General features: G+C 48.3%; 1 long non-coding RNA gene and 1 pseudogene across 1 annotated transcript; both read left to right on the top strand.

The window, feature by feature from the left end:
* Positions 1-13711: 13711 nt before the first annotated feature.
* LOC125541785 lies at positions 13712-14285 on the top strand. The gene is made up of 4 exons (XR_007297646.1): positions 13712-13774; positions 13867-13936; positions 14064-14116; positions 14201-14285. It is a non-coding gene; the product is annotated as an uncharacterized LOC125541785 (long non-coding RNA).
* Positions 14286-24255: 9970 nt separating this feature from the next.
* LOC125541786 lies at positions 24256-24889 on the top strand (annotated as a pseudogene).
* The last annotated feature ends 47200 nt before the right edge of the window (positions 24890-72089 follow it).

Here is a 72089-nt window from a genome sequence, read left to right on the forward strand (position 1 = left end):
CCTTCCGTATCTTGATTGGCCGAGCGGGGCAGCCAAGCCCCAACCCCGATCCTTTATAAAGAGCGGGAGGGGGGATGGCGTCCTGCATTCTTTCATCTTCTTCTTCCTTCAGCTTCTGCTCCTTCCATTCGTCATGGAGAGAGGGAATCCCGGTCCTTCAACAGTGGCGGCGAGGGTCGCTGCTCGACAACGCGTCCCTCCTTCTCCTGCGCCTGCGGTGGCAGAGCCAGCCGCGAGGGGAAGGGGGAGGGGCGAGGCTGTGGGCGAGGCCGGGGCGCTCGGGGAAGAGGAGGACGGGGTGGCGCGCCGGCCTCGCCTCCACCAGCAGCTCCTCCTCCAATGGAGGGCCATGTTGGGGATGACCCTTGTGAGTTCTTCGTCAGGCTGCGCCGGCCGCCACGCCGTCGCCTTCGTCTCGTGACTCCATTTGCGCGGGAGATGGAGCTGGATCCGCCGGAGTCGTTGCGGCTGCACATGAGGGGCTGCGGGATCAGTGGCACGCGGGTTCGCGTCGACTTCCCCGCCCCTCACGTGATGTATCTTTGTCGGGGATGGAAGACGTTTGCTCATACCCACCGCTTGACGGAGGGGTTCACTCTCCATGTTAAGCTGATGGAGGGTGGCCTTCTCTCCGTCAAGGTCTTCGGGTGCTTTGGGATCCGTGCAAGGTGCTGCGTGGAGAGCTCTTCTGATAGTGAAGACTCCTCCTCGGGCGGGAGTGACGAGGAGGACAGCGGCAGCGACGACGAGGGTAGTAGGCGGCAGGATGACAGGTCCGATTAGGTGTCGGGTGCCGCTCCATGCGGCACCGGCGACCCCATCATCCGTGTCGCCGGCTCCTTGAACTTCTCGGGGTCGTCTCCTTGGGCGGCTGGCGTTGGGAGGTTGCGGAAGAGGAAGAGGGCGGGCGGCAAGGCCGTCAAGTCAGAGTACGCGGGCACCGACGCCTTCGACGCGTGCTGACGTCCTGCCGCCCCATCTTTGAGCTCTGCTTCTGGCGCCGCCATCACCATCCAGCCTTTGGACGGCCACCAAGATGTTCTCTTGGTGTCTTCTGCCACCTGTAGCTCACCTAGGCGCTCCTTTTGTCCCTTTCGCCTCCTTGACCTGCCTCCTGAGGAGAGGGACAATAAAGGGATTACGGGCACCTTATCTCTTTTTAGTTTGTAAGCCTTCGGGCCTTTGTTGAATTTAAAACTTGTAATCCCATCATTCATGTTTTTCATTCCCTATGGACTGTACCTGAGTGGAATGTTTTTAATGAAAAAGGGATGCTTGCCGGGTCATTTGTTTGCGGGTGGAACCCACGACAAGGAGTAAATCCTTGATATCTTCAAGATAAACATTTCCTTGCCCTGCAACAGGCCTTGCCGTCTCCCCACTTCGCTCGACCTTCCTCATGCCTTTGGCGGAGGCAGGGATGAGGCGGGTTCAGGCTCCTTTTTTCATCCTTTCGCTGCCGCGACTACGACCAAACTTGGCCCCAGGAACGATCCCTAGGGCCTAGAGTTATGGGAGCATGGTAGCTTAGGGGAAAACGAGGTTTCACATACCTCAATCCATAATGGAATGCATGATAAGGGATGAAGAACTTATCTGAAGCTGCACTCCCCGGCAACCCTGGTTCGCCGTGGGTGAATCTTTGCTCTTGCAGCCCCCGGCAATATTGGCTTGCCGGGGGCTAGATGCTGGTCTGTTCCTCTTTTTTCCTCCCCAAGTGGTTCGGCACGGATATTCGTGTGTCCTGTGGACCAAAGAAGACAAAAGAAAGACAAAGATACGCACACTCGACCTCTAAGCTAGGGGTTAGTCGCCGCTAAGCACTATGAACCCTAACCAAGGACGAGACTCGACCTAGCATGCATGCTATAACTTAGGGCGCCAGCGCTTCATTTACTTATGCTCAGGGTCTGCGCCTGGCTTTGTACAAAGGGTTACATGTGTCATCGGCAAGGCTCGTACAAAAGGTGGCTTGCCGGGGGGGGGGGCCGGCAAGCCGCGCCTCATGGGTAAAACTTGCGAAGATGCTCAATGTTCCAGGAGTTACTCACCAGAATGGCATCTTCGGTCTCCAGGCGGACTGCGCCGGGCCTGGTGACTCGTATTACCCGATAAGGGCTTTCCCACTTTGGCGTCAACTTGTTGGAATTCTTGGCCGATTGAATGCGCCGAAGAACAAGGTCGCCTTCCTCAAAGCTTCGGGCATGAACCTTGCGGCTATGGTAGCGGCGCAAGGCTTGCTGGTAGCGCGCTGCTCTCACAGCCGCCCGAAGACGATCTTCCTCAAGGAGCGTTGCGTCATCTTGTCGCAATTGCTCTTGATCAAGCTCGTCATAAGCGAGTACTCGAGGTGACCTGTATATGAGTTTCGTGGGGAGAACCGCTTCTGCCCCGTATAACAAGGCAAAGGGTGTCTGGCCGGTGGCTCGATTTGGTGTCGTTCTGATTGACCAAAGAACTGCCGGCAATTCATCAATCCAGCGCCTTCCACTCTTGTGCAGTCTGTCAAAGGTCTTTGTCCTCAGGCCACGCAGTACTTCAGCATTTGCCCTCTCAGCTTAACCATTGCTTTGTGGGTGAGCAACGGAAGCGAAACAGGCCTTGCTGCCGAGGTCTTGAGTATATTGCATGAAGGTGCGACTTGTGAACTGTGTACCGTTGTCAGTGATAACCCTACTGGGTACACCAAAATGGCACACCAGTCCTTTGAAGAACTTGATGGCTGACTGTGTTGTGACCTTCCTCACTGCTTCCACTTCTGGCCACTTTGTGAACTTGTCGATTGCAACGTACAAGTACTCAAAGCCCCCGACAGCGCGGGGGAAAGGGCCCAGTATGTCGAGCCCCCAGACCGAGAAAGGCCAGGAGAGAGGAATGGTTTGAAGGGCTTGAGTTGGCTGATGAAGCTTCTTTGAATGGAATTGACACGCTTCACACCTGGTGACTAGTTTCGTCACATCCTGGAGGGCGGTGGGCCAGAAGAAGCCTTGCCGAAACGCTTTGCCGGCAAGGGCCCTTGACCCGATGTGGGATCCACATATGCCTCCATGTATCTCCGCCAACAGCCACAGTCCTTCCTCTCGAGGGATACACTTCAATTTCATGTCGTTCGACCTCTTTCTGTACAGGACGTCATCGACGAACTGGTACATAGTAGAGGGACGGGCTACTTTTTCCGCTTCTTCCTGCTCCTCAGGAAGTTCCCCTATTTGGAGGAATCAGACGGTATGCTATGCCCATGCTGGAGCCTGGGGCTCGACGACGAGGACTAAAGGCGTTTCCTCCGCTACAGGAGCGGCTGTCTCGACGGCAAGAGCTTGATGCTCCGCCGGAGCTAGCCGTCCCGTGGCGGGCTCAGTATCTCCAGCAACATCCTTGCCGGCAGCTCCGGGGAGCTCGGCGGGAAAGTACTTGCCGGGCCCTGATTTCCTCCTCTTGTTTTGCTCTGTTAATGGATCAACGGATGGTTGAGTTAGCTGAAGCACAAAGGTACCTGGTTCCACAGGTAGCTTGAGGGCAGCGCGCTTTGATAGGTAATCGGCGATGTCGCTCTCTGCTCGGGGAACATGCTCCGCCTGTATACCATCAAAACGCTCTTCTAGCTTTCTCACTTCATCGACGTAGGCCTTCATCAACGGGCTCTGGTAATCTTTGTTGACTTGTTTGACGACAAGTTGCGAGTCGCCCCTGATGATGAGTTTCTTGATTCCGAGGTCTGCCGCGATCCTAAGACCAGCAAGCAGCCCCTTGTATTCAGCAGTATTGTTTGTTGACACCTCCCTGGGGAAGTGCATCTGGATCACGTACTTGAGGTGCTCTCCGGTGGGCGCGACAAGCAGTACGCCAACCCCGGCGCCCTGTAAGGAGAAAGCTCCATCAAAGTACATGATCCAGTCGCAACTTGCCTCCTTGCCGGGGAGAGCAGTCTCTTGGGTTTCTTCGTCAGGCGTCGCGGTCCATTTTGCAACGAACTCCGCTAGGACTCGGCTTTGAATCATCGAGGTACTCTCAAACTTGAGGCCAAAGCTGGACAGTTCAAGTGCCCACTCTACGATCCTTCCCATTGCGTCTGGATTGTGCAATATCCGTTGCAGAGGGAGGCGAGTGACGACAGTGATTTCATGCACCTCGAAGTAGTGACGCAGCTTCCTCGAGGCCATAAGAAGGCCGAATAGCAGTTTTTGCACACCGGAGTACCTTGATCTAGCCCCCTGCAGAAGGGAGCTAACAAAGTAGACGGGGTGCTGCATCATCTTCTTCCTTGGCGGCACTCCAACCGGCTGCGTTGTCTCAGCATCGGTGGCATCGGGCTCCATCGCTGCTATTACCTCATCATCAATTTCTCTCTACGCCACTAGTGCGGCGCTGACCACCTGGTTCGTTGCCGCCAGGTACAGCAGCAACGGTTCCTGTGGCCTAGGCGCAACTAGTATTGGCGCGGAGGAGAGGTACCTCTTCAAATCTTGCAATGCTGCTTCGGCTTCTGGCGTCCACTCCATCGGGCCCGCCTTTTTCAAAATCTTGAAAAAGGGAAGGGCGCGCTCGGCAGACTTGGAGATGAACCTGCTCATGGCGGCAACACAACCAGCAAGCCGACGCACATCCTTGACTCGCTTGGGCGCTTCAATCTGCTCTATAGCTTTGATCTTGTCTGGATTGGCCTCTATCCCACGCTGTGACATAGAGAACCCGAGAAGCTTGCCAGAAGGGATGCCGAAGACGCACTTCTCAGGGTTCAGCTTGAGATTGATCTTGCGCAGGTTTGCAAATGTTTCTTGTAAATCTGATATGAGGGTTGCCTTGTTCTTGGTTTTAACCACTATATCATCCATATAAGCTTCCATATTTCTATGGAGCTGGGGTTCAAAACCAATCTGGACCGCCCTCGCAAACGTTGAACCAGCACTCTTCAACCCGAAAGCCATCCGTATAAAGCAATACGTACCACATGGGGTGATGAATGCCGTTTTCTCTTCATCTTCCCTTGTCATGAAGATCTGGTGGTAGCCCGAGTAGGCATCGAGGAATGACAACAGATCACACCCAGCTGCGGAGTCAACAATCTGGTCGATGCGTGGCAATGGGAAGGGGTCTTTGGGACAAGCCTTATTAACATCTGTGTAATCAATACACAGCCTCCACTTCCCATTTGCCTTGCGTACTACCACCGGATTGGCCAACCACGTTGGATGGAGCACTCCTCTTACCAAACCCGCTGCTTCCAGTTTCTGGATCTCCTCTGTGATGAACTCTTGTCGTTCCAAAGCTTGCTTTCTGACCTTCTGCTTGACGGGCTGCGCATGAGGACAGACAGCAAGGTGGTGCTCAATCACCTCCCTGGGAACGCCGGGGATGTCGGATGCTTGCCATGCAAACACATCGACATTCGCCCACAGGAAGGTGACGAGCGCATCTTCCTATTTGTCGTCAAGGGTGGAGCTTATGGTAAAAGCTCCTCTCGTGCCGTCCTCCTTGACTGAAACCTTCTTGGTTCCCGGCGGTGTGGCCCTGGACTTCTTGTTTCTGTCGGCGGAGCTCTTTGGCACGTCCTCGACGAGAGCGCTACGCTCCGAAGAGGTGCGCTTGCTGGAGTGGGTTCCTGAGGTCTCACCGGTCTTCTTCTTTTGCCTTCCCGGGGCTCCAGCGGCAGGAGCAAGCGCCATAGGAGTGGCGGCTGCTGCAACTGCTTGTTGATAGAGTTGGTCAGCGCAAATTAGCGCATCCTTCTTGTCTGATGGGATGGTGATGATCGTCATAGGCCCTGGCATCTTCAGGATGTTGTAGGCATAATGTGACGCCGCCATGAACTTGGCCAGCGCTGGGCGGCCAAGGATCCCGTTGTAAGGCAAGGGGATCTTGGCAACGTCGAACACAATCCTTTCTGTCCTGTAGTTCAGATCACTCCCAAAAGTCACGGGCAACGTGACCTTTCCCTTTGGTTGACTTCTTCCCGAGTTGACCCCCTGAAACGTGCCCGTCTCTTCGAGGTCTTCATCAGGAATCTGCAATTTCTCGATCACGGCAGGCGAGATTAAGTTCATACCGGCCCCGCCATCGACTAGCATCTTTGTCACCTTGAGGTTGCGTATTGTTGGTGAAACTAACAATGGCAAGCACCCGACTGCAGTAGTGCGATCAGGGTGATCCTCAGTGTCAAAAATGATAGGTGTGCTGTACCACTTCAGCGGCCTTCGGGCATCAAACGATGGTTCCGTCGCTGCAACCTCACGCGCGCACTGTTTAAGCTGGCGGTGAGAGGTATGCAGCGAGGCGCCGCCATCGACGCACATGGCCTCTGTAGCTTTCTGAAATTCTTGGTCACCAGACTCATCGTCCTCTTCGTGATCATCGTCTTCTGGCTTTTTGTCACGGCCCAGGGCGGGCCTCTCCTACTGTTTATCTTTGCCGCGATGGCCCACCTGGCCATCACGCTTCTTGCCGGACCCCTCAGCACCGTCCCGGCCTTTCTCCTTGTCCCGCCTCTCATATTCAGCCCTCTGCTTCTCAGCAAGGAGCTCAACCTGTCGGCAGTTCTGGAGATCATGGCCTTTGGTGCGATGGATCTTGCAGTATTGCTTGTCGGAGTTTCCTGGCTTCTCGGCAGCCGCCAAGGCCCGGCAGGCGACACATCCGGCAATTTCCTTGCCGGGGTCATCTGCCTTGGTTTTCTTGGCGGAGCCGGCGTCGTCAGATCCCTCGACGGCAAGCACAGCTTTACCTTTGCGCTTCCTGTTGCGGCGCCGACCTTTCTTCGCCGGGGAGGCAGTATCCTCATCTGAGGAGTCGGTTTCCACGCCGGCATCTTCGCCGGGGTACTTCCTTCCCTCTTCAGCTCGAGCACATTTGTCAGCAAGAACATAGAGTTCTGCCACATCTTTCACCTTGTTCATTGCCAGTTCTTCGCGCATCTTGCGGTTACGCACGTTCTGATGGAACACGCTGATGATGGCGGCAAGGTGAACATCAGGGATATTGTACTGTACCCGGCTGAACCTCTGTATATACTTGCGCAGACTCTCGCCTCCCTTCTGGGGAATGACATGTAGGTCGCTTGCTTGCCCATGGGCTTGGTGACCCCCAGTAAAGGCACCCACAAACTCATGGCACAAATCCGACCAGGAGGAAATAGAGTCTACCGGCAAGTGCATCAACCACGACATGGCGTTGGGTTTAAGAGCCAATGGAAAGTAATTCGCCAGCACCTTATCGTCGCGGGCTCCGGCGGCTTGCATCGCGATGGTGTAGATGCTGAGGAACTCAGACAGGTGAGTCTTGCCGTTGTACTTTTCGCCAACGTCAGGTTTGAAGGTGCGGTGAGTGGGCCACTGGAACTGCCGCAGCTCACAGGTAAAAGCCGGACAGCCTACCTCGTAAGATAGGCCTCCAGGGCTCTCCGGGACCGGGTGGTTCACAGCAGGCCCTGCTCGCCTGTCTGACTGGTGGCGCGCTCCGCGCCGGCGCTCGATAGTGGTTCGAGCATCTTCATGGGCTCGTTCCCAAAGAACTTGGCACTGGTCACAGTGGGTCCGCGGGTCAGACGATGCTATGGAGATGGCGTCGCCCGCGATGTCACGACGAGCCGGCGTCCACGGTACCGGATGGGGGAGAGGTGAATGCACCGTGGTCGCGGCGCCGCCGGCTTTTCCGCCACTGGTCCGCGGGACTCCATCGGAGCGTCGACCCGGGGGCCCCACCGGACTTGGTTCGTCTTTGTTGGCCACCGCAACAAGGCTTTGGATAGTGGCTCTCCATTCGTCGAGTTTCCCCGTAGTGGGAGGAAAGTCGAGGAGCAACTGCGCGCGCGCGCCAGAGCCTCTGCTGGCGTCGGTGGCAGCGAAACCTGCACGGATCGCGACGCACTTCGACTTCTGACCATGTCAGAAGGAGCTCTATCACGACCCCGCGGTCGCATGCCGTTTTCACCAGCGCCTCGGCGAGTGGGCAGGTCTTCTACATCCCGGGAGTGGCGCTCGGGGCTCTTCCCGTGGCGACGCCCGGGATCTTCGGTGTGATTACGCCGTTCGTCGCGCGCTGCCTGGGAGGAGCGCGCTGTTGACGCCGGCGTGGGAGTCTTGGAGGCCCTCGCGTCGCCTTCGGGCGGGGCGGCGATGACCTTGGAAGGCCCCGCTCCACCCGCGAAGGACTTGGCTCCGCCTTTGGATTTGGCGACGTGTGGCCTGTTACCAGGCACACAAACATCGCCGCCTCCCAAACTCCGGCTGCTGGGATGGTGTTGGTGTTCGCGAGCGGCGCCCCGGGTCTTCTCTGCGACCGGTCCGCTGCTCGCCTGCGTCGGGACAGGCTGTCCGGCTTCCGACTGGCCAACCGCCATCATCGCCTTCTTCTTGGGCGCCATGATGATGAAGAAGCGCCGAACACTACAAGGATTCTGGTCTATTGCAATAAAATTTATTGCTACAACTACGTTTTGTTGCAATAAAACGCTATATTACCACAAGTTCTCCGGTTGTGGTAATAGGCCGCACATATTGCCGTAACTTAGTTTCGTCGCGATAAATACTAACTTTGTTGCAATACAGGCCTCATATTGCAACAAACTATATAGGCGTTGCAATATGGTAGCGGTATTGGGACAAACAAATTTCGCTGCGTGAGGGCAGTCATTTTGTTGTAATAGAGATTAGGTATTTCAACAGAATAACTATTCGTGGCAATATTCAAAAAGATATTGCAACATCTGCGTGACGTTGCATTAGTTACAAATATTGTTGCAAAAAGTGGCTAACTATTGCAAAAACTTCATGGCATTGCAATATGGTAGCGATATTGCGACAAACAAATTCCGTTGTGCGAGGCAGCCATTTTGTTGTAACAGAGACCAGGTATTTCAACAGAATAATTATTTGTGCTAATATTCGGAAATATATTGCAACATCAGTGTGACATTGCATTAGTTACAAGTAAAACAGTGGAAAATATATTATTCGAATTTATAAATATTAAGTTATGATTTTTGCAAGCTTTAAGGTGTAATTAAAATATATTTTAATTGCACCAATTTCAATTAACCAAAACAATGGAAAAAGTTTATAGATGGATATGACACTTTCTTGATAGGAATATATATTTAATTTGTTAAATTTGGATTTGAAATGGCTAAGTTGTTGCCATTTTAGAACCAGGGTGTTTTCTGCCAAAATAGGGACTTGTTAGATGGAAATAGAAAATGAGTTAATTGCATGGAAATATCACAACTGGGGTAGTACGTGTCAGTATCATGTTTAGGGCAGTCTGTTCCGAAATGATCTAAACTGCGTATAATAGCGTATTGATGATCTATCTGACCTTTGGGGCTGCCTGTCAGGTGCGGACGTGGCATGTTCTTTTACATGTTTCCCATATTTACATGTTTATGTCATTTTCCGTTAATTTCCGAAAAGTACGACATGAAGATTCGAACCCGAGACTTCTTTCTTCCGCCTCTACAGGAGCAACCAGTTGGACTACTTCACTGCTTGTGCCAGTATTCCCCGTTTTGGATCTTTTTTTCTTTATTCAGTTCGCCGAAGCCAGGTTTTTTTATTCTTTCTGGTTTAGTTTAGTTTGGTTTTTATTTCCTTTTTATTTTCTTTCATATTTTTGTTTATTTTTCCAAAAAAGAACGAACATTTCTTAAACATAATGAACTTTTTTCATTTTCTGTGAACTTTTTTTTCAAATTGATGAACTTTATTTCAAAATCAATGAATTTTTTTAAAAAAATAGATGACATTTTGTTCAAATTTTATGAACTTCTTTCTATTTCGATGAACATTTTTCAAAATTGGTGAACTTTTTTAAAATCAAGGAAATTGTTTTCAATTTCGTGAACATTTTTTAAGTATGTGAGTATTTTATTTATATTTTTTCGGCTTTTTCTTTTTTTGCAAAAGTCAACCGTCGAGGGGGGACCGAGCGAGCAGTTAACTGCGCTCGAGGAAGGGCTCACATTACATGGGCCGGCCCAGCGCAGAAGCGCAGAGTGCGCCCGTTCCTCAAGTGGCCGCTGCTCCATTGCGCCGTTCGTTTAAAATAGCAGACGTATATGTTTGTATACTTTGGTCCGTTGCGTTTTTTTTATCTGTTTTTTTGTATTATTATACTTTTGTATAAGTTTGTATTTCTTTTCGTCACACTCACAAGAAAAGTGCAGCTGACAGGATCGATCTGGTCGTAGTTGTATATTTTTGTATTTCTTTTCATCAAACTCACAAAAAAGTGCAGCTGACAAGATCAATCCAATGATATCTCCGTACAAAAGGAAAGAACACAAACCACTAGGCTATCCCATCAGCTGTGATATACATGCGTTTTTACTTCTTTTATTTGTTCTGTCATTTCGTGGTTTTTCTCCTGCCATTTTTATTATGTTTTCTGTTTTTTTTCTTTATCATTTTCCTAAATGTGCGGAATCCTTTCAAATTCATGAACATTATTTAAAACCGATGAAGCTTTTTTTGAAATCCATCAAATTTTACTCAAATTCATGAAGCTTTTATCAGAATTGATGATTTTTTTTTCTAATTTGTGAACCTTTAAAAATATCAATGAACCTTTTTCAAATTTGATGAACTTTTTTCAAAATGAATGAACTTTTTAAAATTGATCAATTTTTTTTAAAATTTGAAGAGCTGTTTTCAAATTTGATGATTTTTAAATTAAACTACAACAGTAGCATCAATTATGCCAGAAGAAGTGGATATAGCAACTAAATCATGATATTCCAACAAGGAAGGCGGCAGCGGGGCTCCTTCGCCCCCTCGCGCATGGATCTGATGCCGGACGGATCTCACGGACAATGGCGTTGCGATGCGGTGGGTCGCGGCAGCGCGATCCAGCTTCCTAGCGGCTACGTTGGGAGGTCGATGACACGGATGTGGCCCCCAGTGGTAGGGTGTGCTGGGTCTTGGTAGTGGCGGCGATCTCACCAGATCCGTGGTCCGAAGCACCAGGTGGCGCGAGCTGCGGACGACGATGGGAGGGATCCCTAGAGACCTCCCAATGCCCTGCCGTCTGCTCCTCCCCTTCCCTGTCGCTGCCAGAGGGCGTGACGGGGTGAAGCCTGGCCAGCGGCAGCAGCGCCAAGGCCCCTTCACCCCCTCGTGCGTGGATCCGATGCAGGACGGATCTGACGGGCAAGGGCATAAATATTTGACATATATCCCAAGTTTCAATTTTGTCATGGCAACTAGGGAGTAAACAAAGATACACAATTGTAGATCCATGATGAAACAACACGTTGCTAACACAACAGGTCTCAAAACGAAATTGGATTGGTTGTTAATTTGCATAGTTGACTTTTTATGTTTTTCGTTGAAACAAAAATAACATGATTATGTTGGACCTACTCTGGCGCGGAGGAACCCTCCATGGACTATCCGATAAGATGAAAGATGTTGAGATCACCCCATCTCAAGATCAAAATGTGAGATCGAGACTGACATAGATCGACCGTCTCACCAACCCATCCCATTTGTATTTGTGTTCCAAGGCAAGAGTACCTAGTAGTTTTAAAGTGAGGGCCACATTAGGTTTCTGTGAGTTGTAGTTCAAAACTAGCCAAGTTTTTGCCGATGATTCTTGAAATTGTAGTGCAAACCTGGTTGTACCTACAACCAGGTCATCCGGCGACAACGCGCTAGCACCGGTCGTGACCCCTACTTTCGCGTGATGGCCACCCCTACCAGGCTGCAGCTCAAGCCGTCCTGACCCTGGTGGCAAGCTCCGGCCGGCGAGCCGCCCCTCTGACCTTGCACGCCACTCCTGGTCGGCCCTGCCTCCCGTCGCCCGCTTCCTCCATCCTCGGTGTTGACCAAGCAGTTCCGTTGTCCCTCTTCCCGACCTGCGTCCGCGAGCTCGAGCCTCTCCACCGGCCATGGATGTGAGCTTCCCACACGCCGCCTACCGCCGGACTTAGGGAAGATGACGGACGTGGGAATGATTTCATCAGAAACCTCCCGATCTAGTTTGGAGGGAAGATGACGATCATGAGATGATTTAGCACCATATATATCTCATATTGCTTTGACATGTTATTTTTTCCAATTTATTTCATTATTCTAAACATTCCCTCCAAAAAGAATTACTTTCCCACCACATAATTTTGGTTTACTGTAGTTTGCGCCAATATTTTGTGTTCCCACCAAAAAAATAGAGTATTTATCTTGCCGCTAAAGACCCTTCCTAACAACCCACGATTGCTAAACCAAATCACACGGCGTCTTCACCGGCGATTAGATCTGGAGCTCTCGTCCCTGGTTCAGGTTGTTCTTTCTCCCGATCTCCTCCCATCCTAGAACGTCCAGAAATCCTAGCGTCGTCCAGCGGGTGCGGCGGTTGCCCAGCGCGCCGCGCGGTGCCGCCGACGAGGAGTCGTCGTCCTTGATCTCGCCCTCCTCCCTCTCCTCCGGGCCCGCCGACGCGGGCCGCGTCTCCGTGTCCTCGGCCATGCCCGCTCGCCGCTGCACGCCCCGTCGCCTGCCCGACACCCGCGCGACCCCACCCGCTCGCCCGGCTGCTCGGTCCTACCGCCTGCTGTCAGAGGCCGTCGCCCTCGCCCGCTGCCGGAGACCCCAGCCCACGGTCGCCGCCCCTCGTCCGCTGCGGGATACTCGCGAGCGCGCCGCCCGCTCGCCTCGGCAGCGCCCCGCCCCCCGTGCTGCCCACCGTGAACCCCGGCCAGTGTGCCCTCGCTTGGCGGCGCCTACGTTTGGGTGAATTCGAGCCAGCGGGGCGTCGCCTGGCTCCCCTCCCCCGGGCAGCCATGGAGGAGCAATGCATTGCTAATGCAGTATCTCTTGTTTTTGATAATTTAGCATAATGTAGTTCATGACAACAATGTTTCTTACTCTGATTTTATTGCGAAGATGTCGGATGATGAAGACGATGGGTGATCGTGATGGTGACACCCAGAGCTAGAAGGCCACGAGGAGTTCAATATGAGATGTTAGTATACACATCTGCTCTACATAATTCTGCAACTGAATGTGTATGAGTACTAATCAAACCAAAAACTACCAATATTTATTTTAATTGTGAAGCAACAATGGTATGAAGAATATCTGCTATTACCGGCGTGTTGTCTTTGTAGGAGCTCATTGAGAATTTAGGCTTTAATAATGTGACTGATAAGCCAACTGCACTTAAAATGATGAGAGATGTATGTGAATCTGTTCTTAAATCCTATGAAAGGAAGCAAAGCTAGCACATAGTGGTGGTGATATCTTGACGAGTTACAGAGTGGCCTTGCGGAGGCAGCTTGGGAATGTTAACAAGGGATTGCATTGGAATTATTTCTGATTAAGTATTAGCTCTGGATTACCACTGTTGTTGGTGTTAGTCCAGCTGTACTGGTGCCATAACTGCACTATCTGGGTTGGCACTTCAGTTGAATTCTGGATTTATTCTTTTGGTCTGGTTCTCTTCTTATGATTGTCCTCTACTGTATGACTTGGTATATCATACTTCAAAACATGTTGGGCCTATTTTTTTACGATACTCAGTGAGGAACATGTGCAGGTGTGGGACTTGATAAAGCTTGGAGATTATCTTAGTGCAAGGGATGATGTCGATCACTCTAGGATAGGGATTACTGGTGAATCACTCGGAGGTATTATAGATCATGATTGCATCATGATACTAAATTAATACATAGACTTCACTTTTAGAAAACTTATCCTTTTTATTTGGAGCTGAATACAGGAATGCATGCATTGTTTGCTGCTTTTTGTGGATACACGGTACAGTGTTGTTGTTCCAATAATTTGGTGTTCAGGTACACACAGCAGTAATTTTATCGACATGGGTGCACATAGTTTTGTGATTTGTCTCATGTAAGTAAATCAATGCTCTTTGTGGTGGCTACAGGGATTTCAATGGGCAATAGATAATGACATGTGGCAAGCTAGAGTTGATAGCATTAAGCCTTTATTTGAAGGTTAGACGCCATGCATCCTCTAAGATTGGGGCACACACCATTGAAAATATAGATCACAACTGATATATATTGTATCAGTTCAGAACATTTACATGTAAGTATCTATGTCATTTTGTCTTTCCTGTAGAAGCAAGAATTGATTCAGGGAAGAGTGAAATAGATGTAGAGGTTGTGAAAAAGGTGACTATCTGATTTATTTGACATTTATTTCTGATTGTTCCATTGTAAATGTTCCACGATCGTGTATTGACATATTTTTACTAGGTTTGGGACAAGATAGCACCTGCTATGGCTTCACAGTTTGATGCTCCCTACTCAGTTCCTCCGATTGCACCACGTCCACTCCTCCTAAATGGTAAAACCTATCATATTTCTTATTGAGTGCTTCTGCTTCGTCCAATAGTTATTGCATGACCCAACATATTCAAAAGTCTCTCACTTTTATGAGTTCAATGAGCACTTGTCAGGGCTGGGCTTCCAGTCTTTAGTATATATTTTTGTTTTATGATTTTATGGTTGAGCCAGAATTGTTGTTAACCCTTTGTTTAAAAATTAATGTTAATTGAGCATTTTTCTTGCTGCTGGAGCTTCATTTATCGATTACCATGCAGGTGCTGACGACCCTTGTTGCCCAGTCCTTTGTCTACAAGAACCTGCCTCAAAAGCTGCTGAGGCTTATGCAGAAGCTGGTTCTGCGGATAAGTTCAAGGTAACATTCAATCTGCTCCCTCCGATCCAAATTAATTGACGCTCCTCTAGTACAACGTTATCTTTTTGACATGCAATATGTTTAATTTTCACCATGAGGTGTGGTTCTATGTTTTCCTAGACTTATTTTGCATGAATCCAAAGCAATTGACAATGGTTACCGCACCTATAATTGTTCTTTTCATAACATAACTGAAACTATAGATTGAGCCACAACTTAAATCAATACTGGAAGATTTTAGTACATGTACTTGTGCTTATTCTTTAGACATTTGCACTTGTAAAATTGTTCTGATCCCTCAGTTACATGCTTGCTGACACAACATTACTCTAGTTAGTCTGGCGACAGTTCTTTTTAACAATGGGGCTGGAATAATTGTATGGCGTATGTTATTTTGGACTCATTAAATACAACTATATTTTTTTGATTTCTTGATTGCAGGATCCAAACAACTAGCTCGACTGGACTATAGATCACGGACAATTTAGACTTGGCACTTAATTAGGATGTCTAAATTACATTTGAGTCTCATTTGATGGATATTTGCTATGAGGATTATGAATTTTATGAATCTACATATTATACATTTGGTTTTGAATATTGTAATTGAATGCCTGTATTTTTTAGGTTGCAATAGGCTATTGCCACAACCCACTTTTGGTTGCCACAAGTTAGCACGAACACCACGAAGATTTAAATTGTCGCAATAGTTTCTCGCTACAAAAATTTCACCCGTTGTTATACCTATTTATCACCGCCAAAACTAGTATGTTGCAATTTCCTATTACGACGACTGGAATATTTGTTGCCATAACTTACTGCCACAAGTGTAGCGGTTCGTGGCGAAATGCCTAATGCCACGAAAACAAGGATTGTTGCCATAGTTTATTTCCACAATTTAATATTGCCACGGAACAGTATGCACCACGAAATGAGTGTCGTTGGTATAGGTTGTTGCCACAAATGTTTATCGCCACAAGCTATCAGTCGCCATGATTCGTTACATGTTGCATTAAAGCTATCTCCACAAAGCAAATTGTGGCATCAGATGAGTGTTGCCACGAGGAAACATGTGGCGACATCCCACATGGTTGTTGCAATAGCACACTTTATTGCCACAATTGCCTTTTGTGGCAATAACCTATTACCATGCGTCGAGTCGCAATGGCTGCCAACGATTGTTGTTTCATGGCAATAGGTATTTATCGCCACAAATCGACATGTATTGCGACGAACAATTTTGTTGCAATAGACCCGAATCCTTGTAGTGGAACTAACTGCTAAAGCCGATTATCACAACTGCGCCCCCCTACCTGGCGCGCCAAAGATGTCGGTGGGAACGACACCTATGGGATCACAAGAATCCCTACTGTGGTTAGCGGGGCGCGGGGTCGTGAGAAGAGCGGATCTAACAGGTAGCACACGGTTCGTTTATCCAGGTTCGGGCCGCAAGGATGCGTAAAACCCTACTCCTGCTTTGGTGGATTGTATATCTGTGTTCTTGAGCTAGCTATGGGGCGTGAGGAGCTCCAAAAAGCCCAATCCTCCTCCTGGTCGCCTCGGGCCTCCTTTTATAGAAAAAGGGGTTGCCACAGTGGCACACAGGAGGTGGAAAGGGTACAGTGATGCGAGGTTATCCCTTGCATTACATGACAAAGCGCATTTAATGCGTCTTGCTTAGGTGTCCTTGCTTTATCGGGGACGGGGGAGAGATCTGTCTCATCCGTCGCCGCTCCTTCTCATGTCGACACGCGCCCTGGCCAGCGATACCTGAGATGCCACGTAGGTAGGCAGATAGCTGAGGTGGCGCAGTGGTGGGTCTTCACAAAGATCTGCATGTCGCCACGCAGGTGCCTGCCCAGCTGGTTGGGTCGGCAGCTCCATGCATGCAGTGGTGGAGGTTTAGTCGGTGTGGGCCTGATGGTAGCCCCGCAGGTGTCCTCGGGAGGGCCTTGCCAGGGCCCCGACAAGGGTCTTGCCGAGGCACCTGCTGTCATCCCCGGCAAGGCACTTGCCGGGGGCCTTGTGGTCTTCCTCGGCTAGGATCCCGCCAAGGGTTGTCGTCTCCTTAGTGCGTATTTGTTCTTGAATGTCTTCACAAAGATCTGCATGCCACCACGGAGATGTTTCTCGAATCCTTGCCCCATGGGGGCAGTGGACTCAAGGGTGATTTGCTCCGTAGGTGTGGGACGAGTCGCCGCGGCAAGGGTCTTGCCGTGGCTGCTAGAACTGTCTCCCAGCAAGGATCTTGCCGGGGGAGTCCGCTTCGTCCCCTTTGCTCTTCGTGGTCTTGGCCTTGGCTGTTGGAAATATGCCCTAGAGGCAATAATAAATTAGTTATTATCATATTTCCTTGTTCATGATAATCATTTATTATCCATGCTAGAATTGTATTGATAGGAAACTCAGATACATGTGTGGATACATAGACAACACCATGTCCCTAGTAAGCCTCTAGTTGACTAGCTCGTTGATCAATAGATGGTTATGGTTTCCTGACCATAGACATTGGATGTCGTTGATAACGGGATCACATCATTAGGAGAATGATGTGATGGACAAGACCCAATCCTAAGCCTAGCACAAGATCATGTAGTTCGTATGCTAAAGCTTTTCTAATGTCAAGTATCATTTCCTTAGACCATGAGATTGTGCAACTCCCGGATATCGTAGGAGTGCTTTGGGTGTGCCAAACGTCACAACGTAACTGGGTGGCTATAAAGGTACACTACAAGTATCTCCGAAAGTGTCTGTTGGGTTGGCACGAATCGAGACTCGGATTTGTCACTCCGTGTAAACGGAGAGGTATCTCTGGGCCCACTCGGTAGGACATCATCATAATGTGCACAATGTGATCAAGGAGTTGATCACGGGATGATGTGTTACGGAACGAGTAAAAGAGACTTGCCAGTAACGAGATTGAACAAGGTACCGGGATACCGACGATCGAATCTCGGGCAAGTATCGTACCGCTAGACAAAGGGAATTATATACGGGCTTGATTAAGTCCTTGACATCGTGGTTCATCCGATGAGATCATCGTGGAGCATGTGGGAGCCAGCATGGGTATCCAGATCCCGCTGTTGGTTATTGACCGGAGAGTCATCTCGGTCATGTCTGCATGTCTCCCGAACCCGTAGGGTCTACACACTTAAGGTTCGATGACGCTAGGATTATAGGGAAAGTATGTACGCGGTTACCGAATGTTGTTCGGAGTCCCGGATGAGATCCCGGACGTCACGAGGAGTTCCGGAATTGTCCGGAGGTAAAGATTGATATATAGGAAGTATGGTTTTGGCCACCGGAAGTGTTCCGGGCATCACCGGTAGTGTACCGGGACCACCGGAGGGGTCCGGGGGTCCACCAGGTGGGGCCACAAGCCCCGGAGGCCTACATGGGCCAATTGTGGGAAGGGACCAGCCCCTAGGTGGGCTGGGGCGCCTCCCACCAAGGCCCAAGGCGCCTCCAAGAGGGGAAGGGGGCAAACCCTAGGGCAGATGGGCCCTAAGGCCCACCCCAGGTGTGCCTCCCCCTCTCTCCCTTGTGGCCGCCACCCAGATGGGATCTGGGGGCTGCCGCCACCCCTAGGGAGGGAACCCTAGGTGGGGGCACAGCCTCTCCCCTTCCCCTATATATACTTGAGGTATTGGAGGCTGCAACACACACGAGATCCTCTCCCTCTTGGCGCAGCCCTACCTCTCTTCCCCCTCGTCTCTCGTAGTGCTTGGCGAAGCCCTGCTGGAGTTCCGCGCTCCTCCTCCACCACCACGCCGTCATGCTGCTGCTGGATGGAGTCTTCCCTAACCTCTCCTTCTCCCCTTGCTGGAGCAACGCGTAGGAGACGTCACCGGGCTGTACGTGTGTTGAACGCTTCCGCTTAGGATCCGTTCTCCCCTTGTAGGAGGCGTAGGAGGCGTAGGAGACGTCTCCTTCTCCCCTTGTACGGATCAAGGCGTAGGATCCGTTCGGCACTAGGATCATCGGTGTTTTGGATCACGGCGAGTACGACTCCATCAACCCCGTTCACTTGAATCACTACAAGAAATATGTCAACTTATGACCTTCTGTCAGTGACCCTCGAAGAATTGGTCATAAATTTATGACCATTTTATACCAATTGGTCAAAAGCTGTTCAGGGGGCTCCAAACCCTGAACCATTGCGACCATTTTGGTCAGAAAGGTCATAATTTCCTTACACGAAATGGTCACAAAGCAAATAGTGCTAGTCCGCTGCCTTATTTCTAGCTGATCATGACCAATATAGATGGTCATAGCCTTGTAGATTGTGGTGGGTTGTGATGACTAGGCGCCATCTCATCAGTTTTGCCTATGTGTCATGTCCATGTGGCAGTTTTTGCCCTAGGTTGTGAAGCAACCTATATTTCTATCATTCCCAAAATTCCCAAAAAAATCTCATAAATTCTTTGGGTCATATCTTCATCAAATATGTAAAAATCCCTCCTTGCCTATTTCAAAACTAATTCAACAATATTCATTTTCCTATATATGTTCACAACAACACTTTATGAAGGAAGTGTTATTTATATATTCTTGATTGCCCTAGGAATTTTTGGGCACTCTTTCCTATCCAAATCATTAGCGCATGACAAAATTCAGCTCCATTTGCCTAGCAAATCTTCCTCGGCAAATTTCCAAAGTTTTTGTCCACCTAGAAGCATTGTGAAGGAAGTACCTTTTTTATATCTCTAAATGACATGAAATTTATACAGTTCCTTCATATTCCCAAATTATCACCCTCCTCGAAATTGCAGCTCAGTCAAATCATCTATGTGAGCCCAGGTTCAATTTATATTTTATGGCCAAATTGGCACGTTGCAAAGCAAGTGTTATATAGACCCCTCCTATTACCCTCAAACTTTTCGGGCACTCTTCCATACCCAAATCATTGCCACATGATAATATTCAGCTCAATTTTCCTAGTAAATCTTTCTCGGGAAATTTCCAAAGTTTCTACCTCGAGAGAAGCTTTGTGAAGTAAGTACTAGCTAGGCTTACCCAAATGATCTTAAAATTTACCAGCGCATGACCATACCTAAGTAAATTACCTACACCAATTTTGAGATCATTTCATTCATCCAATCTCTCTCACTAGTTTTCCCAAGTTTTTGTCCATAGAAGAGCATTGTGAAGGAAGTACTTCTTTGGCATGTCCAAATGGTATCAATTTTCTACAATGCTTTCCTATGCCCAAATAACCATCCTCCACAAAATTTGAGCTCACTCCATTCATTATTTTGAGCCCAGCTTCAACATTCATATTTTTGTCCAGCGTGGTACTTTGCAAAGCAAGTACCACCTAGGATCCTCCTTTTGAGCTAAAAATTTGTGAAGACATTCTCCTTAGTAGATGATCATCCTCAGCCAAAACTCACGCCCATTGGCCATGTGCATTTCCCGTACCGCTAATCAAACACTTGGCTGCTAATTCATGTTTGAGCATCGATCGGTCTCCTCATGAGAATCTTATGTTATAATTTTCTTTCTAGCACCAACCTGGGGAGTGCCCAACCCACTAGACATGCCTAGGCCGCCCAAAACACATGGCAACATTACGGTCACGCGGTGACCACGTGACGGGCATGCGAGTTTACGCGCTCTAGAGTTGGGGCCCTCGGCCACCGCCCAAACCTCGACGTATCACCACCAAACCATGTATTTATGATTAAATAGGTCCTTATGTAACTAGAAATGATTTTTGGAAAAAATAAATAGCAAACTATGAGGCATTTGTAGTTCAAATTTGACCCGCTTCCAACTGAATCGGCAGAAATTTGTCTTTTTCACGAGAGGTGGATCAAAAAATTTTCCACCCAACCATTTTTTCAATTGTGCATTAAATATGGCCTAGTATTTTATAAAAATGATTTGGTCCAATTTTCCAACAATTATTTGGTAGTTCCTTCACAAAAAAACCTCCTTTCGGGCACTCGAAAAATGGAAAATGGTTTTTTCGTCCAACGAAAATGAAAACTTTCTTAGGCAACATTGTTTGCCATTCCAATATGCACCCGTGTGCACAATATGAGATCATTTGAACAAACTATGCCATGAATGTGGCCATAAGATTGATCATTTGGCTTGAAAGCCATGAATCTTCAGAGATGATAGCTCATTTTTGAGAACACTCTTTTAAAATAATTGTCGTATTACAAGTTTGTTATTTTTCCTGGGAACTTGGCCACATATAATGACACAATGCGAAGGTTTCCCAATTTTTTGATTTTTTTTGAATTTTGTATGCCCGTTTCAAAATGCGGTCAAAACGGCGGGCTTGACCGTTCCTAGATAGTGGTTGAATATTGGAATTTTTTTGGTGTTTCTCTGATTAAATAGATACTTATGTACCTAGAAATGATTTTTGGAAAAAATAAATAGTAAACTATGAGGCAGCCATAGTTCAAATTTGACCCGCTTCCAACTGAATCGGCGGGAATTTGTCTTTTTCATGAGAGGTGGATAAAAACTTTTTGCACCCAACCATTTTGTCAATTGTGCATTAAATATGTCCTAGTATTTTAGAAAATTGATTTGGTCCAATTTTGCAACAATTATTTGGTAGTTCCTTCACAAAAAACCTCCTTTTGGGCACTCGAAAAATGAAAAATGGTTTTTTCGTCCAAAGAAAATGAAAACTTCCTTAGGCAACATTGTTTGCCATTCCAATATGCACCCTTGTGCACAATATGAGATCATTTGAACAAACTATGCCACGAATGTGGCCATAAGATTGATCATTTGGCTTGAAAGCCATGAATCTTCAGAGATGATAGCTCATTTCTGAGAACACTTTTTTATAATAATTGCCGTATTACAAGTTTGTTATTTTTCCTAGGAACTTGGCCACATATAATGACACAATGCGAAGGTTTCCCAATTTTTTGATTTTTTTTGAATTTTTTATGCCCGTTTCAAAATGCGGTCAAAACGGCGGGAATGACCGTTCCTAGCTAGTGGTTGAATCTTGGAATTTTTTTGGTGTTTCTCTGATTAAAAAGATACTTATGTACCTAGAAATGATTTTTGAAAAAAATAAATAGCAAACTATGAGGCAGCTGTAGTTCAAATTTGACCCGCTTCCAACTGCATCGGCGGAAATTTGTCTTTTTCACGAGAGGTGGATCAAAAAATTTTACACCCAACCATTTTGTCAATTGTGCATTAAATATGGCCTAGTATTTTATAAAAATGATTTGGTCCAATTTTGCAACAATTATTTGGTAGTTCCTTCACAAAAAACCTTCTTTCGGGCACTCGAAAAATGGAAAATGGTTTTTTCGTCCAACGAAAATGAAAACTTCCTTAGACAACATTGTTTGTCATTCCAATATGCACTCTTGTGCACAATATGAGATCATTTGAACAAACTATGCCATGAATGTGGCCATAAGATTGATCATTTGGCTTGAAAGCCATTGATCTCCACACGTGATAGCTCGTTTCTGAGAACACTTTTTTATAATAATTGCCGTATTACAAGTTTGTTATTTTTCCTAGGAACTTGGCCACATATAATGACACAATGCGAAGGTTTCCCAATTTTTTTGAATTTTTCATGCCCGTTTCAAAATGCGGTCAAAACGGCGGGCTTGACCGTTCCTAGCTAGTGGTTGAATATTGGAATTTTTTTGGTGTTTCTCTGATTAAATAGATACTTATGTACCTAGAAATGATTTTTGCAAAAAAATAAATAGTAAACTATGAGGCAGCCATAGTTCAAATTTGACCCGCTTCCAACTGAATCGGCGGGAATTTGTCTTTTTCACGAGAGGTGCATAATTTTTTTTGAAACCCAACCATTTGGTCAATTGTGCATTAAATATGGCCTAGTATTTAGAAAAATTGATTTGGTCCAATTTTGCAACAAATATATGGTAGGTCCTTCACAAAATAAACTCATTTCGGGCACTCGAAAAATGGAAAACGAATTTTTCGTGCAAAGAAAATGAAAACTCCCTTAGGCAACATTGTTTGCCATTCCAATATGCACCCTTGTGCACAGTATGAGATCATTTGAACAAACTATGCCATGAATGTGGCCATACGATTGATCATCTAGCTTGAAAGGCATTGATCTCCACACATGATGGCTCGTTTTTGAGAACACTTTTTAAAAAGAATTGTCGTATTTCAAGTTTATTATTTTTTCTGGTAACTTGGCCACATATAATGACACAATGCGAAGGTTTTGCAATTTTTTGATTTTTTTTGAATTTTTTATGCCTGTTTCAAAATGCGATCAAAAGGACAGGCATGACCGTTCCTAGCTAGTGGTTGAATCTTGGAAATTTTTTGGTATTTCTCTGATTAAATAGATACTTTTGTACCTAAAAATGATTTTTAGGAAAAATAAATAGCAAACTATGAGGCAGCTACAGTTCAAATTTGACCCACTTTCAACAGAATCGGCAGAAATTTGTCTTTTTCACGAGAGGTGGATCATAATTTTTGACACCCAACCATTATGTCAAGTGTGCATTAAATATGTCCTAGTATTTTAGAAAAATAATTTGGTCCAATTTTGCAACAAATATATTATAGGTCCTTCACAAAAAAACTCAGTTTGGACACTCGAAAAATGATTAAAAATAGGTAGAAAGATTAGAAATGCATACAAATTGGTGCTCATCCATAAAATGTGGTCTAACTTGAGTGAAAATTTGTATAATGCCCTTTTGCAAAATATTTTTGATAGTTGCTTCACAAAATAGCTCTATCTTTAGTACTTGGAAATTATTTTAAATCACAGATTCTCGAACCAATCAGAACACTTCTCACGGATCACCCCACTCTATATGATCTGAACCATCCACACTAGGCGAATCCAACGTCTCTCGCTCACCTCTCAGCAGGCCAACCCAAACCCTAACTCCACTCCTCTTCCCTCTCTCCCCCGATTCAGATCCACTCGCAGCCGCCACCTACCTCCCGCCCCCGATTCAGATCCCGCCGCCCATGCCCGCGCGCCACCACACTCCGCCGTCCCTGATGCCTCACTCGCCGCGCTCGTCCCGCCCTAACTCCCCTCCCACTCCAGCCGCCGCTGCCCCCTTCTCCCTCCCACCCACGCCCTGCGCCCACGCCCCCAACCCCACCCCTTCTCCTTCCCTCAGATCTCGATCTGCTGCCGCCCCCAACCCCAACCCCACCCCCACCGCCACCATCGACGACCCTCACCGTAGACGAGGTCGAGGCCGACCCAAGATCGAGCCCATGCCCAGAGCCGCCCCCAAGATTCGCAGGCAACCCCATGCCAATCAGGACCTCGATCTGGATCGAGCAGGCGCTCTCCATCGACGGGGCTTGGGCAGGCGAGCCAACCGCAGCGGATTTGGCCCTCAGCTCCTCCGGTGGCCAGAAAGGCGCCGCGGAGGCTCGCGGAGCACGGGGATGTTGCTCGCAGCCCTCACCGCACATCCATTCCCCTCCACCACCTTCCCTCCCTCCCTCTACATGCCCGTCTATATAAGGTACGCCTCCCTCTCCCCTCACCTCTCTCCCCGCGCTTCCGGAAGTCGGGGTCTAGGGTTTGGTGAGCCGGTGCGCTGATGGATCTGGCGGGGTTGTTGGTGTGCTGCAGGAGGGCGGCCGGATGTCGAACGCGCCGGCGAACCCGCCGGGCGGCGACAGCGGCGGCTTCGGTGGCGTCAGGGAGCAGGACAGGTTCCTGCCCATCGCCAACATCAGCAGCATCATGAAGAAGGCCATCCTGGCCAACGGCAAGATCGCCAAGGACGCCAAGGAGACCGTGCGGGAGTGCATCTCGGAGTTCATTGCTTCATCGCCAGCAAGTGAGTGCCTCTGTTGACCGCTGCCGCTCTATTTTGCCTGCCCGAATCAAGTGTGGTCTGGTGCTGACCTGTCGCCGTTTTTTCTTTTCTGTATTGTAGGGCGAGCGGCAAGTGCCAGAGGGAGAAGTGCAAGACCATCAACATTGACGACCTGCTCTGGGCGATGGCCACGCTAGGCTTTCAGGAGTACATTGAGCCCCTCAAGGTTTATCTGCAGAATTACAGAGAGGTGCATGCCCATTTAGCCATGTGGGACTTTTTTATCTGAACTAATTGGGGATGGATTAGTGCTTTGAGAGTTAGGTAGGTCCATGATAGTTTAATATGTTGCTGCTGTACCCTGAAAAGCTCTGTTTGGCACTTTTGTTAGTCCTAGTTGGCAAATTTAAACACTCATGTTCAGCTTGGTGACTGATGAGACCCCACACTGCCTGGCACCAATCATCTTATTATCCTTAGAACAAGTGTTGATTTATCCCTCCAATTACTACTGTCATTGAGATCTTTAATTCTTTTCTGTATTGTTAATTCAGATCACTGAATGATTTGAAGCACTAAGAATTGTCTCCAGAGTCCAACTATTAAAATGAAGTCTTTTATTCAACCGGGACATGCATGCGTACATGTGCTTGGAAGATATATTCCGAATGTTCATCTCAAAGCGTGATGGGGCTTTTCTGTCTTGTGCAGGTTGCTGACTTTGGTCTGGCCAAGATCCAGCACGAAGACGACACAGCCATGTGTCTACGCTGGCGATGGGGACTTTCGGGTACGAAGTCGGGTAGATCTGCCCAGTCGAGATGCGATTGATGATAAAAACTCATGAAACAGAGATATCATAACATTTCCATTTTGTTAAATGTTTATATTTATTCAAATTCAGCTGTTTACATGGCCGAGCGGTCCAGAGATGTTTCCTTCATGCAGCAGTTTAAGTTGCTTCCAATTAAATCTGCTGTGAATGTGTTATATATAATTGAATCTGAACAAAATTTATTCCTTCAATCCTATTCATGTTTGCTCGGTGCAGATTAATTGATTGTCTCAATGTTGCCAAAGCTAGCATGTTATCATGCCAATGTATTAAAATTAAGGGATATGAAATAACCCCCCTCATGGAAATACAATCGAATGCACCTTAGCATGGAAATACATCAAATTTGGATGAAAGGCAACATAAATGGCTTGTTGATCCTATTCAAATTATACCATGAACTTATTCTACATGTATTCAACTAGATCAAGTACAAGTACATTAGTTCGTCATATCTGTTATTAATACACTGTCCAAGTCATGAATTTCCTGAACTGGTGCCTGTATATATTTGGGTGCTTGTCAATTAGAAAATGTCTTCATCTAGCCTTGTCTCATCATTAAATTTGTGATACATATTTGCTGAACAATTTTCTTCTCCTATGTTATTTAAGGAAATCTATATGATTTCTATTCTTGACATAAAAAGATGAGCTAACCTCTAGGTATATACAGATGCCACCTACAAGTGAATGCTGAGATACCATGTTTGTACTACGTGCCAGTGTAGCTGTACTGATACAAATACTACTTATGTACTTATGGAGTAGTAAATAACCTGTTATGTAATGTATACTAATTGGTGGATTGTACAGGGCAGCTCCTTGTCATGGGCGGCGTTGTTGTCGGCAGGGCCGTTTCTTCTTCGAATTACCACGCACGCGCGTCTTGTTTGTTGCTAATCAACTAGTGATTTGGGTGATTTTGGGTTGCTGTTAGTTTTGCTTCTGCAATTTAATGTTGTCAATGCTCTTTCCCGTTTGGTGGATCAACTAATTGCTTACAAATCCAGCAGGCATGAATGCTTACTTTTACAGATTTGTTTGACTGACTTCCTCAAATCTAGCTCGTGTCTATTTGTTGGATGTGGATCAAGTCTCCCTATGTCGATGAGTTCTAGATTCCAGTTCACCATGTTTCGCTTATGAATGAATGCGCTAGAAGTAGAACATAATCTGTTGCATTGGTGGTTACTTTATACATTTTCTGATTGCTCAATCCGCTAGTTAGCTACAGTTTACCTTGATCAGCGAATGTCGATGGTCAAATAATTTACGTCCATTCTCCAGATCTTAACATGTGGTTCTTGGATAGGTCCCTGTTTGAACCCTTTTTTATCTGAATCCCATGAAGAAGTAAATGAGCCTAGTTTTTTTAACATGCATGCTGTCTTATTAAATCAGGGGGAAATTATTGCCTGGATAGGTGCTTTCTTTTGTGAAGTTAGTCGATGTTGATCAAGTCCCCCTTTCCGCTGTAAGAAACGTTTCTCCTGTTGTACTTCATAAAAAGCTTTCTGCTGATGGCAGGAAGAAGAAGGCTGTTCACAAGAAGATGGCAGGAAGAAGCAGGATGATTCGATCCGATCCTCAAGGTGGCCCTTCCCTTCCCCTTCTCTCTTCGATTCGATCCGATCTATGCACAAAGTTCACTAGTTTGGATGCATCATAGAACTTGTGGTGGTGTTGTTTAGATTGCAGCAAGCAAAAATACAAGTGTTGAGCTTGTTAAGTGTTTTGTTACGGTGAAATCTGAACCATTTATTGAATAGTAGGATGGCCGACTTTCTATGATTATCTCTTGTTGCTATGATTGTCTTTTCCATATCCAAATCATGTCTATGAATTGGTGTGCTTGAAAACCAAGGAATGCTTCTATTCCTTGTCGGTGTTCTTTTTATTCTAGTATAAGATGAACCAGCTCGTTATTTGTTTGGTGGTTGGTTTGCATACATGTTCTTTTCCTGCAGAAATATGTTGTGGTTCCTTGCAAAGTAAATATGCTGTCAGATTTACTTTTATTTTGTTCCTAATCATTTTGTTCTATAACATGCAGATGCTGGCCTTTCATGTTTCTTCACGAGCATCAGGACAAAGTTGGAAGAAGCATAGTTCTAGCTTATTGGAGCTAGTTCTGGGAGTAATGAAGCCCTTTAGGCTCTACACTTGTAGACTATTTACTTTGTATGTGTGTTATATGATGTAGACCTACACTTGTAGACTCATGTGGTAGACTCATGTGGTAGACCCTACACTTGTAGGGCTCATGTGATAATTATGTGGTAAACTGTACACTTGTAGAGCTGTTATCTAATTGTAAACTTGATGATGATCACATTGTACGTATGTTATATGATATAGCATATTGCTTCTTGCTGTTACTTGAAGTATTGTGTCAGTTTTCTGTATTGGTATATTGAAATTTGAAGAACATGACCTTGATAGCAGGGTCCGTGAACCAAAACGCCACATTTGGGACCTATTTACCAGAATTTGACAATTGGGGTGCGGAAAAAAAGAAAAACAAAGGCCACGGGCCAACAATAAAAAAGGCTACAACGTTGAGCTTGGCCCATGAAGCGGACCAGAATTAACAAGGAAAAAAAATCCTACAAGGCTGAATTAATGGGCTCGGCCCATGTAAAACGCCGAATTGGACCGGGCTGAATCTTGTGCCACGTCAGATTGCCACGCTGGATGCCTACGTGGCCTGGGGAGGTTGCTAGTGACCAAAACGCCACAGTAGACATATTTTGGTCATAAACGTTTGCGACCATTCCAGAAGAAAGGTCGCTATAGTCAGTTTACGACGCCCAGCTTTTGACCTTATGTTTTTGGTCACAAAAAGGTCACAAATGGAAATTTGTGACCTTTCAGTGACCAATAGTGGTGGTCATAAGTTGACATATTTCTTGTAGTGAATGCTTCCGCTTAGCGATCTACAAGGGTATGTAGATGCACTCTCCTTCCCTCGTTGCTAGATTACTCCATAGATTGATCTTGGTGATGCGTAGAAAATTTTGAATTTCTGATATGTTCCCCAACAGTGGCATCATGAGCTAGGTCTATGCGAAGTTTCTGTGCACGAGTAGAACACAAAGCAATTGTGGGCGTTGATTTTGTCAATTTACTTGCCGTTACTAGTCTTATCTTGATTCGGCGGCATCGTGGGATGAAGCGGCCCGGACCGACCTTACACGTACTCTTACGTGAGACTGGTTCCACCGACTGACATGCACTAGTTGCATAAGGTGGATAGCGGGTGTCTGTCTCTCCCACTTTAGTCGGATTGGATTCGATGAAAAGGGTCCTTATGAAGGGTAAATAGAAATTGGCATATCACGTTGTGGTTTTGGCGTAGGTAAGAAACCTTCTTGCTAGCAACCTATAGCAGCCACATAAAAACTTGCAACAACAATTAGAGGACGTCTAACTCGTTTTTGCAGCAAGTGTTTTGTGATGTGATATGGCCAAAGGATTTGATGAATGATATATGTGATGTATGAGATGATCATGTTCTTGTAATAGGAATCACGACTTGCATGTCAATGAGTATGACAATCGGCAGGAGCCATAGGAGTTGTCTTAATTTATTTATGACCCACGTGTCAACATAAACGTCATGTAATTACTTTACTTTATTGCTAACCATTAGCTATAGTAGTAGAAGTAATAGTTGGCGAGACAACTTCATGAAGACACGATGATGGAGATCATGATGATGGAGATCATGGTGTCATGCCGGTGACGATGATGATCATGGAGCCCCGGAGATGGAGATCAAAAGGAGCAAAGTGATGATGGCCATATCATGTCACTTTTTGATTGCATGTGATGTTTATCATGTTTTTTACATCTTATTTGCTTAGAACGACGGTAGTAAATAAGATGAACCCTCATTAAAATTTCAAGAAAGTGTCCCCCCTAACTGTGCACCGTTGTGAAAGTTCGTCATTTCGAAGCACCACGTGATGATTAGGTGTGATAGATTCTTACATTCGAATACAAAGGGTGTTGACGAGCCTAGCATGTACATACATGGCCTCGGAACACATGCGAAACAGTTAGGTTAACTTGACGAGCCTAGCATGTACAGACATGGCCTCGGAACACAGAAGACCGAAAGGTCGAACATGAGTCATATAGAAGATATGATCAACATGAAGATGTTCACCGATGTTGACTAGTTCGTCTCACGTGATGATCGGGCACGGCCTAGTTGACTCGGATCATGTAATCACTTAGATGAATAGAGGGATGTCTATCTGAGTGGGAGTTCATAAGATGAACTTAATTATCCTGAACATAGTCAAAAGGTCTTCACAAATTATGTCGTAGCTCGCGCTTCAGTTCTACTGTTTAGATATGTTCCTAGAGAAAATTTAGTTGAAAGATGATAGTAGCAATTATGCGGACTAAGTCCGTAAACTGAGGATTGTCCTCATTGCTTCATAGAAGGCTTATGTCCTTGATGCACCGCTCAGTGTGCTGAACCTCGAATGTCGTCTGTGGATGTTGCGAACATCTAACATACACATTTTGATAACTACGTGATAGTTCAGTTAAACGGTTTAGAGTTGAGGTACCGAAGACGTTTTGAAACGTCGCGAAACATATGAGATGTTTCAAGGGCTGAAATTGGGATTTCAGGCTCGTGCCCACGTTAAGAGGTATAAGACCTCCGACGATTTTCTTAACCTGCAAACTAAGGGAGAAAAGCTCAATCGTTGAGCTTGTGCTCAGATTGTCTGAGTACAACAATCATTTGAATCGAGTGGGAGTTGATCTTCCAGATGAGATAGTGATGTTTCTCCGAAGTCATTACCACCAAGCTGCTAGAGCTTCGTGATGAACTATGATATATCAGGGACATATGTGATGATCCTTGAGATATTCGCGATGTTTGACACCACAAAAGTAGAAATCAAGAAGGAGCATCAATTGTTGATGGTTGGTGAAACCACTAGTTTCAAGAAGGGCAAGGGCAAGAAGGGATACTTCATGAAACGGAAAATTAGCTGCTGCTCTAGTGAAGAAACCCAAGGTTGAACCCAAACCCGGGACTAAGTGCTTCTATGATAAGGGGAGCAGCCACTGGAGCAGAATTACCCTAGATACTTGGTAGATGAGAAGGCTGGCAAGGTCGATAGAAGTATATTGGATATACATTGTGTTAATGTGTACTTTACTAGTACTCCTAGTAGCACCATGGTATTAGATACCGGATCGGTTGCTAAATGTTAGTAAACTCGAAATAAAAGGCCGCGGAGTAAACGGAGACTAGCTAAAGGTGAGCTGGCAATATGTGTTGGAAGTTTTTCCAAGCTTGATGTGATCAAGCATCGCACGCTCCCTCTACCATCAAGATTGGTGTTTGCGTTGAGCATAGACATGATTGGATTATGTCTATCGCAATACGGTTATTCATTTAAGGAGAATAATGGTTACTCTGTTTATTTGAATAATACCTTCAATGGTCTTGCACCTAAAATGAATGGTTTATTGAATCTCGATCGTAGTGATACACATGTTCATGCCAAAAGATATAAGATAGTAATGATAGTACCACCTACTTGTGGCACTGCCACGTAAGTCATATCGATATAAAACGCATGAAGAAGCTCCATGTTGATGGATCTTTGGGCTCACTCATTTTGAAAAGTTTGAGACATGCGAACCATGTCTATTGGTGTATATGCATGAAGAAACTCCATGCAAATGGACCATTTGGACTCACCTGATTTTGAATCACTTGAGACATGCAAATCATACCACATGGGCGAGATGACTGAAAGCCTCGTTTTCAGTAAAATGGAACTAGAAAGCAACTTGTTTTAAGTAATACGTTTTGATGTGTGCAGTCCAATGAGTGCTGAGGCGTGTAGTGGATATCGTTATGTTCTTACTTCACAGATGATTTGAGTAGATGTTGAGTATATTTACTTGATGAATCACGAGTCTGAATTATTGAAAGGTTCAAGTAATTTCAGGGTGAAGTTGAAAGATCGTCGTGACAAGAGGATAAAAGATCTATGATATGATCATAGAGATGAATATCTGAATTACGAGTTTGGCACAGAATTAAGACATTGTGGAAATTGTTTCACAACTAATACAGCCTGGAACATCATAGTGTGATGGTACGTCCGAACATCATAATTGCACCCTATTGGATATAATGCATACCATGATGTCTCTTATCAAATTACCACGATAGTTTATGGGTTAGGCATTAGAGACAACCACATTCACTTTAAATAGGGAACCACGTAATTCCGATGAGATGACACCATATGAACTATGGTTTAGAGAAACCTAAGCTGTCATTTCTTAAAAGTTTGGGGCTGCGACGCTTATGTGAAAAAGTTTCAGGCCGATAAGCTCGAACCCAAAGAGGATAAATGCATCTTCATAGGACACCCAAAACAGTTGGGTATACCTCCTGTCTCAGATCCGAAAGCAATAAGGGATTGTTTCTAGAATCGGGTCCTTTCTCGAGGAAAAGTTTCTCTCGAAAGAATTGAGTGGGAGGATGGTGGAGACTTGATGAGGTTATTGAACCGTCTCTTCAACTAGTGTGTGGCAGGGCATAGGGAGTTGTTCCTATGGCACCTACACCAATTGAAGTGGAAGCTTATGATAGTGATCATGAAACTTCAGATCAAGTCACTACCAAACCTCGTGGGATGACAAGGATGCGTACTACTTCGGAGTGGTACGTAATCATGTCTTGGAAGTCATGTTGCTAGACAACAATGAACCTACGAGCTATGGAGAAGCGATGGTGGGCCTGGATTCCGAAAATTGGCTTGAGGCCATATAATCCGAGAGAGGATCCATATATGAAAACAAAGTGTAGACTTTGGAAGAACTACTTGATGGTCGTAAGGCTGTTAGGTACATATGGATTTTAAAAGGAAGACGGACAATGATGGTAAGTGTCACCATTAAGAAAGCTCGACTTGTCGTTAAGATGTTTTTCGACAAGTTCAAGGAGTTGACTACGATGAGACTTTCTCACTCATGGCGATGCTAAGAGTCTGTTGGAATTATATTAGTGATTACTGCATTATTTATGAAATCTTGCAGATAGGATGTCAAAACATTGTTTCCTCGACGATTTTCTTGAGGAAAGGTTGTATGTGATACAACCGGAAGGTTTTGTCAATCCTGAAAGATGCTAACAAGTATGCAAAGCTCCAGCAATCCTTTTAAGGACTGGAGTAAGCATCTCGGAGTTGGAATGTATGCTTTGATGAGATGATCAAAGATTTTGGGTGTATACAAAGTTTATGAGAAACTTGTATTTCCAAAGAAGTGAGTGGGAGCACTATAGAATTTCTGATGAATATATGTTGTTGACATATTGTTGATCAGAAATGACGTAGAATTTCTGGAAAGCATATAGGGTTATTTGGAAAGTGTTTTTTTCAATGGAAAGCCTGGATTAAGCTACTTGAACATTGAGCATCAAGATCTATAAGGATAGATCAAAACGCTTAATGGTACTTTCAAATGAGCACATACCTTGACATGATCTTGAAGGTGTTCAAGATGGATCAGTCAAAGAAGGAGTTCTTGCCTGAGTTGTAAGGTATGAAGTTAAGACTTAAAGATCGACCACGACAGAAGAAAGAGGAAGGATGAAGGTCGTCCCCTATGCTTTTGTCATAGGCTCTATACGATATGCCATGCTGAGTACCGCACCTGACGTGTGCCTTGCCACATATCTGGCAAGAGGGTACAAAGGTAATCTAGGAGTAGATCACCAGATAGCGGTCTAAATTATCCTTAGAGGAATAAGGATACGTTTCTCGGTTATGGAGGTGATAAATAGTTCGACGTAAAGAGTTACGTCGATGCAATCTTAACACCTATCCGGATAACTCTGAGAAGAGATACCGGATACGTATAATGGAGCAACAATTTAGAATAGCTCCAAGTAGAACAGTTATTTGAAATGGCTCCAAATGTAGCGTAGTAGTTGCATCTACAAGATGACATAGAAATTTGCGAAGTACATACGGATCTGAATGTTGCAGACCCGTTGACTGAAACCTCTCTCACAAGCATAACATGATCATACCCAGAACGCTTTGGTGTTAGTCACATCGGGATGTGACCTTGAGTGTTAATCACATATCGATGTGAACTAGATTATTGACTCTAGTGCAAGTGGGAGACTGTTGGAAATATGCCCTAGAGGCAATAATAAATTAGTTATTATCATATTTCCTTGTTCATGATAATCGTTTATTATCCATGCTAGAATTGTATTGATAGGAAACTCAGATACATGTGTGGATACATAGACAACACCATGTCCCTAGTAAGCCTCTAGTTGACTAGCACGTTGATCAATTGATGGTTACGGTTTCCTGACCATGGACATTGGATGTCGTTGATAACGGGATCACATCATTAGGAGAATGATGTGATGGACAAGACCCAATCCTAAGCCTAGCACAAGATCATGTAGTTCGTATGCTAAAGCTTTTCTAATGTCAAGTATCATTTCCTTAGACCATGAGATTGTGCAACTCCCGGATATCGTAGGAGTGCTTTGGGTGTGCCAAACCTCACAACGTAACTGGGTGGCTATAAAGGTACACTACAAGTATCTCCAAAAGTGTCTGTTGGGTTGGCACGAATCGAGACTGGGATTTGTCACTCCGTGTAAATGGAGAGGTATCTCTGGGCCCACTCGGTAGGACATCATCATAATGTGCACAATGTGATCAAGGAGTTGATCACGGGATGATGTGTTACGGAACGAGTAAAAGAGACTTGCCAGTAACGAGATTGAACAAGGTATCGGGATACCGATGATCGAATCTCGGGCAAGTATCGTACCGCTAGACAAAGGGAATTGTATACGAGATTGATTAAGTCCTTGACATCGTGGTTCATCCGATGAGATCATCATGGAGCATGTGGGAGCCAGCATGGGTATCCAGATCCTGCTGTTGGTTATTGACCGGAGAGTCATCTCGGTCATGTCTGCATGTCTCCCGAACCCGTAGGGTCTACACACTTAAGGTTCGATGACGCTAGGGTTATAGGGAAAGTATGTATGCGGTTACCGAATGTTGTTCGGAGTCCCGGATGATATCCCAGACGTCACGAGGAGTTCCGGAATGGTCCGGAGGTAAAGATTGATATATAGGAAGTATGGTTTTGGCCACCGGAAGTGTTCCGGGCATCACCGGTAGTGTACCGGGACCATCGGAGGGGTCCGGGGGTCCACCAGGTGGGGCCACAAGCCCCGGAGGCCTAAATGGGCCAATAGTGGGAAGGTACCAGCCCCTAGGTGGGCTGGGGCGCCTCCCACCAAGGCCCAAGGCGCCTCCAAGAGGGGAAGGGGGCAAACCCTAGGGCAGATGGGCCCTAAGGCCCACCCCAGGTGTGCCTCCCCCTCTCCCCCTTGTGGCCGCCACCCAAATGGGATCTGGGGGCTACCGCCACCCCTAGGGAGGGAACCCTAGGTGGGGGCACAACCCCTCCCCTTCCCCTATATATACTTGAGGTATTGGAGGCTGCAACACACACGAGATCCTCTCCCTCTTGGCGCAGCCCTACCTCTCTTCCTCCTCGTCTCTCGTAGTGCTTGGCGAAGCCCTGCTGGAGTTCGTGCTGCTGCTGGATGGAGTCTTCCCCAACCTCTCCTTCTCCCCTTGCTGGAGCAAGGCGTAGGAGACGTCACCGGGCTGTACGTGTGTTGAACACGGAGGTGCCGTCCGTTCGGCACTAGGATCATCGGTGTTTTGGATCACGGCGAGTACGACTCCATCAACCCTGTTCACTTGAACGCTTCCGCTTAGTGATCTACAAGGGTATGTAGATGCACTTCCTTCCCTCGTTGCTAGATTACTCATAGATTGATCTTGGTGATGCGTAGAAAATTTTGAATTTCTGCTACGTTCCCCAACATTGGCGTCGTTCTAGTTCTCTTGAGCTTCGTTCTTACCCTGTCTCACCTCCCTTGCCTTGCTTGGTGTGGTGGTGCCCGTGGCTCAGACTGCCCGTGCACAGTTATAGGGGTACAAAAAGTGTACCCCTCTTTTTGTACACCGACAGACCATAGAAGGTTTTATTCATGTAAACAGAACAACAATTTATTCTCTTACTTAAATGAATAACCGTATTGCAATAAACATGATCAAATCATATTCATGCTCAACGCAAACACCAAATAACACTTATTTAGGTTCAACACTAATCCCGAAAGTATAGGGAGTGTGCGATGATGATCATATCAATCTTGGAACCACTTCCAACACACATCGTCACTTCACCCTTAACTAGTCTCTGTTCATTCTGCAACTCCCGTTTCGAGTTACTACTCTTAGCAACTGAACCAGTATCAAATACCGAGGGGTTGCTACGAACACTAGTAAAATACACATCAATAATCTGTATATCAAATATACCTTTGTTCACTTTGCCATCCTTCTTATCCGCCAAATACTTGGGGCAGTTCCGCTTCCAGTGACCAGTCCCTTTGCAGTAGAAGCACTTAGTCTCAGGCTTAGGACCAGACTTGGGCTTCTTCACTTGAGCGGCAACTTGCTTGCCGTTCTTCTTGAAGTTCCCTTTTCTTTCCCTTTGCCCTTTTCTTGAAACTAGTGGTCTTGTTAATCATCAACACTTGATGCTCTTTATTGATTTCTACCTTCATCGATTTCATCATCATGAAAAGCTCGGGAATCGTTTTCATCATCCCTTGCATACTATAGTTCATCACGGAGTTCTACTAACTTGGTGATGGTGACTAGAGAATTCTGTCAATCACTATTTTATCTGGAAGATTAACTCCCACTTGGTTCAAGCGATTGTAGTACCCAGACAATCTGAACACATGCTCACTGCTTGAGCTATTCTCCTCCATCTTTTAGCTATAGAACTTGTTGGAGACTTCATATCTCTCAACTCGGGTATTTTCTTGAAATATTAACTTCAACTCTTGGAACATCCATATGATCCATGATGTTCAAAACGTCTTTGAAGTCCCGATTCTAAGCCGTTTAAGCATGGTGCACTAAACTATCAAGTAGTCATCATATTGAGCTAGACAAACGTTCATAACGTCTGCATCTGCTCCTGCAGTAGGTCTGTCACCTAGCGGTGCATTAAGGACATAATTCTTCTGTGCAGCAATGAGGATAATTCTCAGATCACAGATCCAATCCGCATCATTGCTACTAACATCTTTCAACTACATTTTATCTAGGTACATATCAAAAATAAAACAGGGGAGCTAAATGCGAGCTATTGATCTACAACATAGATATGCTAATACTATCAGGACTAAGTTCATGATAAATTAAAGTTCAATTAATCATATTACTTAAGAACTCCCACTTAGAAAGACATCCCTCTAATCTTCTAAGTGATCACGTGATCCAAATCAACTAAACCATAACCGATCATCACGTGAAATGGAGTAGCTTTCAATGTTGAACATCAATATGTTGATCATATCTACTATATGATTCACGCTCGACCTTTCGGTCTCAGTGTTCCGAGGCCATATCTGCATATGCTAGGCTCGTCAAGTTTAACCTGAGTATTCTGCATGTGCAAAAACTGGCTTGCACCCGTTGTAGATGGACGTAGATCTTATCACACCCGATCATCACGTGGTGTCTAGGCACGACGAACTTTGGCAATGGTGCATACTCAGGGAGAACACTTTTATCTTGAAATTTAGTGAGAGATCATCTTATAATGCTACCGTCAATCAAAGCAAGATAAGATGCATAAAAGATAAACATCACATGCAATCAATATAAGTGATATGATATGGCCATCATCATCTTGTGCTTGTGATCTCCATCTCCGAAGCACCTTCATGATCACCATCATCACCGGCGCAACACCTTGATCTCCATCGTAGCATCGTTGTTGTCTCACCAATCTTATGCTTCCATGACTATCGCTACCGCTTAGTGATAAAGTAAAGCATTACAGGAAGATTGCATTGCATACAATAAAGCGACAACCATATGGCTCCTGCCAGTTGCTGATAACTCGGTTAAAAAACATGATCATCTCATACAATAAAATTTAGCATCATGTCTTGACCATATCACATCACAACATGCCCTACAAAAACAAGTTAGACGTCCTCTACTTTGTTGTTGCAAGTTTTACGTGGCTGCTACGGGCTTAGCAAGAACCGTTCTTACCTATGCATCAAAACCACAATGATAGTTTGTCAAGTTGGTGCTGTTTTAACCTTCGCAAGGACCGGGCGTAGCCACACTCGGTTCAACTAAAGTTGGAGAAACTGACACCCGCCAGCTACCTATGTGCAAAGCACGTCGGTAGAACCAGTCTCGCGTAAGCGTACACGTATTGTCGGTCCGGGAAGCTTCATCCAACAATACCACCGAACCAAACTATGACATGCTGGTAAGCAGTATGACTTATATCACCCACAACTCACTTGTGTTCTACTCGTGCATATAACATCAACACATAAAACCTAGGCTCGGATGCCACTGTTGGGGAACGTAGTAATTTCAAAAAAATTCCTACGCACATGCAAGATCATGGTGATGCATAGCAACGAGAGGGGAGAGTGTTGTCTATGTACCCTCGTAGACCATTCGCGGAAGCGTTATATCAACACGGTTGATGTAGTCGTATGTCTTCACGCCCGACCGATCCAAGTACCGAAAGCACGACACCTCCGAGTTCTGGACACGTTCGGCTCGGTGACGTCCTCACCTTCTCGATCCAGCAAGAGGGGCAAGTAGTAGACGAGTTCCGGCACCACGACGACGTGGTGACGGTGTTGGTGAAGAACAATCTCCGCAGGGCTTCGCCTAAGCACTACGAAAACAATGACGAAGGATAAACTAGAGGGGACGGGGTTGCCGGCACACGGCTTGGTGTTTCTTGATGTGTCTTTGGTGCTAGCCCTACCCCTCTATTTATATGTTCAGCCCTAGGGTCGAAACTTGGAGTAAAAGCCTCCTCAAAGTCGGTTTCACCCGAAAGGCAAGAGTCCTTCTCGGACTCCAGGGCTAGACGCCAGGATTCCCGGCGTCTACCCCCTAGACGCCAGGGTTCCTGGCGTCTAGCCTCTCTGGTCTCCACAAAACTTCCTTTTTGCACTTTTAAAAAGCCTCGTGGGCTTTCCCCTTTGGCCCAGATAAAGTGTTCTCATGCCCAAACATTTCGGGAAACATCCGGAACCCCTTCCGGTGAATTCCGGAACCCTTCCGGAGATTAAACACTACTATCCACATATCAATCTTTACTTCCGGACCATTCCGGAGTTCCTCGTCATGTCTGTGATCTCATCCAAAACTCCGAACAACATTCGTCACCAACATACATAACTCATAGTACTATATCGTCAACGAATGTTAAGCGTGCGGACCCTACGGGTTCGAGAACTATGTAGACATGACCGAGACACCTCTCTGGTCAATAACCAATAGCGGGACCTGGATGCCCATATTGGCTCCTACATATTCTACGAAGATCTTTATCGCTCAGACCGCATAAGAACATACGTTGTTCCCTTTGTCATCGGTATGTTACTTGCCCAAGATTCGATCGTCGGTATCTCAATACCTAGTTCAATCTTGTTACCGGCAAGTCTCTTTACTCGTTCCGTAATACATCATCCCACAACCAACTCATTAGTTGCAATGCTTGCAAGGCTTATAGTGATGTGCATTACTGAGTGGGCCCAGAGATACCTCTCCGATAATCAGAGTGACAAATCCTAATCTCGAAATACGCCAACCCAACTGTCGGATCACGGGTTCCGGCAGACCCTTAAGGTTCGAACACTGGGGTGCGCGCGGAAATCACGGCTTCTACCTCCCCGTCTCGCAAGGATCTAAACTACTAAGAGAACTGCACAAGGGACACAAGATTTATACTGGTTCGGGCCACCGTTGTGGTGTAATACCCTACTCTAGTGTGTGGTTGGTGGATTGCCTCTTGGGGCTGATGAGGATGAACACTACAAGGAAGAACAGCCTCGCGAGGGTCTGTTCTTGGCTGGGGCGATGAACTGCTAGGAGGAGTTCAGTCACCCTTGCCTCTCTCTCTCTTTCTCTGATTTCTATCCTCTCACTTGTCGACCGTCCGGCCTCCTTGCTATGTGGGTGGCTGGTCCTATTTATAGAGGCCCTGGTCCTCTTCCCAAATATTGAGTGGGAAGGGAGCCAACAATGGCGGGCTAATTTGAAGGGGGACAGCAAGTACACTTATCCTGACTAAAGTTGGTCTCTGCCTGCCAAAGGCTCTGTGGTGACGCCGTGCTGGGCTCCATGGTGACCTCCGTCTCGTAGTCCTCCTGGTCTTGGTCTCGTTGCACCGAAATGGCAACCTTTGCCTGATGCCTCGGTACTCTGCGGCTGCGCTTGCCCCCTTTGCACCAAAGAGGAAAGAAGGACGCTGCGCGTGCTGGCGCGCGCCTGTCGCCCTGAGTCGTCATGGCTTGCGTCATGGGCACCTCGCGAGGTACCCGGCCTTGATCTCTCCGCCTCCTCGCAAGCCAGCCTGACGAGGCCGTGCCTGAGGAAGCTCCGTGTCGTCTGCCTCGCGAGGCTTGGCCCCTCGCAAGAGTCTTGAGTCTTGTGTTGATGAAGATGGGCCGCACTGGGCCCCCATTTGAGCCATGCCACAGGCCGCAGGCAGGCAAGTCTGGGGATCCCCGTTCCCAGAACGCCGACAGTAGCCCTTGGGCCCAAGGCGCGCCTAGACTCGGCCGTGCCGAGAGGCAAAAGGGTGAGGGCGAAGCACCCGGGCCCCAACAGCCTGCGGCCTTGGGCGCCGCGTGGCGGTCGATGGGACGTGGGCGGCACTATTCCCCCCTTCTCCGATTTCTTCAACGCCGTCCTCTCCCATTACTAGATCCACATGATGCATCTGGGTCCTGAATCCATTGCCCTCCTCTCGGTCTTTGCTTTTGTCTGCGAGGCGCTGATGGGCATCCTTCCTTCTGTTGCCTTGCTGCACCATTTCTTCTCTTTGCGCCTTGCCGACCCCACTCAATGCTCGGCGTGCATGAGCTTCATCGCCGCGCCTGAGACCGTGGCCTCAGGTATTGACTTCAAGCTCCCTCCGCCTCCAGCCGGGTTCCGCGAGCAGTGGTTGTACGTCGATGTCAGGGTGCCCAGCCCCCGGCTGGCGAAGCCAACTTCACCTGCTGTACCTAATTCAGGCTGGGGCCAGGAGACACTTAAGAGCCCCCGACTCGCCTTCGTCTGGCGCCGCTTCACGTTCTTGAGATCGCTCAACATGACAGCGCCCAAGGTGGTGAAGGAGTTCCTGCTGCGCCGCATTGCCCCTCTTCAGCGCCATTCTCGTCGAATGTGGGCCTTCAGCGGGCATGGTGACCACATGAGGCTTCAGAAAGAAGACTTGACGCCCGCGGCGCTAAGGATGGTGCTCTTGGTCCTGACTGGCGACCCCAACCCCGGCAGTATCCAGCGGGGAGGAGCTCTGCTGTACCTCTGCCAGAACAGGGATGACTTCGTGAGGCAGATGCCCCCCTTTGACGAGTGGGGGCTACATCCTGTCGGCCTCCAAGGGCCTCGCGGGAACCCTGTGGCGGTGACTGCCCTTCCGGTTGGTCCAGGTGAATCCTCCTCGAGAGGTGGAGCAGGGAGGCAGGAGACAGTGGGGGTCGAGAGGGCTACTGACGAGGTGATCGCACCTGGCGGTGCTCTTGATGGGGCAGCTCCAGAGGCCCGTGCTACCGAGGCTGCGGGTGAGGTGCGGCCGCTCCCGACGCTTAGGGCCGAGGCTCCTGAGCCCCCGGCCGTGTCTTCCGGCGAGGCAACTGACTGTGCACGTCAGGCATGCGTCCTTGACGCAGGTCGCCTTGGTGCTCCGTCCTCCTCGCAGGCTGATTCCTGTGCACCTCTCCTGGGCCGCTTCCGTGTGGACTTTGAGGCCCTCCGGAGAAAAAGGGAGGCCCTGGGTGATGACTTCCCTTGCCGCTTGCTGAAGCGCCGGAAGTATTTCGCTACTGACGAGTAAGTCTTCTTCCTCTCTGGCTCCTGATCCCCTTGTTGCTTTCACTGATCCTTGCTCTGCAGGCCCCTTCCGGCCGAGCTCGCGGAAGTAGCAGAGGTGCCGCATCCTTTGGCTTCGCCCTCTCTACCATCCTCAAATGCTCCGAGCAGCTATGCCCTTGTGGTGAGGGTGAACGACGAGGTGGACCGTCATGTAACGCACGACGGCCCTTCTATCCCCGCGATCTCCTTCCGCGGGCCCTCTCTTGGCATAGCCAGCCTGCCATGGGCCTCTCGTCTGGTCGCGGGGTGCGACTGGTTGAGGCGCCTCCTGCGCCCCTCATCTGGAGATGGGCTGGTCCTAGGCCGGGCTTCTGATGCGGCACGCCCGGCCGTCGCGAGGGCGCCAGCCCCCAGCCCCCTGCCCGGAGGAGGAACAATGATTTGCGGCCCCCGGCGCTTGCTTGGGGCGGATGATGGCGTGGAAGACGTGCTTGAGCGCGCCCGGGAGCGCCGCGCTTGCCGCCAAGGGTTCCTTCGACGAGCTGCCGACATGGTGGACCTGCTTGGGGAGGAGCTTGCTGACGAAGACCCTCGCCTGGAGGCCGAGGGCCTGCGCCTGGCCGCAGGAAGGCGCGAGCTGGAGGCCGCCATCGCCCTCGCGCTTCGTCAGCGTGACCTTGACGATGAAGAGGCGAAGGCGTCGCTGGAGGCCTCTCAAGTGGCCCGATCCCAGGCCACTGAGGAGGCCCAGAGAGCTGACCAGCGGCGAGAGGCGGCGGAGGAGCGGGCTCGCAAGCTCCTGACCCGGTGCCACTCACTGGAGGAGCAAGTGGAGCTGCGCGAGCTGGCCCTTGCGTCGATGCGGGTGGCCTCCGGCGACCCAGTCGGGCTCCATAGGCGCGAGGAAGTGTTGACGCTGGAAGCCGCCGAATGCACTCGTGAATACGAGCAGCTGGAGACGAGGGAGCGCCTAGTGACGCAGGTGGAAGACGATGTCACTAGGCAGGAGGCGCGTGTCCTGGAGGAGGCTTGTCGTCGGGCGGCGACAGCGCGCCAAGGCCTCGAGCGTGAGTTCGAGGGGAAGCTGGGGATGATCCGGGTCGAAGCCGAGGGCAGGACCGCAGCCCTGAGGGCCCAACGGGATGAGGCGACGCGGCGGGTCGACGCCTCCCGGGCCGCCCTTGAGGCAGCGCAAAAGGAGTTGGCCGCCTCCCAGGCCGAGGTGCTCCGTCTTCGCCAGCGGATGGAAGAGGCTGAGGCCGTTGACCATCAGAATGCCGATGAAATATGCCAGCGGCGAGTCCTGGAGCACGCGCACGGCCCCATGCTAACCTCGCTCAGGGAGAGGGCTAACGTTGCCTTGGGCAATATCTGTTAGGCAGCCGTCGGCGAGCCGCACACGATCAACTATGCCGGCAACCTGCAGTTCTTCACCGTTGTGGTGACGCAGCTGGAGGCACGGTCGGTCAGGGCCGACAGGTTGGTGGAGGAGAGGAGCCGCGCTCTGCTCAGGCGCGCCTTTTCCCGTGTCTTCAGCCATCTCCAGAACATGGATCCCTGCTTCAATTTTGACGCTGTCATCGCCCCAGTCTCCCAGGCCGTCCGAGGTGACCTGGCGCGCTGGGTGGAAGACAACGTGGACGCCCTTGTCAGGGCCTTCACTTCGGACGACGATGACGTGATCGTGGGTGCTGACGAGGGCGGCGCGGCGAGCGGCCCTGACGCCGCTGGCGGCGACGCAGACGACGATGGCGAGCTCGGCGACCCCAGCGAAGGCTCGGGAGGTGCTTCCAGGGACGCATTGGGGGATTGATCCGACTGAGTGTGTATCGCTCCTGTCTTTTTCACCCTACATGAATAGAACTCAGGCGTTTGATCTGATGGCTTGTGAGAGCATTTTGGGAGGGGAAGCCCCTCATGTAAAAACTTGTGTCCATCATATCAGTAGTAGTCAAATTGCGCGCGTGCCTGACGGTGGGCTGGTTTACCTTTGCTCCATGCTGGCTCCGAGGCGGCCTGCAGGAAGGCGCGACGCCTTGGGCGCTCTCTGGTTGGGTCCTCAGGACGTGAGATCGTTGCTTGATGAGAAACTTCACAGGCGTTGGCCTTCTTCACAGGCTCTGGGCCTTCTCCCGAGCGGGACGGCTTCACAGGCGTTCGCCTTCTTCACAGGCTCCGGGCCTTTTCCTGAGCGCAATGACTTCACATGCATTCGCCTTCTTCACAGGCTCTGGGCCTTTTCTAGAACGCGAGAGCTTCACAGGCACTCGCCTTGCTTCACAGGCTCTGGGCCTTTTCTAGAACGCGAGAGCTTCACAGGCACTCGCCCTGCTTCACGGGCTCTGGGCCTTTTCTAGAACGCGAGAGCTTCACAGGCACTCGCCTTGCTTCACAGGCTCTGGGCCTTTTCTAGAACGCGAGAGCTTCACAGGCACTCGCCTTGCTTCACAGGCTCTGGGCCTTTTCTAGAACGGGGCAACCTCTGCAGGCACCCGAAGATCCTCCCGAGAGGGAGCAACAGTAGCAACTTGGCTTGCGCACGAGCCAGGCCTGACCGGACTCGCGAGGGGCTCGCGAGGGGAGGCAGCTGTGGCGAAGCGGTAACCAGAACGCAAGAAATGGCTCGAGCGAGAACAAGCACCCCTTCCCCGAACACACGCAAAGCTCAAATCCAAATTCAACTTAAATCCAGCGGGGGAAAAGATACAACCAAAGGAAAAGGCAACGAAAAGCAGACAAAAGGCCGCGTCCGGCACCTAATCTAGTCTTGGACGTCTTCTCACCAGCGTGGAGCTAAGTGCTGTCCACTGGGCGTGGGAGGGAGCCCCAGGGCCTGAGGCCGGCACCCCTGAGACTCCGGGGCGTGTACAGCCTGACTCATTATTACGTGAGAGTGTCACGGGGCGGCGAGCTTCACAGGCACTGGGCCTTCTTCATAGGTACTGGCCTTGCTTCATATCGCCAGACGAGGGCCCCGCCTTGCGCCACACTCTAGTGCCATCAGCAACGACCGGAACCCAGGACGCCGCCCGATGGGGTAGAGCGGTCGCCAGCGGTTCCCCCGACGACCACGGGTTCTCTGCCAGGGGCAGGCCCTGAGGCACCTCCCCAGCAGAGGGCCTACCTCCTAAGAACGCCTTGCTCCGAACGCCGTGGTGGTGATGTCGTATTCCGGCCCCTCTCCTGCAGCCCCCTGCGCCCTCCTCCCGAGGGGTAGGAGACTGTGGGAGCGGGGCAGCCGCTTGCCGCGGCGACCTGCACCTCCTGTGATCCATGGTTACCTGCACCTCCTGCGATCCATGGTTAGCGTATACCTGCTGAAGAAGTTAGCGGTGCCCGATAATCGTTGCCTCCAGCGTGGCCAGCGGGTCCGTCCCGGGGCTCCTGGAAAGGCTCAGCTTCCATTGCCTCGTCCCCCCAGCTTGGGCCGAGGAGCGAGCCTTGTCCGTTCTCGTGAGGGTGTCCTTGGTCCATCATGAGGGGCACGTATTCCTCCGTCGGCTGTCATCCCGAGTGCCACGCCGTGATGCCCCGCATGCCACACCTGTCATGCCTACTGCGGCCCACCGTGGGGTGGCAGCGCGGCCGTAAGGTGGCAGCGACGCCCTCGGTCGTGGGTCGCGTCGTCTTCGCTCGCAGCCGGTGAGCAGGGGGCGCGCCGAACCGGTCTGCGAGAGACTCGTGCGTCGGAGAGACCTTGATCCTGCGTGCGGAGCCCGCGCCGGTCGCCCTGGGTTGGATGGAGCGTGTTGAGAAGGTGAGCCCCCAATGCGGCGAGGCCCGAGCTCAGACCCACTCGCATCCGCAAGCACTCGCGCCGCCTTAGGCAGCTACCGCCAGAGCAGCTCTCGAGGCACCGTAGCGCGCCCTCGAGTTTCTGCCTGCTTTTTTTTCCGGCGGGAGTGTAGCGTGTCATGGTCTGGGTGATTGGGGCCCTTGTGTCCGCCGTGCGTGCGGGCGCGTAGAGTTTGCCGAGTCTGTCCCGTGCTGCCGCGGCCCGCAGCGCCCTGCGCGACCGATGCTGGGGGTGGCGTCGCGAGCAGCCGACGGTCGACAGGATGCGGTGGAAGACGAATTCCGGTGCACCCCTACCTGGCGCGCCAAATGTCGGATTCGTCGGGTTCCGGCAGACCCTTAAGGTTCGAACACTGGGGTGCGCGCGGAGATCACGCCTTCTACCTCCCCGTCTCGCAAGGATCTAAACTACTAAAAGAACTGCACAAGGGACACAAGATTTATACTGGTTCGGGCCACCGTTGTGGTGTAATACCCGGGCCACCGTTGTGGTGTAATACCCTACTCCAGTGTGTGGTTGGTGGATTGCCTCTTGGGGCTGATGAGGATGAACACTACAAGGAAGAACAGCCTCGCGAGGGTCTGTTCTTGGCTGGGCGATGAACTGCTAGGAGGAGTTCAGTCACCCTTGTCTCTCTCTCTCTCTGATTTCTATCCTCTCACTTGTCGACCGTCCGGCCTCCTTGCTATGTGGGTGGCTGGTCCTATTTATAGAGGCCCTGGTCCTCTTCCCAAATATTGAGCGGGAAGGGAGCCAACAATGGCGGGCTAATTTGAAGGGGGACAGCAAGTACACTTATCCTGACTAAAGTTGGTCTCCGCCTGCCAAAGGCTCTGTGGTGACGCCGTGCTGGGCTCCATGGTGACCTCCGTCTCGTAGTCCTCCTGGTCTTGGTCTCGTTGCACCGAAATGGCAACCTTTGCCTGATGTCTCGGTACTCCGTGGCTGCGCTTGCCCCCTTTGCACCAAAGAGGAAAGAAGGACGCTGCGCGCGCTGGCGCGCGCCTGGCGCCCTAAGTCATCATGGCTTGCGTCATGGGCACCTCGCGAGGTACCCTGCCTTGATCTCTCCGCCTCCTCGTGAGCCAGCCTGACGAGGCCGTGCCTGAGGAAGCTCCGTGTCGTCCGCCTCGCGAGGCTTGGCCCCTCGCGAGGGTCTTGAGTCTTGTGTTGATGAAGATGGGCCGCACTGGGCCCCCATTTGAGCCACGCCGCAGGCCGCAGGCATGCAAGTCTGGGGACCCCCGTTCCCAGAACGCCGACACCAACAAGTACCTTTGGAGACACCTGTAGAGCACCTTTATAATCACCCAGTTACGTTGTGACGTTTGGTGGCACACAAAGTGTTCCTCCGGTAAACGGGAGTTGCATAATCTCATAGTCATAGGAACATGTATAAGTCATGAAGAAAGCAATAGCAACAAACTAAACGATCAAGTTCTATGCTAACGGAATGGGTCAAGTCAACCACATCATTCTCCTAATGATGTGATCCCGTTAACCAAATGACAACTCATGTCTATGGTTAGGAAACATAACCATCTTTGATCAACGAGCTAGTTAAGTAGAGGCATACTAGTGACACTCTGTTTGTTTATGTATTCACACATGTATTATGTTTCCGGTTAATAGAATTCTAGCATGAATAATAAACATTTATCATGATATAAGGAAATAAATAATAACTTTATTATTGCCTCTAGGGCATATTTCCTTCACCAACCGATCCTAGCACCGAATGTATGGCACCTCCGTGTTCAGCACACGTTCAACACGATGACGTCCCTCGAGTTCTTGATCCATTTGAGGATGAGCGAGAGTTTCGTCAGCACGACGACATGTTGACGGTGATGATGAAGTTACCGGCGCAGGGCTTCACCTAAGCACTACGATGATATGACCAAGGTGTGTAACTGTGGAGGTGGCCACCGCACATGGCTAAGAGAAGAACTGGTGTCCTTTGGGGTGCCCCCTCCCACGTATATAAAGGAGGGGAAGAGGAGGCCGGCCCAAGGGGGGTCGCGCCAAAGGGGGGGAGTTCTACTTGGACTCCCGGTCCAAGTAGGATTCGCCCCCCCCCTTTCCTATTCGAACTAGGAGAAGGAGGGAAGGAGGAAGAGGGGAGAAGGAAAGAGGGGGGGCGCCGCCCCCTCCTAGTCCAATTCGGACCAACCATGAGGGGGGGCCACCCCTTGATGCCCTTCTCTCCTTTCCCCTAAAGCCCATTAAGGCCCACTACTTCCCCGGGGGGTTCCAGTAACCTCTCGGCACTCCAGAAAATACCCGAAACACTTTGGAACCATTCTGGTGTCTGAATATAACTGCTGGTGTCAAAAACGGCGGATCTCGGGTAGGGGGTCCTGAACTATGCGTCTAAGGTCGATGGTAACAGGAGACAGGGGACACAATGTTTTACCCAGGTTCGGGCCCTCTCTATGGAGGTAATACCCTATGTCCTGCTTGATTGATCTTGATGAATATGAGTATTACAAGAGTTGATCTACCACGAGATCGTAATGGCTGAACCCTAGAGGTCTAGCTTGTATGGCTATGATAATGTATGTCCTCCGGACTAAGTCCTCCGGTTTATATAGACACCGGGAGGATCTAGGGTGACACCAAATCGGTTACAAAGAAAGGAATCTACATATTTAGTCGCCAAACTTGCCTTCCACGCCAAGGAGAGTCCCACTCGGACACGGGTGCAGTCTTCGGTCTTCGTACCTTCACAGCCCATCAGTCCGGCCCATGGCTAACAAGCCGGACACCCGAGGACCCCTTAGTCCAGGAATCCCTCAGTGGCCCCTGAACCTGGCTTCAATGACAAGGTATCCCGCGCGTAGGCCTGTCTTCTACATTGCAAGGCGGGTTCCTCCTTCCAAACTCCAAAATAGTCTTTGGACGTATTGATACGTCTCCGTCGTATCTACTTTTCAAAAAACTTTTGCCCTTGTTTTGGACTCTAACCTGTATGATTTGAATGGAACTAACCCGGACCGATGCTGTTTTCAGCAGAATTGCCATGGTGTTATTTTTGTGCAGAAATAAAAGTTCTCGGAATGACCTGAAAATCAATGGAGAATTATTTTGGAATATATAAAAAATACGGGAGGAAAGATCCACGTTAGGGGGCCCATGCCCTGTCCACGAGGGTGGGGGGCGCGCCCTACCCCCTTGGGCGCGACCCCTGATGCTCCACCGACCTCGATCTTGACTCCATATATTCACTTTCGGGGAGAGAAAAATTAGAGAGAAGGAATCATCGCGTTTTACGATACGGAGCCGCCACCAAGCCCTAAACTCTCTCGGGAGGGCTGATCTGGAGTCCGTTCGGGGCTCCGGAGAGGGGAATTTGTCGCCATCATCATTGTCAACCTTCCTCCATCACCAATTTCATGATGCTCGCCGCCGTGTGTGAGTAATTCCATCGTAGGCTTGCTGGACGGTGATGGGTTGGATGAGATTTACCATGTAATCGAGTTAGTTTTCTTAGGGTTTGATCCCTAGTATCCACTATGTTCTGAGATTGATGTTTATATGACTTTGCTATGCTTAATGCTTGTCACTAGGGCCCGAGTGCCATGATTTCAGATCTGAACCTATTATGGTTTCATCAATATATGAGAGTTCTTGATCCTATCTTGCAAGTCTATAGTTGTCGGTGTTCTGGGAACGGGGGTCCCCAGACTTACCTGCCTGCGGCCTGCGGCGTGGCTCGAGGAGGGGCCCAGCACGGCCCATCTTCATCAACACAGACCCAAGACCCTCGCGAGGGGTCAAGCCTCGCGGGGCGGACGACACGGAGCTTCCTCAGGCACGTCCTCATCAGGCTGGCTCGCGAGGAGGCGGAGAGATCAAGGCGGGGTACCTCACGAGGTGCCCGTGACGCAAGCCATGACGACCAAGGGTGCCAGGCGGGCGCCAGCCCGCGCAGTGTCCTCCTTTCCTCTTTGGTGCAAAGGGCGCAGGCGAGAGCATCAAGCAAAGGCACCCGTTTCGGTGCAACGAGACCAAGACCAGCCCAACGGCAGGGAGGAAGTCATTGTGGAGCCCAAGCCAGCGTCACCGCCAGAGCCTTTGGCAGGCGAGGACCAACTTTAGTCAGGATAAGTGTACCAGATGTTCCCCTTCAAAATGGCCAATTGTTGGCGCCCTTCCCGCTCAATATTTGGGAAGAGGCCCAGGGCCTTTGCCTATAAATAGGACTAGCCACCCACAGGGTAGAGGGATGGAGATCAAAGAGAGAATCGAGAAGAGAGAGAGAGAGAGAGAGAAGGGTGACTGAACTCCTCCTAGCAGTTCATCCCCTCAGCCAAGAACAGACCCTCGCGAGGCTGTTCTTCCTTGTATTGCTCATCATCATCAGCCCAAGAGGCAATCCACTACACCACACACTGGAGTAGGGTATTACACCACAACGGTGGTCCGAACCAGTATAAACCCTATGTCTCTTGTGCTGTTCTTCCCATAGCTTAGATCTTAGCGAGGCGGAGGGGTGCAGGTAGGTAGAAGGCGAAATCTCCGCGCGCACCCAAGTGTTCGAACCTCAAGGGTCTGCCGGAACCCGAAATCCGACATTTGGCGCGCCAGGTAGGGGTGCACCGGAGTTTTCCCTTCCGCCACCGCCACGACCTGCCTTGTGATGAGTAGCGCGCCGCTCGCTCCGGCCGCCGACGCCAGCACGGGGGCCAGGGGGCTCCGAGCCCTGGCCCCAGCCCTGCAACGGGTACGGTGGCCGGACAAGTTCAAGCCAACGACGCCGCCACGCTACAGTGGCGCGACTGATCCGCTGGCCTTCTTGCTGGCGTACGAGGAGGCCATCCTCAAAGCTAGAGATGACAATAGGGTCATGGCCAACTGGCTCCCCATGGCCCTCACCGGCGCTCCGCTCGCATGGCTGCTCCACCTGCCGGCAGCCTTTGTGGCCTCTTGGGAAGAGCTTCGCAGCCTCTTCCCCACCTACCAGGCTACACCAACACCCCCGGTCGTCACGGCCCTCCTGGGCGGCTCGCAGGCGCCGCCTACAAGTCACCACGTCAAGCCGTTCATCCGCCGGGTCAGCGCCGCTTGCACGCGGCAGGGGCTCTCCCAGACCGGGCGGCGCCCAAGGCCGGCCTGACCTTCAGCTCGGAGGACCACCCCTCCAACTCGGCCTGCTCGGGTGCGCTCCCCATGCTGTGCACCCCCACCATCTGCCAGGTGGCCGTCACCAGAACTCTCATCGATGGTGGTGCGGGCCTCAGCGTGCTCTCGGTTGAGGCCTTCAACCTCCTCTGCATACCCCTGGAACGGCTGCAACCCAGCGGCCCTTCTCAGGCGTTGGGGGCAGATCATCCAGCTCCTTGGGACAGATCCGGCTCCCAGTAACCTTCAGCACCTACAACAACTTCCGCACGGAGCTGGTCGACTTCGACATCGCCCCCATCGGCCTCCCCTACAACGCCATCCTCGGCTACCCAGTGCTGGCCCAGTTCATGGCCGCGACGCACCCGACGTACAACCTCATGAAGATGCCCTCACCGTGCACGGGGACACCGGAGACGCGCTGCGAGTGCTCAAGCTCGCCTTCAAGATGGCAGCGTCGGCACAGCCCGCCGACTCGGAGACCCCCGAGCCCAAGGGGGCTGCACCCGCCAAGAAGAAACAGTTGTTCACCCAAGACAAGGCAGAAACCAAGAAGATACCCGTCGATGAGGACGGGTCCACCAATGCCACTTTCACCATAGGCGCCAACCTCGAGCCCGAGCAGGAGGAGGCCCTGGTCAGGTTCCTGCGCGCAAACAAGAAGGTATTCGCTTGGGAGCCTGACCAGTTGGTAGGGATCCCTAGGAGCGTAATCGAGCATCACCTCAATGTGCCCCAACGTGCGCCCTGTGAAGCAGAAGGCAAGGCGGCAGTCCATAGAAAAGCAGGCCTTCATTGTCCAAGAGACCCGCAAACTAGAAGCCGCTAGGGTCATTCGCGAGGTCCGATACCCAGATTGGTTGGCCAACCCTGTCATTGTGCCAAAGAAGGGAGGGAAGGAGCGCATGTGTGTCGACTTCACCAACCTCAACAAGGCATGCCCGCAAGATCCGTTCCCGCTCCCCCGCATTGACCAGATCATCGATTCCACCGCAGAATGCGACCTGCTATGCTTCTTGGATGCCTTCTCTGGGTATCACCAGATCAAGATGGCGGTAGAATACATCGAAAAGACAGCCTTCCTAACCCCGTGTGGGGTGTACTGCTACACATGCATGCCATTCGGGCTGTGTAACGCAGGGGCGACCTTTCAGCGGCTGATGCACATCACCTTGGGCCCGCAGCTCGGGAAGAATGTTGAGGCTTACGTCGATGACATTGTGGTGAAGTCTCGGGAGGCCAGGACCCTGATACAAGACCTGGAGGAAACCTTCGCGAGCCTCAACACAGTGAACCCGCGGCTCAACCCAGAGAAGTGTGTGTTCGAAGTCCCCTCGGGCAAGCTCTTGGGTTTCCTCGTGTCCCACCGAGGCATCGAGGCCAACACGGAAAAGGTCAAGGCGGTCGAGGACATGAGCCCGCCAAAGACCCTCAGAGAAATGCAGAAGCTCACTAGGCGCGTGACCGCGCTAGGGCGCTTCATCTCCAAGTTCGGGGAGTGAGCACTGCCCTTCTTCCAGCTAATGAAGAAAAAGGGGCCCTTTGAATGGACTGAAGAGGCCGACAAGGCGTTCCAGGATCTCAAGAGATACCTGACCAGCCCTCCGGTCATGGTGGCTCCGCGCCCTCCAGAGCCCCTAGTGCTTTACCTCGCCGCCACACCCTACTCCGCCAGCGCAGCCCTGGTGGCGGTTAGGGAGGAGCATCGAATCAAAACCACAGCAGCAGCCCGGGACAAGGCAAAACAGGAACAAGGAAGGTCCACAGAAACCGCCACCGCAGCTGAGGAGGATCAGCCGCCGTAGAGGAGTGCACCGGAGGTGGAAGAGGCCCCTCTCCCAGATGGCCAGCCTCAGGAGGCGCCATGGTCTCCGGAGGGCGCCACCAGCACTGACGCACCCAACCTCGTTGAGCACCCAGTGTACTTCGTCAGCACGGTGTTGCGGGACGCGAGGGCACGGTACCCCATGCCTCAGAAGCTCCGCCTCGCGCTACTGGTGGCCTCGCGCAAGCTGCGACACTATTTTCAGGGTCACCCCATCAAGGTCGTCCCGTCATACCCCCTGGAGAGAGTGCTCAGGAGCCCTAACTCAGCTGGAAGGGTCGTTGAGTGGAACATAGAACTGCAAGCGTTTCAGCTCGAATTCAGCACGACCAGAGTCATCAAGGGAGCAGCATTAGCAGATTTTGTGGCAGAATGGACGGAGGCACCAGGCCTCAAGGCCGATGAGGATCGGTCCCTCTCCCCGGGAAGCGAGGCGCCAGAAGGCTGGGTCATGTACTTTGATGGGGCATTCTCTAGGCATGGTGCTCGGGCTGGGGCAGTGCTTATATCGCCCACTCAGGACAAGCTCTACTACGCTGTACAACTCTGTTTCCAGCAAGGTGAAAAGGTCTCCAACAACAAAGCGGAGTATGAAGGTTTAATAGCGGGCTTGAAGGCCGCAGCTACCCTGGGGGTGAAACGCCTCACCATCAAGGGCGATTCGCAGCTCCTTGTCAATTTCTCCAACAAGGTGTACAAGCCGAAAGATGAGCACATGGAAGCCTACCTTGCGGTGGTCCGCAGGATGGAGAAGCAGTTCTGGGGGTTGGAGTTGCAACATGTGCCCCGTGGCACCAATCAGGAGGCCGACGACATCGCCAAACGGGCGTCCAGGCGGTTATCTCAGGAGCCTGGCGTCTTCGAGGAGCGGCTCTTCAAGCCCTCAGCCCTGCCGTCATTGTCAAACACGGCTCAGCCTCGGGAGGAACTCCCCTAGCCACCTGCCTCAGGAGCGCCGGTCTATGGCCCGGCCTCAGGAGCACGCCTGCTCCTGACGATGGAACCTCAGGAGGGGTGCTGGATCACGGAGCTCCGGAGTTACTTAACACAAGGGACCCTGCCGGAGAAGGAGGAGGAAGCGGAGCGTGTGGCACGGCAGGCCACAACATACTGCATCAAGGATGGAGAGCTCTACCGGAAGCGACCAAACGATGTATCCTTGCGCTGCATCTCCAGGGAGCAAGGAAAGGAACTGCTGGAAGATATACACGGCGGAGACTGTGGACATCATTCATCATCAAGGACCCTCGTCGGCAAGGCGTTCTGCAGTGGGTTTTATTGGCCCACCGCACTCAATGACGCCATCGAACTGGTGAAAGCTTGTGAGGCCTGCCAGTTCCACGCCAAGCAGATCCATCAGCCGGCAGGAGGCCTGCAGACTATACCCCTTTCGTGGCCATTCGCAGTCTGGGGGCTGGACATCCTGGGCCCGTTTCCTCGGGCGCCAGGGGGCTACCGCTACCTCTAGGTCGCCGTGGACAAGTTCACCAAGTGGGCTGAAGTAGAGGCCGTCCGCACCATCCCCGCGGGTTCCGCGGTCAAGTTCATCAGGGGCATCGTGAGCCGGTTCGGGGTGCCGAACCGCATCATCACAGACAACGGTTCGCAGTTCACCAGTAACCTCTTCAAAACATACTGTGCTAACCTTGGAACGCAGATATGCTACGCTTCGGTGGCGCACCCCCGAAGCAACGGCCAGGCCGAGCGAGCCAACGCAGAGGTCCTGAGGGGCCTCAAGACTAGGACGTTCAAGAAGAAGCTGGAGGCCTGCGGCAGAGGTTGGTACGACGAGCTTCAGTCCGTGTTGTGGTCCATCCGCACAACCGCGACCAAGCCGACTGGACAGACCCTGTTCTTCCTGGTCTACGGAGCCAAAGCGGTCCTCCCTCACGAGGTCAGACGTCGCTCTGCGCGGGTCCTGTCGTTCGACGAGGAGCAGCAGGACGCCATGCGGGGGATGGACCTCGTGCTGGGGGAGGAACGTCGCCGAGAAGCCACGCTGCGAGCGGCGAGGTACCAACAAACACTACGACGATATCACTGCCGCAACATCCGCCCCAGAACTCTCGAGGTAGGAGACCTCATGCTCAGGCGGGTTCTCTCCAGGGAGGGACTGCACAAGCTCTCTCCCATGTGGGAGGGCCCGTTCAAGGTTTTTCATGTTTCCAGGCCCGGCTCCGCGCGCTTGGAGACTCAGGAGGGGGTGCCGGTCCAGAACGCATGGAACATCCAGCACCTCCGGAGGTTCTACCCCTAAAAAGGCCCAGAGCCTGTGAAGAAGGCGAATGCCTATGAAGATTATCCTTTTTGGAAAAGGCCCAGAGCCTGTGAAGAAGGCGAATGCCTGTGAAGATTATCCTTTTTGGAAAAGGCCCAGAGCCTGTGAAGAAGGCGAATGCCTGTGAAGATTATCCTTTTTGGAAAAGGCCCAGAGCCTGTGAAGAAGGCGAATGCCTGTGAAGATTATCCTTTTTGGAAAAGGCCCAGAGCCTGTGAAGAAGGCGAATGCCTGTGAAGATTATCCTTTTTGGAAAAGGCCCAGAGCCTGTGAAGATTATCCTTTTTGGAAAAGGCCCAGAGCCTGTGAAGAAGGCGAATTCCTGTGAAGATTATCCTTTTTGGAAAAGGCCCAGAGCCTGTGAAGAAGGTGAATGCCTGTGAAGCTGTCGCGTTTTGGAAAAGGCCCAGAGCCTGTGAAGAAGGCGAATGCCTGTGAAGCTGTCATGTTTTGGAAAGGGCCTAGAGCCTGTGAAGAGGGCAAATGCCCGTGAAGCCTGCTTCCCCCAAGAAAGGCCCGGAGCCTGTGAAGAAGGCCAACGCCTGTGAAGCTCGCCGCCCGTGACACTCTCACGTAATAATGAGTTGGGGCTGTACGCGCCCCGGAGTCTCTGGAGCGCCGGCCTCAGGTCCTGGGGCTTCCTCCCACGCCCAGTGGCAGCACTTAGCTCCGCGCTGGTGAGAAGACATCGAAGACTAGATTAGGTGCCGGACGCGGCTTTTTCATTTGCTTTCCGCGGTTGGCTTGTTCATTCTCATTCGAAGTTTTGCTGAAGCTGTTGCCGTCTTTGGCTTGTGGTTCTTCGACTTTTCACTCTCCTGCCTCGATTTCTCTTATGCAAGGCCTCGCGAGGGGGGCAGCCGAGCGCCCTCGCGAGTGTTCCTGTCCTAGTCGTTCAAAGGTTTCGCGACCTGGGTCCATTACAGGAGCAGCCCTCCAGTCCGTGCCCCACGGGCACCGCGACACGAACACATGGCCTGGGTCGGTCGCCCCCCCACGGCTGGGGCCGGGAACTATCCACGCGCGGGCACGTGGCCTGAAGGCACGATAACGGAAGCAAAGCGATGATTAACAGCAATAACCCAAACACGCCCCCGCGGGGCTCCACGCTACTGTCTTTTTACGCACGAAAAAGGAAAAGAAAGAACAAATCAGGCGCAGCTCGCCTCACACCGGCCTGCAGGGAAGACTCGAGCTGCCTCCGGGGCTCAGGCAGACTCCCTCTCACGCTTCACCGAGGCACGACGGCGGGCAGACACGCTACCACCTCCCAAGCAGGTACGACGGCATGGAGGCTGACCGCGGCCACCGCTGGAAGAGTCGCCGCCTGAAGAAGAACCGGTGAAGCTTGGGGAACCCCGAGCACCGCCAATCACGCGAGCGCTGTCCTCTCCGTCATCGCCGGGGCTGGGTTCCCGGCCGCGGTCGTCGTCCTCAGGGCAGCACCCTGCGCGGCGACCATCTTCCCCAAACACCCTCACGTAGAGGGTGGCATCGCCGTCAAACTTGAAGTGCAGGGTGCACCGACGGCTCAGGCCACGCGCGCGGGCAAACGTCTGCCAACCGCGGGTCAAGGCCAGGCTCCCGGCTGCGGAGACCTCCAGTGAAGCCCATGAGGCTCGGCTGCAGCAGCCGTCTACCTGAAGCCAGAGGCCGCCCGGGGCGCTGGCCGGGAGCTCGCCGAGGAGGAAGCGAGGAAGTTGAAGCCGGGTGCTAGTCGGCTCCGTCGACCACACAACGAACTCTGGCAGCACCTCTGCAGCGCGAAAGCGCGGCCTAGGGGAATGCGCGACCGAAGCGCGCCCCCCGGTCGTAGCAGTCCGCCCGTCACCATGCTGGAAATCGTCTCCACGGCCGCGGGGAACTGCCGTGGTGGCCACAGGATGTTTGCGAGGGCGCCCTCGGCCGCGCTTGGGCGGGGGAGAGGCAGGCTCAACCTGGCGAGGCTTCCCCTTCTCTGCGGCCGAGAACCTCCTCGATGGGGCCATGAAGAAGAAGGAGAAGCAAGGGGGGATGAACTAGAAGGGCGCGCGCCGATTCATACTTATAGCCGGCGAGGGCCAACCGTCGGCCCCCACGATCACAGGTAATGATGACCCGCTTTGCATGCAGGGACTTGTCCAATCCGTGCAGTTGCCGAGGCGCCGTGGGGAAGTGGAGACGCCAACGTCCAATCAACCGCCACGCGGCGCCCAAGGCCACAGGCTGTTAGGGCCCGTGGCGCTTCGCTCTTGCCCTTTTGCCTCCCTGCACGGCCAAGTCCGGGCGTGCCTTGGGCCCGGGGGCTACTGTCGGCGTTCTAGGAACGGGGGTCCCCAGACTTGCCTGCCTGTGGCCTGCGGCGTGGCTCGAGGAGGGGCACAACACGGCCCATCTTCATCAACACAGACCCAAGACCCTCGCGAGGGGTCAAGCCTCGCGGGGCGGATGACACGGAGCTTCCTCAGGCACGGCCTCATCAGGCTGGCTCGCGAGGAGGCGGAGAGATCAAGGCGGGGTACCTCACGAGGTGCCCGTGACGCAAGCCATGACGACCAAGGGTGCCAGGCGGGCGCCAGCCCGCGCAGTGTCCTCCTTTCCTCTTTGGTGCAAAGGGAGCAAGCGCAGGCGAGAGCATCAAGCAAAGGCACCCGTTTCGGTGCAACGAGACCAAGACCAGCCCAACGGCAGGGAGGAAGTCATTGTGGAGCCCAAGCTAGCATCACCGCCAGAGCCTTTGGCAGGCGAGGACCAACTTTAGTCAGGATAAGTGCACCATATGTTCCCCTTCAAAATGGCCAATTGTTGGCGCCCTTCTCGCTCAATATTTGGGAAGAGGCCCAGGGCCTTTGCCTATAAATAGGACTAGCCACCCACAGGGTAGAGGGATGGAGATCGGAGAGAGAATCGAGAAGAGAGAGAGAGAGAGAAGGGTGACTGAACTCCTCCTAGCAGTTCATCCCCTTAGCGAAGCACAGACCCTCGCGAGGCTGTTCTTCCTTGTATTGCTCATCATCATCAGCCCAAGAGGCAATCCACTACACCACACACTGGAGTAGGGTATTACACCACAACGGTGGCCCGAACTAGTATAAAGCTTGTGTCTCTTGTGCTGTTCTTCCCATAGCTTAGATCTTAGCGAGGCAGAGGGGTGCAGGTAGGTAGAAGGCGAAATCTCCGCGCGCACCCCAGTGTTCGAACCTCAAGGGTCTGCCAGAACCCGAAATCCGACAATAGTCACCTATTATGTGTTATGATCCGTTAACCCCGAAGTAACAATAATCGGGATACTTACCGGTGATGACCGTAGTTTGAGGAGTTCATGTATTCACTATGTGTTAATGCTTTGGTCCAGTACTCTATTAAAAGGAGGCCTTAATATCCCTTAGTTTCCATTAGGACCCCGCTGCCACGGGAGGGTAGGACAAAAGATGTCATGCAAGTTCTTTTCCATAAGCATGTATGACTATATTCCGAATACATGCCTAAATTACATTGATGAATTGGTGCTCGTTCTCTGTCACCCTAGGTTATGACTGTTACATGATCGATAGCATCTGGCATAATTCTCCATCACCGATCCAATGCCTATGAGCTTTTCATATATTGTTCTTCGCTTATTTACTTTTCCGCTGCTACTGTTACAATCACTACAAAACCCAAAAATATTACTGTTGCTACCGTTACCTTTTGCTACCGTTACCACTACTATCATATTACTTTGCTACTAAATACCTTGCTGCAGATATTAAGTTTCCAGGTGTGGTTGAATTGACAACTCAGCTGCTAATACTTGAGAATATTCTTTGGCTCCCCTTGTGTCAAATCAATAAATTTGGGTTGAATACTCTACCCTCGAAAACTTTTGCGATCGCCTATACTTGTGGGTTATGAAGAACATTTTCCGGCGCTGTTGCCGAGGAGCATAGCTCTATTCTTTGAGTCACTTGGGATTTATATCTGCTTATCATTATGAAGAACTTGAAAGATCAAAGAACCAAGATTTTCCCCTCAACTACGAGGGGAGGTAAGGAACTGTCATCTAGCTCTGCACTTGATTCTCCTTCTGTTTTGAGTAAGCTTGCGACACCTAAACCTGCTTCTGCTATTAATTTTGATATGTCGCATGTTATTGATGATGCCACTTCTGCTATGCATGATACTTATGATGAAACTACTTCTATGCTTGATACTACTGTGCCACTTGGTGAATTTCTTGATGAACAACTTGCTAGGGATAGAGAGAATGAAATTATTGAAACTGATAATATTGATAAAAGTGATGATGAAGATTCTCCCCTAGATATGGATTGCCTGTTGTTCCCGAGGGTTATGTTATGAATGAAGAAACTGTTCTTGCAATGATAGAAGTGATCTTAAGAAATTATTAGCTAAGCTTAAAGAAAAGTCTTTGAATGCTAGAATGAAATATGATCCTGCTTATGCTACTTCACCTATCTTTATTATTGATAAGGATTATGATTTCTCTGTCGATCCTGATATAATTACTTTGGTTGAATCTGATCCTTTCTATGGCTATGAATCTGAAACTGTTGTGGCACATCTTACTAAATTAAATGATATAGCTACCCTGTTTACTAATGATGAGAAAATTCGCTACTATTATATCCTTAAATTATTTCCGTTCTCATTAAAGGGTGATGCTAAGATATGGTTTAATTCTCTTGATCCTGGTTGTGTGCGTAGTCCCCAGGATATGATTTACTACTTCTCTGCTAAATATTTCCCCACTCATAAGAAACAAGCTGCTTTAAGGGAAATATATAATTTTGTGCAAACTGAAAAAGAGAGTCTCCCACAAGCTTGGGAGGCTTCTCCAATTACTTAATGCTTTGCCTGATCATCCTCTCAATAAAAATGAAATACTTGATATCTTTTATAATGGACTAACCAATGCTTCCAGAGATTACCTGGATAGTTGTGCTGGTTGTGTTTTCAGGGAAAGAACTGTTGATCAAGCTAAAATTCTATTGAATAATATGTTGACTAATGAAAATAATTGGACACTTCCTGAACCAAGTCCTAAGCCAACTCCAAAGAAAAGAGGTATTCTATTTCTTAGTCTTAAAGATATGCAAGAGGCAAAGAAATCTATGAAAGAAAAAGGTATAAAAGCTGAAGATGTTAAGAATTTACCTCCTGTTGAAGAAATACATGGTCTTAATTCATCACCTATTTAAGAAACACATGGTCTCAATAACCCGACATAGGTAGTAAAGGTAAATTCTCTCTATAGATATGATAAAGCTGAAATCCCTCCTGCTAAGTTTGCTAGCCAATGTTTGGATGAATTTGATAACTTTATGGTTAAGCAAGAAGATTTTAATGCTTATGTGGGTAGACAATTGAAACATAATGCTTACATGATTAAACACTTGAGTTATTATATGGCTAGTGTTAAAGGTGAACTTAAACTTATTAGTAAACATGCTTCTATGGTTACCACTCAAGTAGAACAAGTACTTAAAGCTTAGAATGATTTGCTTAATGAATTGAATAATAAAAATAATGACTTTGCTGTTAGAGTTGCACCTAGAGGAGGTAAAGTGACTCAGGAACCTATGTACCCTGAGGGTCATCCTAAGAGAATTGAGCAAGATTCTCAGATAATTAATATTGATGCACCTAGTCCTTCTAAAAGGAAGAAAAAGAAAATGATAGGACTTTGCATGCTTCTAGTGAACCTGTTATTGACACACCTGAGAACCCCAATAATATCTCTATCTCCGATGCTGAAACACAATCTGGTAATGAACATGACCTAGTGATAATGTTAATAATGATGTTCATGTTGATGCTCAACCTAGCAATGATAATGATGTAGAGATTGAACCTGTTGTTGATCTTGATAACCCACAATCAAAGAATCAACATTATGATAAGAGAGACTTTGTTGCTAGGAAGCACGATAAAGAAAGAGAACCATGGGTTCAGAAACCCATGCCTTTTCCTCCTAAACCACCCAAGAAAAAGGATGGTGAGGATTTTGAGCGCTTTGCTGAAATGATTAGACCTATCTTTTTGCGTATGCGTTTGACTGATATGCTTAAAACGAATCCTTATGCTAAATATATGAAGGAAATAGTTACTAATAAAAGAAAGATACCGGAAGCTGAAATTTCCACCATGCTTGCTAATTATACTTTGAAGGGTGGAATACCAAAGAAACTTGGAGATCCAGGAGTACCAACTATACCATGCTCCATTAAAAGAAACTATGTTAAGACTGCTTTATGTGATCTTGGAGCCGGTTATAGTTTTATCCCTCTCTCTTTATATCGTAGACTTGATTTGAATAAGTTGACACCTACTGAAATATCTTTGCAAATGGCTGATAAATCAACTGCTATACCTGTCGGTATTTGTGAGGATGTGCCTGTTGTGGTTGCAAACGTTACTATTTTAACGGACTTTGTTATTCTTGATATTCCCGAGGATGATAGTATGTCTATTATTCTTGGAAGACCCTTTTTGAATACTACAGGGGCTGTTATTGATTGTACCAAAGGCAATGTCACTTATCATGTTAATGGTAATGAGCATACGGTACACTTTCCGAGGAAACAACCTCAAGTCCACAGTATTAATTCTATTGGAAAAATTCCATCGATTATTTTTGGAGGTTTTGAATTTCCTCTTCCTACTGTCAAGAAGAAATATGATATTCTTATTGTTGGGGATGTGCATATCCCCATTGAGGTAACGTAGTGTTATTCGAAAATTCTTCGGTTTCATGTTATTCGGAATGAGTTTGTTAACAAGACTTGATCAACCTTGTTAATGGATTCCTTTTGATGATCGTGAGATAGATGAATTTAGAAAACACAACTCTCTGTACCCTCCTTTTACTTGCTATCGTCCTCGGGAATATCAAGAATAACAAAGTAACATAACATAGAACAGGAAAGTGTATGCTAGTAGTTCGTGCATCGGAAACCTTCCTCGTTTCCCCTACAGTGATGGTATCAATAAACCCATCCACATCGCCGCGATGTGGTTCCTCTATGATTCCCTCAAAAGGGATCAAACAAACCCGACAAAAATCACAAAGTGACATCTCCTTATGCTCATCATATAAATAAAACTCCACCATGGGTGGTGAGCTCCTAGCATGGAAATGAAAGTTTTGCACAAAGATATTGGTGAGTAAGAGATACTATTCACGCTGGTCGTGGAGGAAGGCGGTGAGGCCTGCATTCTCAGCCAATTCATAGAAATCATCATAAATCCCGGCTGCTCTCAAGAAATCATCACAAGGCCATTCACACGGCCGAACCTCCGCGATGCGAGGCAGATTATATTTGGGCCTCTTTGCTTCTTCGTTTTGCTTTTCCTTCGAGCTTCGGCTCAATGAGACCCTCAAAAATCTCTTCATTATTTTCTGAAAAATTCTGAATTTTTTTATAACTTCAAATAAAAGTGAACCAAAGTCAACAAAATTGATAGCAACTACTCCTACAAGTGCCTAGAGCCTATATCATGCATCAAAACTACTTGGAACCACATAAATTTGACATGCAAGCTCAAGAACAGGGTCACCTAAGAAGCAAAAATATGCAATGAATAAAGCACTAGAACAAAAACTAATTGGACCAATGGAGGAGTCACATACCAAGGAACAATCCCCCAAAACAGTTTTGTGAGAGGTGCTTTGAGCAAGGAGATCGAAAATCACAGCAAAATGAGCTAGAACTCGTGCATGAGCTGGATAATGGTGTTTGTGGGAGGAAGAAGGAGTGTGTGGGTGCAGGAATAAGTGGAGGAGGGCCACCGTGGGCCCACGAGGCAGGGGGTGCGCCCTCCACCCTCGTGGCCAGGTGGATGCCCCCTGCTGTGTTCTCAGTGCCAAATATTTTCAAATATTCCAGAAAAAAATCATATTTAAATTTCAGGGCATTTGGAGAACTTTTATTTTCAGGGTATTTTTATATTGCACGGATAATTCAGATAACAGACAGAAAATACTATTTTTATTTTATTTAATATGAATAACAGAAAGTAAAAGGAGGGTACAGAGAGTTGTGTTTTCTAAATTCATCTATCTCACGATCATCAAAAGGAATCCATTAACAAGGTTGATCAAGTCTTGTTAACAAACTCATTCCGAATAACATGAAACCGAAGAATTTTCGAATAACACTACGTTACCTCAATGGGGATATGCACATCCCCAACAATAAGAATATCATATTTCTTCTTGACAGTAGGAAGAGGAAATTCAAAACCTCCAAAAATAATCGATGGAATTTTTCCAATAGAATTGATACTATGGACTTGAGGTTGTTTCCTTAAAAAGTGTACCATATGCTCATTACCATTAACATGAAAAGTGACATTGCCTTTGGTGCAATCAATAACAGCCCCTGCAGTATTCAAAAAGGGTCTTCCCAGAATAATAGACATACTATCGTCCTCGGGAATATCAAGAATAACAAAGTCCGTTAAAATAGTATCGTTTGCAACCACAACAGGCACATCCTCACAAATACCGACAGGTATAGCAGTTGATTTATCAGCCATTCACAAAGATATTTCAGTAGGTGTCAACTTATTCAAATCAAGTCTACGATATAAAGAGAGAGGCATAACACTAACACCGACTCCAAGATCACATAAAGCAGTTTTAACATAGTTTCTTTTAATGGAGCATGGTATAGTGGGTACTCCTAGATCTGCAAGTTTCTTTGGTATTCCACCTTTGGAAGTATGATTAGCAAGAATGGTGGAAATTTTAGCTTCCGGCATCTTTCTTTTATTAGTAACAATTTCTTTCATGTACTTAGCATAAGGATTCATTTTGAGCATATCAGTTAATCGCATACACAAAAAGATAGGTCTAATCATTTCAGCAAAGCGCTCAAAATCCTCATCATCCTTTTTCTTGGATGGTTTGGGAGGAAAATGCATGGGTTTTTGAACCCATGGTTCTCTTTCTTTACCGTGTTTCCTAGCAAAAAAGTCTTTCTTATCATAACGTTGATTCTTTGATTGTGGGTTATCAAGATCAACAGTAGGTTCAATTTCTATATCATTGCTAGGTTGAGCATCAACATGAACATTATCGTTAACATTATTACTAGTTTCAGGTTCATTACCAGATTGTGTTTCAGCATCAGAAATAGAAATATCATTTGGATTCTCAGGTGTTTCAGCAATAGGTTCACTAGAAGCATGCAAAGTCCTATCATTTTTCTTTTTCTTCCTTTTAGAAGGACTAGGTGCATCTATGTTATTTCTCTGAGAATCTTGCTCAATTCTCTTTGGGTGGCCTTCAGGATACAAAGGTTCCTGAGTCATTTTACCAGTTCTAGTAGTCACTCTAACAACATAGTCCTTATTCTTACTATTCAATTCACTGAGAAAATCATTTTGAGCTTTACGTACTTGTTCTACTTGAGTGGTAACCATAGAAGCATGTTTACCAATAAGTTTAAGTTCACCTTTGACATTAGCCATATAATCACCCAAGTGTTCAAGCATATCAACACTACGTTTTAATTCTCTACCAAAATAAGCATTGAAGTCTTCTTGCTTAACCATAAATTTATCAAACTCATCTAAGCATGGGCTAGCAAACTTAGTAAATGGGATTTCAGCTTTATCATATCTATAGAGAGAATTTACCTTTACTACCTGTGTCGGGTTATCAAGACCATGTGTTTCTTCAATAGGTGATGGATTAAAACCATATATTTCTTCAACAGGCGGTAAATTAAGACCATGTATTTCTTCAATAGGAGGTAAATTCTTAACATCTTCAGCTTTAATACCCTTTTATTTCATAGATTTCTTTGCCTCTTGCATATCTTCAGGACTGAGAAATAGAACACCCCTTTTCTTCGGAGTTGGTTTAGGAATAGGCTCAGGAGTTGGCTCAGGAAGTGTCCAATTATTTTCATTTGTCAACATATTATTCAATAGGATTTCAGCTTCATCCGGTGTTCTTTCCTTGAAAACAGAACCAACACAACTATCCAGGTAATCTCTAGAAGCATCGGTTAGTCCATTATAAAAGATATCAAGTATTTCATTTTTCTTAAGAGGGTGATCAGGCAAAGCATTAAGTAATTGGAGAAGCCTTCCCTAATCTTGTGGGAGACTCTCTTCAATTTGCACAAAATTATATATATATCCCTTAAGCCAGCTTGTTTCTTATGAGCAAGGAAATATTTAGCAGAGAAGTAATAAATCATATCCTGGGGACTACACACACAACCAGGATCAAGAGAATTAAACCATATCTTAGCATCACCCTTTAATGAGAACGGGAATATTTCATGGATATAAAAGTAACGAGTTCTCTCATCATTAGTGAACAGGGTAGCTATATCATTTAATTTAGTAAGATGTGCCACAACAGTTTCAGATTCATAGCCATAAAAAGGATCAGATTCAACCAAAGTAATTATATCAGGATCAATAGAGAATTCATAATCCTTATCAGTAACAAAGATATGTGAAGTAGCATAAGCAGGATCATATTTCATTCTAGCATTTAGAGTTTTTTGTTTAAGCTTAGCTAATAATTTCTTAAGATCATTTCTATCATTGCAAGCAAGAAAGTCTATTTTAGTTTCTTCATCCATAACATAGCCCTCAGGCACAACAAGTAATTCATATTTATTAGGAGATACTTCATAATCACTTTCATCAGTATTATCAGTTTCAATAATTTCATTCTCTCTAGCCCTAGCAAGTTGTTCATCAAGAAATTCACTAAGTGGCATAGTAGTATCAGGCATAGAAGTAGTTTCATCATAAGTATCATGCATAGCAGAAGTGGCATCATCAATAATATGCGACATATCAGAATCAATAGCAGAAGCAGGTTTAGGTGTCGCAAGCTTACTCAAAACAGAAGGTGAATCAAGTGCAGAGCTAGATGGCAGTTCCTTACCTCCCCTCGTAGTTGAGGGATAAATTTTTGTTTTCACGTCTTTCAAGTTCTTCATAGTGATAAGCAGATATAAATCCCAAGTGACTCAAAGAATAGAGCTATGCTCCCCAGCAACGGCGCTAGAAAATAGTCTTGATAACCCACAAGTATAGGGGATCGCAACATTTTTCGAGGGTAGAGTATTGAACCCAAATTTATTGATTCGACACAAGGGGAGCCAAAGAATATTCTCAAGTATTAGCAACTGAGTTGTCAATTCAACCACACCTGGAAACTTAATATCTGTAGCAAGGTATTTAGTAGCAAAGTAATATGATAGTAGTGGTAATGGTAGCAAAAGGTAACGATAGAAAAAGTAATGTTTTTGGTATTTTGTAGTGATTGTAACAATAGCAACGGAAAAGTAAATAAGCGAAGAACAATATATGGAAAGCTCATAGGCAATGGATCGGTGATAGAGAATTATGCCGGATGTGGTTCATCATGTAACAGTCATAACCTAGGGTGACACAAAACTAGCTCCAATTCATCAATGTAATGTAGGCATGTATTCCGGATATAGTCATACGTGCTTATGGAAAAGAACTTGCATAACATCTTTTGTCCTACCCTCCCGTGGCAGCGGGGTCCTAGCGGAAACTAAGGGATATTAAGGCCTCCTTTTAATAGAGTATCGGACCAAAGTATTAACACATAGTGAATACATGAACTCCTCAAACTACGGTCATCACCAGTAAGTATCCCGATTATTGTCACTTCGGGGTTAACGGATCATAACACATAATAGGTGACTATGGACTTGCAAGATATGATCAAGAACTCTCATATATTGATGAAAACATAATAGGTTAAGATCTGAAATCATGGCACTCGGGCCCTAGTGAAAAGCATTAAGCATAGCAAAGTCATAGCAACATCAATCTCAGAACATAGTGGATACTAGGGATCAAACCCTAACAAAACTAACTCAATTACATGATAAATCTCATCCAACCCATCACCGTCCAGCAAGCCTACGATGGAATTACTCATGCACGGCGGTGAGCATCATGAAATTGGGGATGGAGGATGGTTGATGATGACGATGGCGACGGATTCCCCTCTCCGGCACTACAAAAAAATACACTTCCGTGATGATACGTGTTTGTCACAGTAGGTCACTCTTTTTGTCATGCATGTAAATCCATGGCAATTTTATGACAGAATCAAGATAGTCACACCTGTGCTGTCGTAGAAGTGTTCCATGACATTACCAAAATTATCATCACGGAAGTGTCCACTTCCATGATGATAAATCGCGCATCACAGAAGTGCTTTCATCAAGGGTGACCGACACGTGTCATCCACCGTAATGGAACGCCGTCAAGCTATCGGGTCGGGTTTTGGATTCGATAAACCGTTAACAGCCCCGACCAATGGGGATTTTCCACGTGTAAAATCATCATTGGCTAGAGGAAACACGTGTCGGCTCATCGTCGGGACAGATGTCATCCACTCACTCGACAGAAGGCGCCTATGATACGTCAACACGTGGCATGACCCAACAAGTTTAAATGGGCCGGCCCAACTAGAGGCCCACGAGATTTTGCGGACCATAATGGGCCGGCCCAGCTAAAGCCCCATGAAATTTTGCGAACCATAATGGGCTGGCCCAGCTAAAGGACCACAAGATTTTGCGGGCCATAATGGGCCGACCCAGGTAAAGGCCCACAAGATTTTTTTGTGCCATAATGGGCCGGCCCAGGTAAAGCCCCACAAGATTCTTGTGGGTCATAATGGGCTGGCCCAGCTAAAGGCCCACGAGATTTCACCGACATTAATGGGCCGACCTAGCTGTAGGCCCACAAGATTTTGAGGACCCTAGTAGGCCGGCCCATTAACTGGCTGCCATGTTTTGGGCCAAATGCCGGCCCATATTTGATCCGGTCCATTAATGGCCTGCCACACTCCGGGCCTAATAGTGGCCCATATGAGATCCGGCCCGTTAAAAGCCTACCATGTTCTGGGCCAAATTACGGCCCAGATCAGGTCCGGCCCTTTAAGAGGCTTTGGGCTCAATTATGGCCCATATCAGATTCGGCCCGTCAACTGGACACTATGCTTTTGGGCCCACTTGCTAAAGGCCCACTAAGTAATTTGGCCTGATATTAGTTTTGGCCTGTTAAGGGCCCGTTTAACATTTCGGCCCTATATTAATTTCGGCCTGTTAAAAGCCCGTCATATAGTTGGGCCTAACTATGGCCCGGTTTGCATCCGGCCTGCTTGCAGCCGATATCTGATTAGGCCAAACAAGGACCCAGACAATTTTGGCCTGTTAAAAGCCCATGATTTGATTCACACAATCATGGACCGGGGTTCATTTCGAGCTGCTGCCGGCCCGTGAGCTAATCGACACGTTTCAGGCCCAACCTACAACGTGATTGCATGATGGCCTGATTATGTACCATAATTTTACGGTTTGGCCGGTTTACTGCGAAGACAGGATATATATACAGTAAAATAACTGCAGCATCCTAAATAAGAAAAAACCTATACTATACAATAAAGAAATTACAGCATATTACATCCACTGGGCATCAAAGTTCGCCACTATGATAATAAAGCACAAGCAGACAACAGATTACATACACTGGGCATCAAAGATCGCCACCAGTGCAAATAAACACGCTGACAAAATAATATACAAAACTGACAGCACTTCAATAGAGTTGAAGAAAGGTTAGCCCTGTTGGGGAGCTGTAGCGCAAGCAGCTGAGCAAGATGATGAGATTGCGCTTGTTCAACACTTATATCTTCCTCACTCTGAAAGATAAACAAGCAGACAGATGACAGGTTTTGCACATAAAAGTATCAGTGCTGACAATTCATCACATTTCTTACTGACGAATAAAGTGACACAGTTTAAATTTGCATTAACACAACATATTGTTCAGGTCAAGATATGGCAGGAAATGACATTGTGAAGGAGTTGGCAGCTTCATGACACCAGTGGATTACAGATCAAGAACTCATAAGTATCAATGGTTAGTGTGCTGTCAATTTATACCATTTCAGATTGGCAAATAAAGAGACGGTTTAAATAATAGTAGAATGACATTTTTCATAGTTAAGACATTGCAGAATATGACATTGTGCTGTAGTGGGTAGGTTCACCACACCACTGGATTACAGATGAAGAACAAAAGCATACATGCAGTGCAAAAGAAGATCACTTGCTCTGTATAGTTTAATTTACATGGTATGAAGAAGGAACTTGGTTGTACAACTGAAAACTTAAATTGAGAAAGGACGAACTTTTGTTTATGAACTACATATAATAAACTTTAAACAAGCAATTTGATGCAAACACCAAAAATAAACAGATGTTGCAGTCATGCCTAACCAAATATATACAACAAAGTTTGAAGGCTTGAGATGGACAAACTTACATTATTGGTGAAGACAGGCTCTATAAAGGCCTTGTCCATGCTGATGGGGGGGGGCAATTCAAGAAGTTTATCACAGAATCTTCTTCAAAAGCATTGCCTTTATTCTACATGTTGTTAAGAGTAAATATAGATGTGGTAATATACAGAAAAATGGAGAATATTTAAGATAAGATGAAGAGTGATGCTACATAACCAAGTAGCTATAAATGTAAGTGCAGCGATACAGGCAAAAGGTATAGCCAAGAGCAATGCACAGCTAAACTTCTTCAGTACCAACCTTATGGTAAGAGTAAATATAGATCTGATGTGTAGAAAATGGAGGGCAAAGGAAAATAAGCTGCAGAGTGATGGTACATGAACAACTACCTGTCATTATAAGTACACTGATAAAGGACAGCATGTACTTACAAGAACAATGCTTAGCTAAAAAAACATTGGCATTGGATATATTCTACACTAATGTAGCCATTCATACAGATCAGATAATTTGGAGCGAACAATTGATAAGCAAGCTATCATGCATATTGCTGTCACATAATGAACTAGGTATGTATGCAAGTACAGTGATACAGGACAACAGGTACTAACAAGAGCAAAGCAGCGGGCAGCATATTTTTGATATCCTGTCGTTCTTGTCAAACCGGAATTCTTCTTCGAGCAGATTTCCTGCAAAAAAGATCCGTAAGGCACATGCGGAAAAGTAGAAGTTCAAATTGTCATGTGATTTCATAGACAGTACCTCATCCTGGGAACGAGACCAGTGCATAACAAGGTTTTTCCATTCAATGTCTTCTAAATTTAGCACAGGAGACTTCACCAGAAATTCGTTTATAGACTTGCCATCAAAGTGTGATTTCCTCAGGTAACACCGATACTGCTGCAATACTTCCTTGAAAAGCACAAGCAAGCTTTGCTCGTCATGACTATCTAGATTGACCCTCGCCTAGTTACAACAATGTAATGTAAATCATTGATGTGTTCAATCAGTAGAAAACAGGAAAATAATAGCCATGAATAATAGCACTTACATGTAAGTTGGACAGGAAGATGTGAAAATGGTGTTTGTCTTCACAATAATCTTCCCATGATGGGAATATATGCACGTAGTCCCTAACAACATTGAAATCATTGTCTTTTAAACTGGGAATAAATGGAATGGGGTTCCAATCTGCAGGAATTGGCCGTCTCTGCAGTTGGGATAGGTCTTCGGCCGGTGGACTTGCTGCACTTTTTGCTGGAGTGGGATTTTTCTGTGGTACAGCTGGTGCTATGGCAAATGAAATCGGTATGCCTTTTGCTGGAGTGCAGGTCCTGTGTGGTGGGGCTAGTGGTGTGGCCAGTGAAGTATGGGTACAGTCTGCTGGAGTCGGTCCTACGTTTTGTGTCACTGGTTGTACAACCAATATAAGTGGGGTGCTGTCTGATTTCTCTGGCACCACCACATTTTTCAAGGACTTTGCTGGTGCTCCTTCAGGTTCGACAATCACCCTCTTCCTTTTTGATGTCTGATGCACAAGAACAACATTTAAGTGAAAAAACATGGTATGATGACAGATGGAATATGTATTGATAATGGATGGGCATGACATCTCAACATATATGATGAGTAAACTAAGCAGATGGTGGTGCAACAAAGTAGAAGAAATGCAAGACAACATATGCAAGATACCCGCAATCAATAAAACATTGCCAAATTAGAACAGGCACTTTGATGGGTGAACAAGACATGCCATCTGCCTTTGACTCCTCGAGGTTAGAATAGTCATTAGGATGATATTCTGAACAAGAATCAACAGGTGGGGAGTGTATGAGTTTCATTGCATCTAGAATGGAACTCAATGCCTTGGTGCCAATTTTGTAAGTCATTGCAGTGTTTAGCTTCAAGAGTGGACTGTTGCTAGTGCGACACAAAGCAGCTATACAGATCATAGTGTATATATAACGGGAAAACCTTAAGCATCAGAGTAAAATCAGCAAAGTGGAACTTGCTGGAATATATGTGCTAGTATTGCCGGTACGGCTAGAAAGGCTTCGGATACCAGCTCTCTTCAAGTAAAGGTGCGGTACTGTTAATATCAATGTAACTCTCAAAGGCGACACAGCTCCCCGCATTTCCTTGCTATTCTTATAGGATTCAAGTGGGCAGGCCACTACAAATCCTATTCCTATGTTTACAAGATCCTACGAATCAAAGAGGCTCAAAGTGTCCATCACAACCGACCGTATAGACCTCTACACTGCAAATGTCCCTGCTCATCTTCAGTACAATGAACATACTGTACTACTATCATACTCCCTCCGTTCCAAAATATAAGTCTTGGTAGAGATTTTCACTATGGATCACATACAGATGTATCCAGGTACATTTTAGAGTGTAGATTCACTCATTTTGCTCCATATGTAGTCCATGGTGGAATCTATACAAAGACTTGTATTTAGGAACAGAGAGAGTACATATTAAAGAAGAACGGAAGAGGAACATGGTAAAGAAGAGTAAGCAGATTTTGGATAATAAAATGTTGGTTGCGCAGTGCCCACACATGATGAACCAGAGCGCATTAAGAATGCAACTCCTAGCTGTCTCTCGACCATTTTAGGCGGTTGGATGAAGATCCTACGTCTCCTAACCCTTCTTCTTCCTCGTCTCTGATTCTTCCCATACAGAAGACCGCACGGGCTGCCGGCCGGACCACCGGCCCCCACCGCCTGTGTTCCTCCGCCACCCCACCCCACCCCCACCCCCACCCGCGTCGAGTTTTCTTCGTTCTGCGAGGACCCACAACCACCCGAGCCCCTTCGATCGCACCGGCGAACTCCGACGAGCTCTGAAAAATTGACTGACCCAATTTTGAAATTTAGTCTACTGTGATTTAACTAGTGTGGAATATAAAAGGGGAAAACCATAAGCATTGCGAGTATGGTGTTGAGCATGCCATGGCGGATCTGAAGGTGCAAACCGGACAAAGGCAACTTCGCAACCAAGACAAGAAATTAGAGTAAAGCAGTGGCGATCTGTTTTCTTGCTGCGATTAATAAGTTGAGCAGATACGAAAGAGAACCGCCTCTGGTGCGGCGCCGTGTAGGCATCTGCTGAGAATTTGACGGTGCTGCGGTAGCGATGGCTGTCGGCGGCGTGGAAGCAGATCTAGGAGGGTAGACGGTGGCGGCGGGGTGCGGTGGACAAGACGGTCGTAGGAGCGGCGCCGGCAAGGTGGACGACGGCGGGGATGAAGCGATAGGACGGGATGCAAGGATCCCGGTCCGAAGCCGTGGATGAGAGAGGTCGATCTCTTGTAATGGACGGCGGCGTCGGGGTATCAGCTCCGGCATGGTGGAGGAGGACGGCGGTGGATGGGGTGGCGGACAGCGGTGGACGGAGGAGGGTGGGGTGGAGAGGGTGTTTTGGCGCCCACGGAGTATGAATGGGGAAAAGGGAGGTAGAGAGGAAGGGGGGAACCATGTATTCAGGGCACGCTTGTCTCAAA

The sequence above is a fragment of the Triticum urartu genome, chromosome 2 (genome assembly GCF_003073215.2).
Source record: "Triticum urartu cultivar G1812 chromosome 2, Tu2.1, whole genome shotgun sequence".
NCBI lineage: Eukaryota > Viridiplantae > Streptophyta > Magnoliopsida > Poales > Poaceae > Triticum > Triticum urartu.